Source organism: Telopea speciosissima, chromosome 6 (assembly GCF_018873765.1).
Source record: "Telopea speciosissima isolate NSW1024214 ecotype Mountain lineage chromosome 6, Tspe_v1, whole genome shotgun sequence".
NCBI lineage: Eukaryota > Viridiplantae > Streptophyta > Magnoliopsida > Proteales > Proteaceae > Telopea > Telopea speciosissima.
Genome location: NC_057921.1, coordinates 26,887,202 through 26,959,290, shown reverse-complemented (window position 1 = coordinate 26,959,290; position 72,089 = coordinate 26,887,202). Strand labels below are relative to the sequence as shown.

At 41.5% G+C, this 72,089-nt stretch overlaps 2 protein-coding genes across 6 annotated transcripts; one reads left to right on the top strand and one right to left on the bottom strand.

Moving 5' to 3' along the window:
• Positions 1–33,969: 33,969 nt before the first annotated feature.
• On the bottom strand, positions 33,970–35,902 carry LOC122665569. The gene is made up of 3 exons (XM_043861724.1): positions 35,792–35,902; positions 34,946–35,102; positions 33,970–34,505 (listed from the first exon to the last, which is right to left on the bottom strand). The coding sequence occupies exons 1-3, from the start codon at positions 35,900–35,902 to the stop codon at positions 33,970–33,972; spliced, it is 804 nt and encodes a 267-aa protein (XP_043717659.1).
• Positions 35,903–45,375: 9,473 nt separating this feature from the next.
• LOC122665081 (glycine-rich cell wall structural protein 1.8-like) lies at positions 45,376–70,529 on the top strand. 5 transcript variants are annotated; one of them, XM_043861148.1, is made up of 3 exons: positions 45,376–45,846; positions 45,931–45,987; positions 46,069–46,365. In XM_043861148.1, exons 1-3 carry the CDS (start codon positions 45,393–45,395, stop codon positions 46,224–46,226), a joined length of 669 nt encoding a protein of 222 aa, XP_043717083.1. In that variant the 5' UTR covers positions 45,376–45,392; the 3' UTR covers positions 46,227–46,365. The 5 variants fall into 5 exon arrangements, with proteins under 5 accessions (XP_043717083.1, XP_043717081.1, XP_043717080.1 ...); XM_043861146.1 differs by having other exon boundaries at positions 45,376–45,897; positions 45,973–45,987; XM_043861145.1 differs by having other exon boundaries at positions 45,376–45,903; positions 45,973–45,987.
• Positions 70,530–72,089: the final 1,560 nt, after the last annotated feature.

The window sequence follows — 72,089 nt, the reverse complement described above, 5'->3', positions numbered from 1 at the left end:
TAATTTTGCAGAACTCCTTCCCATTTGTTGCTCCAGCGTCTTTCGCCGTTTCACTTTCCCTACAACATTAAAATCAAATCTATCTAGAAAAAAAAACTAAATTAAACCTAGTTCTCCTGGAAACAAGGTTCTTTTATCTGCCCATTAGCTGAGTTTTCCTTTTTTTTTATTCTCTCCCCTTTCTCTTAGGCCCCGTTTGTTTAGAGGGGTTTATGGGGAGGGAGCGTTGTGGGGTTACTGATGGGTGGGTCCCATGTGTTTGGAAAAGTAAAGAGTTGTTGGATTACTGTAGCATTCCATGGGAAAGTTGCAAATCCCACATATTTGGTGGGACTTTGTAAAGCCAAGGGGTGGGGAAATTATGGGATTTGCAATGCCATGTCAGTAGTCAATGGCAATGATTATGTTCCCTCCATTATCTCAACATTCCCACCCCCTTGAAAATAAACAGTTGGGGTTGGGATTGTCGCAATGCCATGTCAGCATTTTACCACAACTTTCCCACCCCTTGCAAACTATTCCACTAAACAAACGGAGCCTTAATGTCAGAGTAACCCAGAATCAAACAATATAGGGAGATATCTTTTTAGTTTTCATAGGTGGGACGGGGATGGTAGAAGATGAGGGGAATATACTATAGAAGGCAAAGGTGGGAAAGACTAGAAGAAATGATAAGAATGTGAATAGGTCAGTAGAGAGAGGACTGCTAGTTCTAGAGAGGTGACTGATAGAAGACTGGAGGACTTAAACCTTGAATTTAGGAAGGTTGAGAAGAAAAAGAAGAACAACAAGGAAAAAGAGAAGGGCTCCAATGTGTAGACATCAGTAATCTCATCGAAGAAGTGTATGTAGGTGACAACAATCATGTTGGGGGCTGATGAGCACATTTATGTGTGAAATTTTAGGGCATAAATTATACATTTTACCACATTGGACAGAGTTACTCGGTGCTTTCTTGTGCTTTTCAGGGTTTAGGTGAATTCTTGTGAAAATGAAGGAGATGATGCTAAGGAGATGTTTTTAAGCTTTTTAGAAGTGTAAATGGATGCATAGCCCATCGAGTCAGCTTCGCAATGGTTCAAACGGCACTTAATTCCGAGTTGAAACGAAGAAGTTATGGCCGTTTCCGTAACGACGCGTGAAAATGGTCTGCAGGGGTTTATAATTATTGACAGTCGGATGGGGACAAAGTGAAACGGAAGTTCGGATTTTAGAGGCCTTAATGAAATTATCAGAAGTTACATTACTGTACCCGAAAGATTCTATTTGGAAGGCTCTGGACAGTCCAACTTCAACTTGAGATATCTTGGGCTCCCCAACTCCGAATTGGATGAAATTTGGGTCTATTTTGTGTGATTTTTCGCAAGGAACACAATGGTGAGACCTATATAAGCACCCCATGCTCCACATTTTCTGAAGGACAGAATGGGTATTTTATTTATTCTTGAAGGAATCCTAGTCATCACCCTTACTCTCTCTCTCCTCCAACTTCTCAAGGGCACTTCTGAAATTCTACTTGGGATAGATTTATATTTTCTCATCTATGGAAGGTTGAAAAATCAAAGATGCTTTGATTTTATTGCTTGGAGAAGATATCTACAAAGAAAAGGAAGCACTTGTTAAAATTGGAAGTTTATTTTTCTAGAAATAGAAGGTCTATGTAAACAATCTTCTCTTCTTCTTCTTTCTATTATTTTTCTTTTTTCTTAGGATTCAAGGCATTGTAAAAGAGGAAAGAGAAGAGAATATTCTCTTTTCTTAGGGAATATTTCTCCTACACTTCCATCTTCTCTCTTCTCCTCTCTTCCACCTATAAATACCCCCTACCTCTCTTGTAAAAATTTGCTCATTCACTTAGTGAAATTTCTTCTCTTCTTCTCCTTCTAATTTGTGATTTTTGGCTTTTCTAAGTTCTAGTTTGCTTTTATAATTTTTAGTTAATGCTTATAATAGGTTTAGTTTATGCTTTAATTTCAATTTAAGTCTTCAATTGGGTTGTAATTTCTTAATTCTAGTTTAGGTTTTAAGCCTTCTAGTCTAAGTTCTTAAGTTGATGACAAGACTTGAAGATTTAGAAGAGGAGGCCATGGTAAGTTTATGCAAGTATTCAAGCTTTTCATTTACATTCATGCAAGCACATCCAGGTTTTACTATCTAAACCCTTAATCTCATTCTCCCTTTCCTCTATCTCTCTCTATCTTCTTCTTCTTCTCCCTCTATTTCTTTTATTTTTTTTATATGGTTGTGGTTTATGGATGCATTTTTATTCCCTTATTTCTTTTTATGTGGTTAGTATGTGTGGCTGCATTTTTATTCCTTTCAATTCGCTTTAGTTCGATAGGTTAGATGCTCATGTGTTAGGACGCCGATTTAATCCCTTAATTTTGTTAGATGCTTATGAGTTAGGATGCATTGATTTTCGTTAGTTTAATTAGTTTAATTTAACACTTTAATTTGGTTCATTTTGCATTACTTTTAAGTTAGTTAAATAGAGTGGCGTATATCTCCTCGTGTTCGACCCGTAGCTACGATTGACCCGTACGCTTGCGGTTTTATTTTAACTCAAACAAGTTTTTGCCGCCGTTGCCGGGGAGATTATTGTCCATTTTATTTATCTGATTTTTAAGTAGTTCGAAGTGTTTTAGTTTATTATTTTCTCTTCTTTTTTTTTTTTTGAAAAAAAATAAATAAAAAAAAATCAGTTTTTGAAAACCTCTTCTTGTTTCTCTTCTGTTTCAAATAGTGTGCGCCCAATCTAAAGTTCTTCATATGCTTCAACCCTCCATCTTTTGGTGTCCCTCATAGGATTAAGTTACCTATGACGCTACATCTTGACTTGGTTGGGTGGATTGACATGTGACTTATCTTTGGAGGTGACTACTCTTGATAACAGGAAAGCGACATAGTGAGAGTGTTGGAAACATAAACGTATAGTAGACCTCCATTCTACATCAGAATCCATATTGGAGTCGCACGTAGGTGGCTATAGAAGACTATACGGGTTCCCTTGCTGTCAACCTATATGGCATCCTTACAGCTTTTGAACCATTGTTTCGCTTTTTGAGGGATAGAGATGCACTATCTACCTTGGGGTCCCTCTTGTTTCTAGTTTTTTTTTTTATTTTTTTTTTTTAAGTATTTTATTTTTCTTTAATTTTTCTAAAGGAGACCTCATATCTATTTAGGTGGCTAAGGTGTGGACTCGTGATTCAAGTAATCGTCTTATTAGAAGACCACCTTCTCTACCACCTTTGACCATGGGTGACCAACAACCCAAGACTCTAAGGGATAGGTTTTACCCCACCAGGGCTGCACAGCCCTCATGCATTAGTCTGCCTATTGTTACAGGGAATAACTATGAACTCAAGACCAACTTCATCAGCATGCTACCCCATTTCCATGGGATGGCTAATGATGATGCATATCTCTTCCTTAGGGAATTTGAGGAGGTCTGTGTTCTAATTAAGGTCCAGAATTTGACTGATGATGCAGTTAGGCTTAGGTTTATACCCTTTGCCCTGAAAGACCAGGCCAAGAAGTGGCTCTATGGACTGCCAACAAACTCCATTAATACATGGGATGAGTTTACCATTGTCTTTTTGAGAAAATTCTTCCCTCTTCACAAGACCAATAAGCTTAAAAGTGACATCCTCCAGTTCAGGCAGAAACCCCATGAGTCTTTTTCTAAATTCATGGAAAGATTCAAGGACCTCGTCTTAGAATGCCCTCACCATGGTTTTGACTTGTGGCAGCTATGCCAAATTATTTATGAGGGTATTGATTATCAGACCAAGCAACTTGTAGAGTCTATGTGTCCAGCAGGCTTTACTTCTTTTTTTGAGGAGAATGATGCATGGACATTCTTAACCAACTTGGCTGATAAGACTAGGGAATGGGAATCTTCCCAAGAGGCTGAAAGGACCACTAAGGGGTATCTCATTGAGGGTATACCAGCCAAGGAGGCCAAACTTGATAGCCTCATAAAACGGTTGGAGTCCATAGTTCTTAAAGAGTCTATACCAGTTAATCCGGTCAACCAGGTCAACCATGTGTCGGTATGCAGTTGGTGCCAAACCCCTGGACACCTTTAGGAATGCCCCAACACCTTGGTGGGCAATTCAGACTAGAATGTAAGTGCTCTCTACCAAAATAACCCATATAGCAATACTTACAATCCAGGATGGAAAAATCACCCCAATTTCTCATGGAATCAAGGGAACCAAGCAGGCCCATCCAACTTTAACCATCAAGGCCAGGTTGGTGCCCAAAGGACCAACTATGCACCACAAAGCCAAGGAATGTCTCCTAACCCCTTTCCCCCCTCGTCCTCATCCAGGACCTTCTATTAATTCTGCTAGGCCTCCTCTCCTTGCACCTTATCAGCAACCCCCAGGGTTTACCAATATAGGAGAGGCAACAAGATTGAATGAGATGGACAACAAGATAGCTCTTCTCATGACAAGCCACAATAACATGGAAAAACAACTCACCCACTTGTCACAATCCTGCATGAGAGGAAACAGGAAGTTACCTAGCGCTGAGCCAAATCCTAGGCATCGGTTCATATTGCAAAAGGTACCCAAGCTCCTCCAACCAATGTTGCACAAGGCCAACAACACCAAGGGCCCTCCGACAGGTAAATGTTGTTTATGCTTTAAGGAGTGGCCGTGAGTATCAACAGGCTAGTGCACCTCAGTCTTTATCATCTCATACTCCTGTTGACTCTCCCCCTTCTGAAGAGGCCATTGAAGTGCCTACTATTTCAGGTTCGTCTGATGAACCTAAAGATATACCAGATGATTTGGTTGAGAAAACCAAAGAGGATTCTGTTGAGAAAGTTAAAAAGACCAACCTTGAAAGAATTTATACCCCACCTGCCCCTTTCCCAAATAGGTTGGTTAGCAAGAAGTCTCCTTACGTGGAGAAGATATTGGATGTGTTCAAACAGGTTCAGTGAATATCCCCTTGTTGGATGCTATTGCCCGGATCCTGCTTATGCTAAAGTCCTCAAAGACTTATGCACCCAAAGCGGACCACCAATGTGCCCAAAAAGGCATTCTTGGCTGCTAACATTAGTTCTCTAATCTCACGACCGATGAGCGACCAAGCATAAGGATCCGGGAAGCCCCACCATCTCTTGCGCTATAGGCCATACTACTATTGATCATGCCTTATTGGACCTTGGTGCAAGTGTGAACCTCTTACCCTTTCATGTCTACCAACAACTGGGATTGGGAGAACTGAAACCGACCAAAATTACTCTTCAACTTGCAGATCGGTCGGTTAAAGTTCCTAAGGGAATGATTGAGGATGTCCTGTTGAAGGTTGGGGAATTTATTTTTCCTGTAGATTTTATTGTTTTAGATACCCAACCCACTGCCAACTTCAAGGACCAAATCCCAATCATATTGGGTAGACCATTCCTAGCTACCAGTAATGCTTTAATCAATTGCAGGAATGGTCTCATGAAATTATCTTTTGGCAATACTTCTGTTGACTTCAATGTGTTTAGGTTGGGCAAGCAGCCTGACATGGATGAAGAGGTGCATATGCTTCAAGGATTTCCCGATGATATTGATACGTTCTTTGAGATTGATTTTGATTTGGGATTTCAAGAATGTATGCAAGAATTGGAGGGTGTTGATGATACTCCCTTATCTGAGGTCTGGAGCATCCAACCACCTTTGGAGCCCCTTGGACCCCTATCCACTTCCATTCCCAAATCCTCTATTATTGAGCCCCCCACATTAGAGTTGAAGGCATTGCCCTCCAACCTCAAGTATGTCTTCTTAGGACATGATCATACTCTTCCTGTTATTATTGCTTCTGATTTGACTTCTATTCAGGAAGAAGAGTTGATTAAGCTTCTAAAGGATAATAAGGAAGCCATAGGTTGGACCATGTCTGACATCAAAGGTATTAGCCCCTCCATTGTTCAACATCATATACATCTGATGGAGAGTTCCACACCTTCTAGGGAACCCCAAAGGAGGGCTAATCCTGTGATGAAAGAGGCAATTAAGAAAGAGATCCTAAAATGCTTGGATCATGGCATCATTTATCCTATTTCTGATAGCCAATGGGTGAGTCCTGTGCAGGTTGTGCCTAAGAAAGGAGGAGTTACTGTAGTTGAGAATGCTAATAATGAGTTGATTCCAACCCGTATCCAAACGGGATGGAGAGTGTGCATTGACTATAGGAAATTGAATGCGGCAACTTGGAAGGACCACTTTCCCTTACCTTTTATTGATCAGATGTTAGAGAGACTAGCTGGCCATGAATATTATTGTTTTCTTGATGGTTATGCAGGCTATAACCAAATTCCTATTGCTCTAGAGGACCAACACAAGACCACTTTCACATGCCCTTATGGAACCTTTGCTTACCGGCGTATGCCTTTTGGGCTTTGCAATGCCCCTGCTACATTCCAAAGGTGCATGATGAGTATCTTTTCTGATATGGTAGAGCACTTCCTAGAGGTGTTTATGGATGATTTTTCTATTCATGGCTCTACTTTTTCTAATTGTTTGCATCATCTCTCTTTGGTTCTTAAAAGATGCATAGAAAAGAACTTGGTCCTGAATTGGGAGAAGTGCCACTTCATGGTAAAGCAAGGTATAGTTCTTGGTCACATTGTGTCCAAAGAAGGGATCCAGGTTGATAGATCTAAGGTAGACCTTATAGCCAATTTACCACCACCCAAGAGTGTGAAGGACATTCGATCTTTTCTTGGCCATGCAGGTTTTTATAGAAGATTCATCAAGGACTTTAGCCAGATAGCTAGACCTCTCACCTCTCTTTTGGCAAAGGACTGCCCATTTGATTTCTCTTCTGAGTGTCATGATAGTTTTGAGCAAGTGAAAAGAGCGTTGACTTCAGCCCCCATTATTCAAGCTCCAATTTGGACAGTTTCATTTGAACTTATGTGTGATGCCTCTGCTTTTGCTATAGGGGCTGTTCTTGGGCAAAGAATCAATAAATTGCCGCATGTGATTTATTATGCAAGTAGGACTCTTAATGATGCACAGCTTAATTATACCACCACTGAGAAAGAATTTTTAGCTGTTGTGTTTGCTTTAGAGAAGTTTAGGCCCTACTTGGTTGGATCACATGTGATTGTTTATACTGACCATGCGCTATCAAATATCTTGTGCGAAGAAAGATGCCAAGGCTCGCCTCATTAGGTGGGTCCTTTTGTTACAAGAATTTGATCTTGAAATTAGGGATAAGAAAGGGTGTGAAAATTTGGTTGCGAGACCATCTATCCTGCTAATTCCTTGATGTTGATTCTCCAATCAACGAGAATTTTCTGATGAGTATCGATGGCGTGTCTAGTGAACCTTGGTTTCGACATTGTTAATTATCCGTCTGGTGTGACACTGCACATTGGTCCACCCAAGATAAGAATCGTTTCTTTTCACAAGTTAAGTATTTCTTTTGGGATGATCCTTATCTTTTTAAGACCTGCCGGATCAAGTAATCCGGAGATGTGTCCCGATCATGAGCAACAATCTGTCTTATCTTTTTGCCATGATCGAGGCTTGTGGAGGTCATTTTGGGCCTAATAAGACTGCGGCCAAAGTTTTACAGGTGTGGATTTTATTGGCCTAGTCTGTTTAAAGACGCTTTTACTTATTGCGGGGCATGTTCTTCATGCCAATCCTTAGGGCATCTTACTAAGAGAAATATGATGCCCCTCAACCCAATCGTGGTTGAGGTGTTTGATGTATGGGGTATTGATTTCATGGGGCCTTTCCTAACTCTTTTGGTAATCTGTACATATTACTTGCTTTGTGGACTATGTGTCCAAATGGATTGAGGCGATTGCTTGTAAGACCAATGACCACAAGGTGGTTGTGAAATTTCTAAAGGAGAACATCTTCTCCCGTTTTGGTACTCCCGGGCTCTCATTAGTGATCGGGGCAAGCATTTTTGTAATCGGCCTTTTGAGGCCCTCATGAAAAAGTATGGTGTCGTCCATAAGTTGGCCACACCCTACCATCCCCGGACAGTGGCCAGGTTGAGGTTTCAAATAGGCGGATCAAGCAAATTCTTGAGAAAACCATCAACCCGAACCACAAGGATTGGTCTAACCGATTGGTAGATGCGTTGTGGGCCCATAGGACAGCCTTCAAGACCGATCTTGGTCAATCTCCGTACCGTCTGGTGTATGGAAAGGCATGTCACTTACCTGTAGAGATTGAGCACAAGGCCTTTTGGGCTATCAAGAAGCTTAACTTTGACCTACGCACTGCAGGTGCCCATAGGAAACTCCAACTATCTGAGTTGGAAGAGCTTAGGAATGAGGCATATGAGAATGCCCGAATTTACAAGGAAAAAACCAAGGCTTTCCATGATAGGCACATTTTGAGAAAATCTTTTGAGGTAGGCCAGAATGTTTTGTTGTACAATTCTCGTTTGCATATCTTTCCAGGTAAGCTGCGTTCTAGATGGGATGGGCCCTATATTGTTCAAAAAGTTTATCCTCATGGGGCTGTTGAAGTCCTCAATCCAAGTACAGGAGCTACTTTCAAGGTCAATGGCCAAAGATTGAAGCCGTACATAGAGATGCCTACTCCAGTTGACGAAGAGGTCATGAATCTCCATGAGCCTCTTTACCTTGACCCCTGATATCCTGGTATGTATCCCCTCCCTTGTCCTTATTCTTTCTTTTCTGCATGCATTGAGGACACTGCATGAATTAAGTGTGGGGGGGTGTGTTGGACTTTAATTGGGAATTTTGTGAATTTTGAATTTTGTGAATTTTGATTGTGGCGATAGTTTTTGGGTATGTGCATAAGTCTCTTCAAATTGCAAAGCAAGAGTGAGAGGGAATTAGGTGCCCTCCTAGCATGCGAAATAATAAAAAAATCCCTTTTCAAGGATGTTAGTTGGTTTGTATCCAGTGATGGGGATTGAGTTTGAAAATATGAGTGCTACTTCATGTGATGGTTAGATTCCTCTATGTGTTTATGGACCCCTTTGATCTTTTGGCTAGTAGTTGAGACCAATTTGTTTGTGGCAAGGCAAGGCATGAAAGTGGAAGTGAATGAAAAAAAAAGAAAAAGAAAAAAAACAAGGAACAGAAAAGAAAGTGGAATTCCTTAGGACTAGACAGGGCACTGTGCCTCATGAAGCAGGGTGACTTGATCTCATGAATAAGATGGAGAAGAAGAAGAAGAAGAAGCAAAAAATGAAGCCTGAGAAGAACACAGGGTGTTGGGGGGGGGGGGGGGGAGTGATATTGTGTTGAAGTCTACAAAGAGTATCAAGAAGTTGAGGGTAAACAAGACGGAAAATGATCAGTCCTACCACGATATGGTTTATGATGTTGTTAAATTAAGCTAAAGAGCCTCCAAATCAATATTGTTTCCTATAGGTGCAGAGAAAAGTGTGGGTAGTATGGTGGTTTGTAAAAATGAAGATGTGTCAGTTGGTGCGACATAGTTGGGACTAATAAAAAATGAGAGCAAGAAGAGGAAAAAGGATAACAAGAAGAAAGATAAAGAAAAAATAGTTTCTCGTTGGTCAACGATGGAGAAATGCTAAAAGATAATGCAACTATTTGTTGCAAAAATGCCGGCAAAGAAGAGAGTTCTGACTGCACAGAAGTTGAAAGGGGTTGACAGATAGAGAAGAAGAAGAAGAATGGTACATGCACCGATTTTCCTCATCTACTAACTATCGTGGAGAGAAGGAGATAATAAGCAGAATCAATGGCATGGGTCTCAAAAGTGTTTTGAGATAATTTTAGGTTAATAATTCTTATTATCTTCATTAGTTTTCATCCTATTAACAGAGATAGAAGTTACACTGTAACCACCCTTCTATGTTCCCTTATGCTTCCCAACTCCTAACAATGGCGCCCTCCTCTCAAAAGTGTTTGAGATAATTTTAGGTTAATAATTCTTATTATCTTCATTAGTTTTCATCCTATTAACAAAAATAGAACTTACACTATAACCACCCTTCTGCATTCCCTTATGCTTCCCAACTCCTAATAATCCTCCATAACTCCTAATAATGCTACTTAGGTAACTTCCCGTAACTTCCCAATAGGCATAACTACTTAGATAATTAAAATAAACATAATTAATTAAATAAATATAATTTAGATAAATACTAAAATACTGCTACACTTAGCCTCCCACGTCCACCTGGAACCTATGCAACACCCTTGTGCAAGCACGTAACAACTCCTTCCTGCTAGACTTTGGTCTTGTCCTCAAGACCATTTGTTGGAAATTAACTATTTTGAGTATCCAAATCCTCCCCTTCATCCTCCTCTTCATAACAACCCTCGATCAAGAATAATTTATTGCATCGATGTCCTGGCATGAATCGATCGTTACAGTTGTAACAAAGTCCCTTAGCCTGCCTTTCTTGTATCTCTGATGACGTGAGTCAACGAACAAGAAGAGGTTCTTCATCCGGTGGAATGCTCTTTCTTGCAAGTGATTGGTCACGGGCCTCGTACAGTTGAGCCAATCTAATAGCTGCAGATAAGGTCATGGGGGCGACCAGCTAGGACGTCGGCCTTGACATGGTCATTTAGTCCACTTACCAAAAAACTCATCTATCGGTGTGGTGGAAGAGGCCCCACCTTGGAGAGGAATTTTTCAAACCGGGATTGATAGTCTCGTACAACACCAAGTTACTGCAGCTTGGCGAGCTCCCCAAAGAAATCGTGAAAGGGGGCCGATCCGAATCTAGAATGCAATCCATTGCAAAAAGTGCACTAGTCCAACATTCTTTGATCTTGCTTAGATATCTGGAATCACATTTGCGCGTCTCCTTCCAAGTGGAAAGAAGCTAATGCCATCCTCTCATCCTTAGGTGTTTGGTGGAAGTTGAAAAACTACTCCGCTTTACAGGTCCAACTTGTTGTATCTTCCTCTCCGTTGTAACACGGAAAGTCCAATTTGACTAACCTTAGAGTGAAGGACAGTTACGGGGTAGTAGTACGTGTCGGTGGGGTGAGAAGGGAAAACGAAGTTCCTCCTAGATTGGGCATTGGAAGCGTGACATCTACCCTACCTCCAGTTCTGTTTGAGAAGCTGGTGGTGAAATCAATCTTTCGAACATCTCGTTGAGCTTGGCAAGCACCTGTTGTTTCCCATCGAGTTTGGTTAAGATTCGCTGCTGCCCATTATTGAGTGTATTGACGTCCTCTTCAAGTTTCTTCACTTGTTGCTCCATTCCCAGGCTCCGGTACCAAGCTGGTACATGCACCAATTTTCCTCGTCTACTACCTATCGCAGAGAGAAGGAAATAACAAGCAGAATCAATGGCGTGGTTAGGAGGTCGCCAACCCTTGTCTCAAAAGTGTTTGAGATAATTTTAGGTTAATAATTCTTATTATCTTCATTAATTTTCATCCTATTAAAGAGGATTAGGCAGAGATAGAAGTTACACTGTAACACCCTTCCACGTTCCCTTATGCTTCCCAACTCCTAATAATCCTCCACAACTCCTAATTCTCCTACTTAGATAACTTCCCATAACTTCCCAATAGGCATAACTACTTACTTAATTAAAATAAACTTAATTAATTAAATAAACATAATTTAGATAAATACTAAAATACTACTACACAGCCTCCCACATCCACCTAGAACCCACGTAACACCCTTGTGCAAGCACATAACACATAAGAAGAAGAAGAAGCAGAAGAAATATGACAAAACGGACAAGGATGATGGTGGCATTAAATCCTTGAAAATGAAAAGCTCTGATGAAGTGCTTACTGAGGGCAGGAGAGGTACTGACTACAACACGGTACTTAACAATTGAATCTCAATACAAGAGATTGGTAGATGAGGTGCACTAGCAGGCCATTAAATACCTAAGATATTTCTGATGAAACTTTACAATCTATTAATCCCTAACCACATTAGCTTGATGAACAATCCAGATGAAATTAGGGTACTGCAAACTAATATGTCTAGGGAAAAGCAATGATGCCAGGCTCTTAGCTTTCATAATGACCATTTGTCTTATTTGTACCACTGCCACATTAGATGGTGTTAGCTCAGGGCGTATATCCTAAATCACCATCTTTGAAAAATTTCCCCCTTTTTTTAACTGGAAATGAGAAAAAAGGGATTTCATGTACTAGTCTACAAAGATGGAGCATATGAAGAAGACCTCATGTATTAAAATAAGAGATAACCTTGTCAATCCATTATGTTGCACCTTTCAAATTCCTGGACCATGGATGTTTGCATCTAGATTACAATACCATTTTTGACATGCATGTCATGCTCACCAATCTAACAATTAACTTTCTGTTCCGTATTTCCAACCAACACTTAATTTTGCTCACATAGGTTGTTAAATAGTTTATATTATGCTTAAATAAAATTCTCATTTTTGTGGGGGTCAAATCTGGACCACTTGTCAATAAAAATTGCATCCCTTAGTACTCTGTGCAATTGAAACTTGAGTTGTTCTGTGTTATTGTTGGGCCTTTGCACTGATATGACAAGTAAAATGTAGTCAACCTTGCTTGCACATCAGGGGAAAAAATGTCATATGCATTATGCATTCATTTCTTTGCTGAGTCACTAAAATAATCATATATCAACCTTGAATGTTATTTGTGAAGGTAAATTGGTCTGAATGTTCGGCTGAGATAGCACATAGTTGGGATCATTACCCTTGTTTTATATCTTATCAGTGGATCAGATTGTTGGATACATTTTATAATCCTATTATATGTTCTAATATAAGTCTATTTGAATATTGAATCAGGCTGTGGTGTGCCCCACTGGATAAATCTCATCTAACCTAAAACCTTAGTCTTTCCTATAAATACCAGTTGGAGGCAATAACCTGTTTATTCCAAACTTGATATGCAAGGTGTATAGCTTTAAGCAACCTTGTGCTTAAACCCTAAACCCTAACAATCTTAAAGTAATATTTTTCTCTCCTCGATCGAACGATCACCTTTTTCAGATTTTCAAAATCACGATTCTGCTTTTTGTGGGATCTACTCTAATGTTCATCTTCAAAGCTTTTGGTTGATTGATTCACAAAAGGACAAAATGGAATCGACTTTGATGTTCGGATCACGATTTTGGTTTGTGTAATCAACTTTGGAGAAGAACAATCAATTTTGGTGATTTATGAATCACGGTTTTGGTGATCGATCTTTGGTGGCTTGGTGTTTTCTCTTCAAAGCAATTTAAGATTTTTTTTTCTTGTTAATGGTACGTTACTTTTCGGAATCACGTTTCTGATGATCTACTTTGGTGGCTTGGTGCTTTCTCCTCAAAGCATTTGATTAACAAAGAGGAAAAAGGTACAATTTTTTTATCTTTTATAATCAGAAAGCTTTTGTCCAAGCTTCTGATTTGACTAATTGTTAAATAAAAAAAGAAAAACGAAGATACAAAAGCAAATCTATTTGTCAGAAAGTTTTTGACAAAAGCTAAAGCAAGTTTGACATTTTGGTGCTTTATTTGATTGTGTCAAATAAATAAAAAAAAGGGTTCTCTGTTCCTTCTTGGAGTGATTTATCGAACAGAATTTAGCTTTGACGAGCCCGCTTGAATTTGAAAAAGTAGGAGAAGATCGAAGGAGACAACGAGCAAGTTCTAAAGAGGAAAAGATTTGATCCTCGTTTTGTTAAATCCATGCCCAAAATCCGATTTAAAGTCTAGTTTGATTGGTCCGATTTAAACTTGTGTAGAGTCATCGGCGGAGTACTATAGGGAGTTGTGGGTAATGATACTCAAGCCGTCTCACAAGATTATCAACCTTGATTCGGGGGAAGTCGTTGAAGATAAGTTCACCGACAAAGATAGGGGGAAGTTTATTAACAAAGGAATGTTCTTAGCATTTCCTTCACAGACGGACCCACAAGGCTCGGCCCGATTCGATGTACCACTTTTCGACGACTGGGGGTAAGTCATTACCCACATGTTCTATTATTATACAAACATCAAGTGGGCTTAGGACTGCAAGATCACCCTACCTAGTAATAAAGTCTGGCCCATGGGCCTAAGTGAACTCTAAAGCCAATAACCCAAAGGGGGCCTAAGGGTAAGACCTATCCAATTAAGCCCTAGGTAAATAGACCTAAGTACTTAGACCTACCCCAAACACACCCTAAGGCACAAATGGGTAAAGTAAATAGGAATCCAAGGATTCACTATTCACTTCACCAAGAGGAAACCTAAAACGAATTTGAGAGGAAGAGAAGGAGAGAAGAAGAAGAAAGAGGAGAAGAAGAGGAAGAAGGAGAAGAAGAAGGTGGGAGGAGCACCCTTTCACCTCACCTCACCATTGAAGGTACACTCTCCTCCATCTCAATTTCTACCTCTCTTTGTTGTCCTTGGAAGGGATCATGGAAGAATAATGCCCTTCCATTAATGGAGCTCTATCTACCAAGGGGAGTGCCATCAATGGAGGACATTAATGCTTCCATTTTTATGCTAAATGAACTATAGTGGCCTCTTTGCTTCCATCAATGTTAACCTAAGACCATTTAGGTAAACCCTAACCTAAGAACTTGTGATTTAAGGTTTTCCTTTGGGACCTTGAGCTATAGCTACATGGCTGTGTGTCAAACAACTCATGGAGGTTTGATTTAGCATATCTCCCCCTCTTGTACACCTCCATGTACCAAAACCCCCTATTATATATGATGATCCATCAAACCCTTGGGTTTGTAGATCCATGTGATTGGAACCTATGAAACCCTAACTTGTGGTGTCCCTCTTAACCAATAGATCATAAAGAGCCATTGGTATAAACCATTTTGGATTAAGAGGCAAAAATTACAAAACTAAAATGGCATTTGAGACTCAGATAGACACTAGAAGATGCCATCGGGCACATAGGAAGATGGAGCCCAGGTGACCATCTTTCGGTCTAGAGGCCTCCATCTACCATTTCCTCTCGGGAAAATACCGGAAGATGACACAGGAAGATGGGTGCAGGAAGTCCATCTTCCTGTCTGCGGAAGTCCATCTTCTTGTGTCCTGTTTTGGGTTTTTGGAACCTTATCGAACCCCCTCCTCTTTTGAACACCTATGTGCGGGCAATTCATGCATTTTAGTGTAACCTTAGGGTACCCAAGCACGGAGGCCGTACCACGTTCTAGGATGCCAGACCCCTCTTAACGCATATTCGGCCAGGATCTCAAGGTGAGGAAATCGGATACCCGCACCTACTTGCATTTCATTATATGATTGCCATACACGTACATGTATGTTTACTTGTCGGAAATCTATTGTTTAATAATGGAGACTCTTCCATGTTGAGTGTAGACACTAGGATGCACTTTACTTTCAATTATTATTATGGTGTGATATTTGATTGAGAGTATAGTGATGTATATTGTGAATGACAATGTTGTGCGTTCTGATAATGATGGAATCCATATGTTTTAATGTATGTACATCACTAGATAGTAGGTGTTGTTGGCTAGGTATTGCGTACCTAGTGCTACGACCCTTTCCAATAGGGGTTTACGTGTTGGATGACCTCCGACGGAAAAACCAACGATTTCGATTTAGGACTGGGATCGGTGATTTCGATCGAGGACCAAAACCGTGGCAGTGGGGTTAACCTTGGGGGTTTTCTGGGTAAACCAACGATTCCGATTGAGGTACTAGGACCGGCAAGTCCGATCGAGGACAGGGACCGACAGGCTCCCTGCGCAACTCCGGTTTGACATAGCCGGATAAGCCATCCGTGAGAGATGGAGGGCCGGGGATGCTACCTAGGGTGTTGCAGTAGCAGTATACCTGGCTTAGAATTAGATTTAGGTGCACATTGTTATTGTTTATTTCATCATTTATATTGTCATCCATGTATGTAGTAACCAATTGCATGATTCGATTTGCTCATTGGGCTCAAGGGAGCTCATTCCTCGTGGAAACCTTTTTTTTTAGATTACGATGCAGGTGTGGAGGAGCCGATTGGCTCAGAGTGCGTGGCCCCTCAGGGTGGTAGTGGTAAGGATTGGTGGGCCCCTGAGGTAGGGGAGCATGGACCTGGCTGCTACTGCGAGTCGTGCTACTTGGGAGAGTAGCGTTATTTGGTTATTTGGGCTGGTGGCCCTTTTTGATGCATTATATTTTGCTACATCGATCATGCTACTATTATTTTGATTTTCCGTCATGAGCGATGTATTATCTAACTATTATGTAATACATAAGTCCTGATGGGAATGGTCGGTATCAGCCGTTGTTTGGATGAGTTGAAATGTTAAACTTGGATAAACTGCCACAGTTATATATTAAGTTATAACATAGATTCCGCTACTCTGATTTTGGTTATATATATATATATATATATATTATCTTTATCTTTGAATTATCATGTGCAGTTTGGATGAGTTAGCTTAACTACTGCATCTGTGATCCTGACGGAGGTGTGGGAGCGTAATTGTACGCTCTAGTCATAGATTCTGGTGGTTTGGGAATTAGGGTGTGACACTTTTCACTGGTGTAGAAACTCCTAATAGAATTTTTTCTTTCTGTTTCGGTTATTCATAACCAAACGGCACCACCTACGCCATCAACTAGCCCTAGCACCGCCCGCCGCTGTTGACACCGTCGCCCGCCGCTATCGACACCGTCGGTTGAGTTTGATCCGTCGTATTCTCCGCTTCTCGTCTTACCAGGTGCGACTGTTCTTCTTTAAATTTTTTTAAATAAATAAAAAAATTATAGCAATCGTTGAGATGGAGAAACATGCCTTTCCGTTTGAGATGATCAAATTGGAAACTTTTAGTGGATCTGAGTTCAATGCATGGAAAAGGAAGACTCAGTTTAGTCTAAAATATTTGAATGTGTTTTATACAGTAACGAGTACTTTCAAAGATTGCACTGATATTGAGGAATCTCAATGGGTTAGTGATGAAGACTTTTGCAAAGATTATTTGCTGAATTGCTTGTCAGATAGACTTGCAGAAACTTACAGTAAATTTAAAACTACAAAGAAGATCTGGGATAATTTAGACGGTCAATTTAAGAAGGAGGAGGAAGTATCTAAAACTCACTTGGTTGATAAGTTCATGAACTTCAAATTTCAGGAAGACAAGGCAATCCTCCCGCAAGTAACTGATTTTGAGAATTTACAGTCTAAATTAAACCTAAAAAAATACCTATTTGTGATGCATTCCTAGTTGGTGCTATTATTTTTAAGTTACCTTTGAGTTGACATTTTTTTAAAATTGAGATGTATAGAAAGAAAGTGCAAGTGGAGTTGGATGGATTCAAGTGATTCATTAGAATTGAAGATGAGAACAGGGCTAGGAATAACTTGGATATGGTTAAACAACAACAGTTAGCTGCTAACATGGTTTTCCATCCCAAGAAATTTTTTAAGAAATCCAAGTCACCTAAAAGTGAACTAAAGTAGTTGGAGGTCAAAAAGACTACTTTTGAAAAGAAGGGTAAGTGCCACAACTGTGGTAAGTGGGGTCACTCTGCATTTGAGTGTAGACACCCTAAAAAGGGGGATTCTGACACTTCAAAGAAGGAAGTCCACATGATGGTGGATAAGACTAAGCCTTCAAATTTTGTTGCCATGGTTGGAAAGGGTGAGGCTTGATGTTCTTCAGATTGGTGGTTGGATTCTTGAGCAACCTATCATGTGTGCAACAACAGGAATTTGTTGACTGAGAAAGCCAAAGTAGCAGAGCCAGTTACAGTTGCCAATGGAGCATCAGTGGAGGTAACTCAGAAAGGAACTATAAATCTGGTCTTGTCTTCAGGTAAGACTTTAATTTTAAAAGATGTTAAAGTAGTTCCTGATTTTGGAAAGAATTTAATTTCACTTAGCCTATTATGTTATGCTGGCATGTATATTTCTTTTCACGGTGGGAGAGTAACTTTGTCTGTTAATTCTCATTATTTTGGTTGTGCTTATTTAGTCAATGGCATGTATAGATTAAGTTTAACAAATGAGACAATTAATCAAGTTAGTTCAAATTTGCTTGATCTTAAAATATTACATTGCAGATTAGGACATGCGAATTATAGAAAATTGCTCAAACTAGCTAAAACTCATAATTTGCCATTAGACACTTCGATTAAATTTGACAGATGTGAAGTGTGTGCTTAAACCAAAATTACTAGAAAACCTTTCTGTTCGGTTTCTAGGAGTACACAACTTCTTGAATTAATACATTCTGACCTTTGTGATTTTTAAAGTTTCATTACCAGAGGTGGTCGAAAGTATTTAATTACTTTTATAGATAATTTTTCTAGGTATTGTCATATTTATCTGTTAAAATCAAAAGATGAAGCCTTTGAAAAAAATTAAAAATTTTGAGAACCGAGTAGAAAATCAATTGAACTTAAAGATTAAAAGACTTAGAAGTGATAGAGGAGGATAATATAAATTATCAGAGTTCAAGAAATTTTGTGTCTCTCAAGGCATAATACTTGAAACTACTGCTCCTTACTCGCCTCAATCAAACGACAAAGCTGAATTTAAGAACATGACATTGACAGAAATGTTAAATTCCATTTTATTGACAACTAGCATGTTTGCTTGTTATTGGGGAGAAGCAGTGTTGACTGTCAATTACATTCTAAATAGGTTACCACACCCTAAGTTGACTTATACTCCTTATGAAATATGGTATAACCATCCTTGTAGATTTGACACTCTTAAAACTTGGGGTTGTATAACTTATGTGAGGATACAAGACCCTAGGAGACCTAAGGTGGGAACTAGAACCAACATTTGTGTATATCTAGGATGTGTAGAAGACAGTGCTGCAGACCGATTTTTGGATCTCTCAACCAATTTGGTGATAGAATCTAAGGTATGCTTTACACTATACTGGACATCATCTAATTTTGGAAGGATATTCCGATGCATCGAGGTGCTCAGATTTGGGAGACAGTAAATCTACCAGTGGATATGTCTTTACACTGGGTGGAGCAGCTGTTGCATGGAAATCCAAGAGACAAACTTGTATCGCTCTAGCATTTATAGAATCAGAACTTGTTGCTCTAACTTCTGCAGGAGATAAAGCAAAGTGGATCAAAAATTTGATTATGGATATTCCATTGACAAGTTTGAAGTTAAATTCTATATCTATATTCTGTGATAATCAAGCTACGGAAATGATAGTTAATAACTCACTCTTTAATGAAAAAAGGAGGCATATCAGGCTGAAACAGGCCATGCTGAATTATCTGATAGAACACGGAGTCATCACTTTGATCGATGTGCGATCGAAGGATAATATGGCAGATGCTCTTACAAAAGGACTGAACAAAGATCGAACATTCAAAACTATGGGAGAAATGAGATTAAATACCCTTTAGAGAGGTCCTATTCTAATCCTATGTTATTTTGAATTATTCGAATCTCATCTAGTCATAATAAGCATTTTCGACAATTTACATATTTCAGATAATTTGGTAAGATTACTAAGTATGGAGGTTTGTGAAACAATTCTAAATATGATGGTGTAGCAAATTTTTGTATGTAGTTTCCTTACTTTGTAATTCCACAAAGAAATATGAAAATTTGTTTTGATATGTTTCGTTGACATTATGCTTGTCTTTCAGTCCTTCATAGTATGATGTGTCATTTTAAATTTGATGATACAACATCTGTGATTAATATGACGGTCATAATAATTCAAAATGAAACATGGTATGATCCTTATGAAAGAGACTATATAAGGTCTTATTCTTGTATAGAAACTTGATGATAATGCTTGTTGTTGAATTTTGATTCATTTTCAGCTTTTATATGAATTGTACTAAGTTCTTCTTGTTGAACTAGATACTCTTATATCTTTATGCAAATGATTGAATTCATTTTTATTATAAAATTCATATTTGATAAATTATAGAGGATGACGAAGATGGAGGAGAACGTTTAAATTTGGATCTCGATGATGATGACTTACTTGATGAGTGAAGTCATTAAGGATTGCAAGGATCTTTTTCTTTTTAATTTTCACTTGCATGTGGAACTTCTTGTTGTTTGGGTTTAGATTCGATCTAAAATTCAAAGGTTTTATTTCTTGAAGTTTACTTTATGATCCGTTAAAGTTTTAAACATTTTGTTTATTTGATTCAATATTTTGTTTGAACAATATTTATCTATTCTTGGTGCTGACTATACATAGAACATAGGAGGAGATTGTTGAATATATTCTATAACCCTAATATATGTTCTAATATAAGTCTACTTGAATAAGGAATCAGGCTATGGTGGGCCCCATTGGATAAAGCCCATCTAACCTAAAACCCTAGTCTTTCCTATAAATACTAGCTGGAGGCTGCAGTCTGTTTATTCCAAACTTGATATGCAAGGTGTATTGCTTTAAGCAACCTTGTGCTTAAACCCTAAACCCTAACATAGATGTCATCAAATAAAAGTTTGATAGGTGTTGATTTTGCATTCCCTTGTTGTCTTGGAGAAGAAGAGTTTTTGTGATGTCTTTTCAATGATTAGGGAGCACACTTGAGCTTTCCTATGTCTTTAGTTGTTGACCTACTCTTTGGAGTATGGAAATGTTATTGTGGATGGAGACACTTGGACTTCAGTTAGGCAAGTTAGATTGAGCTAAAATTTCATTCGATAGGTTTATTATGCAGATAGAATAGGTCTATAGAATTTGAATTGATTCTGTTAGTCCACTAGAGTGTGTGGAATGTTGTTGTCATTGTTAGCAACGTATTTGGTCATAGTGGTGTTGTGGCAGTAGCTATTGGTGGTTTGGTAGAGTTGGAATGGTCAAACAGGCTTCTACATAGTATCAAGGGCAGTTTGGTCATTTGGCAGCATTACAGTGATATCCAAGCATGGATAATGACTTTTGGAAGTATATTAGGTCCTTATACAGTGTTTGACAAAGGCTCGAAGCAGTAGGTGAAGGCCTTGTACATAAAAAATTGGGATTTCATAGGATTGCACAGTGGGGTCCACTTTGAATCTATTTTTGGAAGTCTTAATGGCTGAACTGGACAAAACAATCTTCACAAGAAATGTAGCTCGTCGAAGCATGGTTAGAACGTAATTTGTTTCACCTCTTTTTGATTTCAGATGAGGCAGTTATGGAGGTTTTCGTGAAATTGCACGAAAGTAGAGCGAATTAAGAAAGGGTTGAATGGCTTTGAACGGATTTGGGGAGTATTCTGTTGTTTATTTATGCAACAGGTCTGTAATCATGTTTTTGTGGTTACAGAGGTCATTTTCAAATTTATTTGGGTTGATTGGGGTATAAAATAAGTGTTCTATGAGAAAGATTTCATTTCTTGAGTTTTGGTAGGCCAGAAGGATGGTGTTTAATGTGTTATGGTGTGCACCATATCAGTAGACAACGGCTGAGATTAAAAGATTCCAATTAAACAAATGAAGCCACACAGAGGCATCCGCGTTATATTCTTGCACGAGATTTTTAATAGGTGTGGTGCACCGTGCATCACATGGATGCGCTACATGGAAGTAAATTTCTGTTCTGGTGTATGGCACATAGACAGTACCATAGAGAAAGATTCTATTTTGTTGGCTGCTAGCAAACCCTCTTTGCTTGAGGTGGAATCAACAAGATCTAACGGCTTTTAACCAGCCCGAAAATAGAAGCCTAATCGGACGGTCTAGAACAGACCTGCTCTATGTCCTGATGCGTGGAACGCCATGCCGCCATCCTGTGAGTGACAAACAGTCACAAAACATTTATGAAATGACCAACATACCCCTAGATCGTAGGGTTTCAATAAAATAAGGATATCTCCCTCGTTTTTTATCAGAATTGAGATCCACAAAGTGTTGCGTGTTCATAGAGACAAGACCCATCTTTCTGAAGAATAAAATACGTGAAAACCTTCTATAGAACACGGTTTTTCATAGAATACTCTTTTTGGTGGTTTTCTCAATTTGTGCGCACATGGGGATGCGCGTAGCATACTGACCGCGCGACAGAGCTACTGTGGAGTGGGGAAGTGCACGTCAAGGTTGCAAGTGCACGCCAAGCAATTGGTCAACGGAGGGAATACATGGGCAGAGGTATTCCACAACTAAAAAACCCCTTTATTATAGGGTTTGTTGAATGTTGTGAAACCCTAGGTTTGTTATGTAATGGGAGGGATTTAATTTTTGAATTTATATTGTATTTCCTAGCAAGTTGGGGCTTGTCTAGGGTATGGGGTTGTTGCCCTTGTCTGAGTTGCACCTCAGATTGAAGCAGGGATTCGAGTTCCTGGGCTGTTGTTGCAATCAAAAATTTGAGTAGCGTATTAAGCAATATATGAAACCCTGTGTAAGGTATTGCTCTGTGGATGTAGGTAGTTTGGCCGAACCACGTAAATTTGGTGTATGGTCTGCTTTACTTTCCATTGCATATATTGGAGTATGTTTGATCTGCAGAGTGAGGTGCACTGTCTGGTAGACCTGGCCACACAGTGGTTGCAAGGTGGACGCGCATGTGTGTTGTGGGATTGGTAATTACGGGATTGCCCTGGCTAATCAGGTTTGCTTGAAGTATTCTCCATCTACGTCATCACAGGGTCAAAAATTAGGGATTATTTTTGAAGAACACTGACTCACCCCCTCTCAGTGTCAACCTGGGATCAACAGATTCTGATATCAAAATAGTGAATTTCTGAAAAATCTTACTATCACAAGGACTGCTCGTAATAGTAGGCTCAGAATTGCAAGAATGAACCAAGACATTCATAAGGCAATAACAGAATTCTAAAGAGAATAAACCAGAAATTATTGTAGCAAACTGATCAATACTTTAGCAGAATATCACAGGAACATGTAACTAGTAGTGAAATCAAAAAAATTGCCAGAAAATAGAGTAGCTATAGGATTTAGAGTTGAATAGTTATAACTTGTAATTCTGGCAGTAAGAAATAGGAAGAGAGAGGGATAGACAGGCTAAGAGTTGGTGGAGTGTTTCATGATGAGGAAGGTAAAGTGGTGTTTGCCTTTAATGTTTACCTAGAAGTTGAACTTTGTACTAATTATGCTGCTAAAATGGAAAGTCTAGTACAAGTTGTTGGATTTGCTAAACATTTAAGAATTCAATGACTGTGGATTTAGAGTGATTTAATTCGTCGGCTGTGGTTACTGCAACAAATAGTGATACTATTCCATGGTTTGCCAGTCAGTCGTAGTTATATTCCAAGGAGTATTTGGGATCCATTCAATGGACAATAACGCATTATTTTAGGGAAGCTAATCTAATGGCATACTTCTTCACTAAAGATGTAATAAAAAAGGGGGCTTCTTCCATCTCTATAGTCTTTCCTGCTCATATTCAATAGGAAATTGAGCGGGATAACCTGTTGATTCCAAGATATAGGTTTTATAATTGCTGATAATCTTTTATGTTCCTGCTGATGGCATTGCTGAAGGTGGGGCTGAAAAGATTATTCTTTGATGTATTGGTCCGAGGATGCCTGGGCATAAACTTTGTAATTTTCTTTATTTCTTAATTTAATACTCTCTGACTTTTAGAGAGAAAAAAAAAAACATGACTTTAAACTTAGTAGAGTATAGTTAAGTACATTGTACTTGTTTCCCTTCTTCAGTAATGAATGATCTTCTTGATGACACTTTGGGGCGGCCCAGTTACCGCTTTTCCCTTATAATCATAGTTCAAACTCGTCCAGATCTCAAAAAACTTGAGCTTCTCGAGATAAGTTATTATTAGGACGTACCACTGCACGATGCTCCTACTACTGTGGGGTTTGGGGAGGGTCATAATGTATGCAGCCTTACCCCTGCTTTCACAAAGAGGCTATTTCTAGATTTGAACCCGTGACCACTTGGTCACAATGGAGCAACCTTTACCATTGCACCAAGGCCCAACCTCTAAAAAAAATGTAAAAACTCAAAAAACTTGACTGAGATTTTGAATATTTTGAGAATCTTGGAGAAATCTCGGTGAAATCTCAAATATTTCTAGAATCTCGACCTCCTTAGTACTCACAGAGTCATAGTGTTGTATTGTTTGGACTTAGGAGTTAAAACATGGAAGACTAGGGTAGTAAGGTGTCACGCCTCCATCCCAAGCTTAGGACCAAGTACAGTCAAGAGGGTGACTAGGACAACACGCGTCATCCCATTTCCTACCAGGATCAATGACATAGTGTCCCAATCCATAGTCAACAGCCAAGGACAAACATAAATAATTACAATTTGTAGGAGGGAATGAATATTCCATTCAAAACAAAGTATATACAAGTGGAAAGCGACATAAATAGTAGGGATGTCAAATAAGCCCGCTCGGCCCGAACCCTCCCGAACCTGCCCTGAGCCCGGCCAGAACCCGACCCTGATTTTTCAGCCCGAAGGGCGGGTTAGGGTTTAGAAATAGCTTGACCCTGCCAGGGTCGGGTCGGGTCGAGTCGGGTTTAGGCCTCGGGTTGAGCCCGGCCCGACCCGACCCTACCCTGAATTGTTTTTAAGTATATATATATATATATATATATATATATATATATAGATATTTATATATATTATATTCTTCTTTATCCCAACAAAAAATAATAAAAAAAACTCAAAACCCTCCAAACCTAAAAGCGACTCACGTTTCAATCTTTCCCTTCTCTTTCCCTTAATGCGCCGTCTCCAAACCCTATCTCTTTCCCTTGCAATGTCTGGATTAGTCTCTGCGATGTCTGGATTAGTCTCATCTATCGTTCTCGTTTGGACTTTGGAGGAGAAGGCTAACGAGGAGTCTCCAAACCCCATCTCTTTGCCTCTGCGATGTCTGGATTAGCCTCATCTATCGTTCTCACTTGGACTTTGGAGGAGAAGGCTGACGAGGAGAACTGCAAGGCGAGTTTGGACCAATTAGGTATGTCCGATTGCTCTTCTTCTTCCGTATCTCTCTCTTGGTTCTGTCTCTCGCTCTCTTCTCTTTGCTGTTTCTCCTTTTTTTTTTTTTCACTGGGTCGAACCCTAGAAGGGGTTAATCGAAGTTTCAGAGGAAAAAAAAAGAGGTGGTGGGCATTTTCGTTGGGAATCGACAGTGGTTTTTTTTGTGGTAAAGTCAAATGGGTGGGTTTCAGTGAAAATTGAAGAGGTTATTTGGTTTGGGGTCAAGGAAATGGATGGGAATGAGATTCGAAAGGAGGAGTGTTTTGCTGTGGAAGTCGAGGTTCTTTGTTTGCTTGTTTGTTTGTTCGATGTTACAGGCTTATAGCAAGGGGTAATGAAAGAAGAATAGGTTGTTACTGTTGGAATCGGGAGGGGGGGTTGGGGAGATGGGGCTGCGGTAGATTTTTTTTACAGTTCTCGGTTGCAGAGTGCAAAGGCAAGGACGACAAAGACGGTCTCACTTCTTCTCTCTTCTTTGAGTTTACTTCTTTCGGGCTCTTACTGAGTTTAACATTCAGTCCTTTGGAGTTTGAAAGGGGTTTTCGGCTGCTAGGTTCTAGTTTTTGAAGTGAAAACGAGAGAGGAAGAGTGAAAACTGGTGTGCTGACATTTGGTTCTTCGGTGTTGTAATCGGAAGTTCCCCTTTCATTTCAGGTCTGGTGAATCTTGATCGGAATCAATTCATCCTCAATCTATGGATGTATTACGGTTCACACTGTAATCTGTCTTCTCCAAAGCAAGATATCTCATTTCACCCCCAAAAAAAAAAAAAAAAAAAAAAAAAAAAAACATGGATGACAAAACTGTAAAACAGAGATCTCTTGAACTTTTGAATTAATGGATGGAAACAGATACATACCCAAATCCATGTCTTTTCTTCGATAATTTTTTTTCTTAAATTTATTTTGGATTATTGAATACTTTTTTGTGTGGCTTTTAGTAATCCGACCTTTGGGTTAGTGTGATGGTTTGAACATGTTTGATTTTATTACTGAGGACTTGTAGTACTGCTGTTATTTTTCTTCTTGCAATCTATCTTCCAACTTTTGACTTTCACGTTTTTTCTTTCCCTGTTGCATTTGTACATAATTAAGCTTAGAAAGGAGAGCAGAATGGGGAGAAATTAGGAGAAATTTCAGATCTCAAGCTAATGACATTCATTGAGTGCATTGTTTATAAGCTGTTCATTTTTACTGCTTTAATTTAAGTTAAAATATTTTACTTGCAAGAGGTGGAATATGACAATCGCAATGCTGACAATTTTAAAAACTTACAATCTGATCAACTTTGGCATAGTAAAAATTACAGGCATAACAACCATTTTAAAAAAAAAAATAAATTAAAGTCAAGGTCAGTTCAGGGACAGGGTTAATCAGGGCCAACCCGACCCTGCCCGACCCTATCAGGGTCGGGTCTGGTCAGGCCGGGTTAGGAAAAACACTGGCATGGTCGGGTCAGGGTTGAGGGTTTCTTGGCCCTGCCAGGGTTGGGTCAGGGTCAGGGTTTAGGTTAAGGCCTCTAGGGTCAGGGTCAGGGTTTAGGCAGGCTCAGCCCAACCTGACCCATTGACACCCCTAATAAATAGCAGTTACTATATGTTCAGCTGGCTAGGTGATACCCTAATAGTCTAACACTATTTGCCGACTGACCATGATGTAACTACTCAAAAGAATAATAAGTTATTACAGACAATGTTCATAATGGGCACAAAGCCCCAAAAGAATCAAAAGAGGGGACAATCTTCAACAATATCATGGCTTGTAGGCATAATCATCACAGGGGCAGCCGTCGTTGTGTTCTTCTGACACAGCCTCAGGTTCCTCTGCGCCAATACTATCGTAATTTGCTGGCTGGGCCTCTAGACCAGCCAGGTATCCACCATCTACATCAAAATCTTTAAAAAAATGTGTACACAGGGGGTTAGCTCCACTGATCTAGTGAGGGGAAGGGGAATGCACAAACACACAATCACACATAGTCCATGATGAATGAAATGTTATATAGATTTTCCACCTAATAAACAATCTAAGTCAGGGTATATGCTACTATGATAACTAGGGAGACACTGTGGGTCACTTAACTTATCGCCACAATGAAATCTCAGTTATCACCAGGGAGCCTACGCTGGTAGAAGCCATCTAACCACCCAGTGGCAGACCCCGATGATCAGTGGTTATCCCTGACCTGGCCTCTCTCCCCCACAGGCAACAAGGAGCCTCGATCACCTAACACCTAAATCCCTGTTGGTAAGGGTCGTAGCATGGGAAAGGAAATCCTAGCCGCAGATATACTACATGCAAGTCCTATCGTCCCGAGAGGTATTTCGGGTGCATCAATGTCCCATTCCATCTAGTACCCGGGTACCAGCGTGACACGGCATATATAGACCAAGATGGCAAACAATAAATCTCATAAACATTTTCTGGGGCACAGGCTTCCCCTGTACCATAACCCGATACAATAATGTAAAGTATACAGATCCACATTTCATCAATTCATATCCAACATAGTTTATATGCAAGGATGCAACATGTTAAGATTGGATGCAAGCATAAGCCCAATTATATGATCTATATAATTATGTATATAACAAGCCCAAACATCACCCAAATCCACTCATAGTTTACTTGCTTGTTGTTCGGTGTGTTTGATAAGATTTGCCTTGGTGCACGCACTCCCATATAAGTTACGAAGTCTGAGGATGCGTGAGAACAGTGTTAGAAGTGTATAGGTGGGTCCCATGAGGGGTCCCAACAATTAGTTTGAAGTTTAAGTCAAGACAGCACGGACGGATGCAGGGACGGAGGCAACCAGGTGAGTCCATTCCTGGCTCCGTTCAAGCGTTCAATAAAAATAGATGGAACAGATTCATGGACGAAACTTCCAAGTAAATCCGTTCATGCATCTGTCCCAACTCTGAGACATTCCCGAGAGCAAACGGAGCTACGGACGGAGCTTCCAAGTGAATCCGTTCGTGGCTCCATCCTTAGCATTCAGCTAAGATATACCGAACGAATCAATGGACGGAATCACGATAGTGGATCCGTTGAATCTCTTTTTGAGATTTGGGAGGAAACCTATCTCTCCAGCCTTCCATCCATGAGACCATAGGGGTCCTAGGGTTAGGGAGGTGAGTCCATTCCTTCATTGGGGTCCAAAACACCTAGCCCTACATGGGACTTAGAGGACATTAAGGGATTGGAACCATCTCCAAGGTTTCCCAAACTTGGTTTTAGGTCTTAAAGCATTGAGCAGCATCTCATGCCATTAAAGCCATGAAAGGCATCAAGGGAGAGGATAGATAGGTCTCACATTAGGAATTGAAGGGGGGGTCTCCAAGAGGAAACCCTAAGCTGGGAATCGATTCCAAGGGGAACCTCAAGTTTAAAATGGAAGAGAGAGGGAGAAGGGGAGAGTATTCACCTTAAAGATGAGCCAATGAATGGCTTCCACCTCCACAGCTCACTCCAATCTCCTTCTTTAATGCCTCCCAAGCTCTCCAAGCTTCCATGGTTTTGGGTAGGTAGAGAGAGTGAATAAGCCATAAATGGCTGGGTTGTGCTCTTATAACCAAGCCCCCCACTTAGGGCCTGTTTGACTTGGGGCTTTAAGAGTTAAAACTCATTTAAATGCCAACTTAGGTAAGTGGATCCACCTGTATAGCACACACACAATTCAAGGAGACCAAGGGTGGGGTCCACCTTGTCTAGGTGCTTAGGTAGGATGCTCGGGGCATAGGGTGTGGGTACCACATAAGGAAAAAACCTAAAAGCCTAGAACAGTATGTACGGAAGCAGTCTTGTGAGTCCGTTCATGCATCCATTGCTGCTGTAAAGGGCAGAACCCTAAGGAAATTTATTAGGCTTTGGCCCACACTTCAAGGTCAATAAGGGGAGGGTATACTAACATTCATAAGGGCAGTATCTTACCCCTCGACCGTCATGACGTGTCCTTCGTTGTTTCGAAGAGTTTCTCGACCGTGATGCTAAGCTCATCGTTGAAAGAGGTGTCTAAGTGTGGGGACACAAGAAATGCCTTCTGGTACTCTTCACTCCGAGGACTTGTGCTAGGAGGATGGTCGACGAAATCACCATCAATAAATCTCCCCCACTTCTGGTTGAGGAACCTCTCTTCCATAGGCAGGCCTGTGAACTGGTGAATGATCTTATGGCTAAGTTTGACCATAAGTGAAAATAGCTCACCAGCGTATACAACAACAATTTCTATACGTCATACGAGAGAGAAACTATTATTAATTAGCCAATCTAGTGTGGATGTAACATCCTACCCACCTTACAAAAATTTCATCCTTAAAATTTGGCATACCTTGTAAGAATCCAAGGGAAGGGTACTTCGCTCGCATCTCCACCTCGGCTTGCCAGGACGCTTCTTCTTCTGGGTGGTTGCACCCCTTCACTTTCACATAGTGAATAGGTCTATTACGGAGATTTACCACTTTGTTGTCCAGGATCTTCTCGGGCTGTTCCTTATAAGACATATCTGCCCTAGCTCTGGTGGTTCTTGAGATAGAACATGACTTGGGTCATGCACGTACTTCCATAACATGGACACGTGGAAGACATCGTGCATGCCATCCAAAGATGGTGGGAGTGCTAATCGATAAGCCACTTGTCCAATCTTCGTAAGAATTTCGTAGGCCCCAATATATTTTAGGCTCAACTTGCCCTTCTTACTGAACCGCATCATGCCCTTTGTGTGTGACACCTTGAGGAATACCTTATCACCAAGAGAGAACTCTAGATCCTTCCGTCTTTGGTCTGCATAGCCCTTCTGCCTAGACTGAGTGGCCTTGATTCGTTCACGGATCAAGTCCACCTTCTCACAAGTTGCTTGGATCAACTCCGACCCAAGGATACGCCGCTCACCTACTTCGTCCCAGTACAATGGAGTTTGACACTTCTTCCCCTACTAAGCTTCAAATGGTGCCATCTCGATTAGGGGTGTCAATGGGTCAGGTTGGTCCAAGCCTGCCTAAACCCTGACCCTGACCCTAGAGGCCTTAACCTAAACCCTGACCTTGACCCAACCCTGGCAGGGCCAAGAAACCCTCAACCCTGACCCGACCCTGCCAGGGTTTTCCCTAACCGGCCCTGCCTGACCCGACCCTGATAGGGTCGGGTTGGCCCTGATTGACCCTGACCTTGACTTTATTTATTTATTTATTTTTTTTGGGAAATGGTTTTTCTTATGCCTGTAATTTTTACTATGTCAAATTTGATCAGATTGTAATTTTCTAGGATTTGTCAGCATTGCAAGTAAAATATTTTAAATTAATTTGAAGTAGTAAAAATGAACAGCTTATAAACAGTGCACTCAATGAATCTCGTTAGATTGTCCTATGGTCAATCTCGATAAGGCACCAATCATGTTACGTTCAAACACCATGACCGATCAAAAAGCCAAGTAAGAGAAAGAAACAGGGCAATAAGCTCACAATACTTAAATTAAGATCATTAAAGCCTTAACCAATATAACATCTTATACAAATATAAAAAATTCGGAGTATAGAGTCTGAGTAGTTCATGCCGAAGATACCAAAGGTTAAGACCCACTCCAATCCACCTCTCTTGAAATCTTATGAAAGCAGGATTCATACTACATCATATCATTATTTAGTGTCGCATTAAGCTGACAAAAAACAGGGGAAGCATCAATAATCCAAAATAAATTTAAGAAAAAAAATTATCTAAGAAAAGACATGGATTTGGGTATGTAACTGTTTCCATCCATTAATTCAAAAGTTCAAGAGATATCTGTTTTACATTCTACACCCAATTTTGTCGTCCATGCCTTTGCCCTCTGCCATAGAGAGCTGTAAAAAAAATTATCTACAACAGCCCCATCTCCCCAACCCCCCTTCCGATTCCAACAGTAACAACCTATTCTCCTTTTATTACCCCCTGATGTAAGCCTATAACAACGAACAAACAAACAAGCAAACAAAAACCTTGGACTTCCACAGCAAAACACTCCTCCCTTCGACTCTCATTCCCATCCAATTACTTGACCCCAAACCATATAACCTCTTCAATTTTCACTGAAAATCACCCCACCCATTTGACTTAAAAAAAAAAAAAAACCACTGTCGATTCCCAACAAAAACGCCCACCACCCCTTTTTTTTCCTCTAAAACTTCGATTAACTCCTTCTAGGGTTCAACCCAATGAAAAGAAAAAAAGAAGAAGGAGAAAGAGCAAAGAGAAGAGAGCGAGAGACAGAACCAAGAGAGAGATACGGAAGAAGAAGAACAATCAGACATGAGACATACCTAATTGGTCGAAACTCGCCTTGCAGTTCTCCTCATCAACCTTCTCCTCCAAAGTCCAAATGATAACGATAAATGAGGCTAATCCAAACATCGCAAAAGGAAAGAGATGGGGTTTGGAGACTCCTCGTCAGCCTTCTCCTCCAATGCCCAAACGAGAACGATAGATGAGGCTAATCCAGACATCGCAGAGGGAAAGAGATGGGGTTTGGAGATGGCGCATGAAGGGAAAGAGAAGGGAAAGAGAAGGGAAAACGATGGGGTGAGTGAAATGTGAATCGCTTTTAGGTTTTGAGGATTTTGAGTATTTTTTTATTATTTTTTGTTAGGATAAAGAAGAATATAATATATATAAATATCTATATATCTATATATTGTATATATAACAGTATATATATATATATATATATATATATATATATATATATATATATATATATATATATATACTTATAAACAATTAAGGGTCGGGCAGGGCCCGGCCAGGCTCAACCCGAGGCCTAAACCCGATCCCGACCTGACCCTGCTAGGGTCAAGCTATTTCTAAACCCTAACTCGCCCTTTGGGCTGAAAAAGCAGGGTCGGGTTTGGGCCAGGCTCAGGGCAGGTTCGGGCCGAGCGGGCTTTATTGACACCCCTAATCCCAATAGTAACTTGGTAACTATTATTGTAGGCAAATTTGATAAGCGAGATGTGCTCATCCTAGTTGCCCTGCATATCTATGACACATGCTCGGAGCATATTTTCCAATGTCTATATAGTCCTCTCCGACTGTCCGTCAGTTTGGGGGTGGAAGGCAGTGCTAAAACTCAATAAGATGCCCATAGCTCTCTGAAATCTACCTCAAAACTTGGATGTGAACCTGGGGTCCCGATCTGAGATAATGCTAAGTGGAACTCCGTGCAGGCGAACCACGTTATCAATGTACAAGCAGGCTAGCTTATCCATAGAATAGGTGACCATGATTGGGATGAAAAGTCTTCATCAATCTATCCACAATATCCCATAGAGCATCAACACCTCCGGGCGTGCGAGGCAGTCCAGTGATGAAGTCCATGGTGACATGTTCCCACTTCCATTCTGGCACAGGCAAAGATTGTAAAAGGCCATGGGGCCACTATCTATCTGCCTTCACTTGCTGATAAGTGAGACACCTGGCCACAAATTCAGCTACATCCCTCTTCATTCCACTCCACTAGTAATGTCCCTTTAGGTCCTTGTACATCTTAGTACTACCTGGGTGAATCGAATACGAAAAATCATGTGCTTCTGACAACACTTCCTTCCTCAATTGATCCTCCTTAGGAACACATAGACGATCCCTAAACATGAGAATGCTGCTCTTTGTCAATGTGAAATCCAGATCTCACTGTGTGTCACCCTGGATGGCTTCAATGATCTCTTAGAAACATTCATCTAGGCCTGAGCAGACTGAATCTTTTCCACCAAGGTTGACTGCACCACTAAGGCTGCTAAAGATAGAGTAACACCCTCTGCCAGTAACTCCAAATCTATCCTTCTAACTTCTTCAATAAGTTCTTTACTGACAGCAAAGGATGCGATGGATAAGGTCTGGGACTTCCGACTAAGGGCATTCGCCACAACGTATGCCTTACCAAGATGGTAATGGATGGTGCAATCATAGTCCTTCATGAGCTCCAACTATCGCATCTGTCTCATGTTAAGTTCTTTCGGGGTAAAGAAATATTTAAGGCTTTTATGGTCGCTGTAGATCTCACTCTTTTCTCCATACAGGTCTCCAGATCTTCAGAGTGAAGACCACAGCCGCCAACTCTAAGTCATGAGTTAGTTAATTCCTTTCATAATCCTTCAGCTGACGTGAAGCATAGGCTACCACTTTTTCATTCTGCATTAAGACACAGTCGAGAACCATCTTTGAGGCATCACAATAAACTACCATCCCTCCAGTACCATTTGGAATGGTAAGTACTGGAGCCAAAATTAGTTGCTGCTTCAATTCCTGAAAGTTCCTCTCGTAGTCGTCTGACCACTCAAACTTCACTCCCTTTCGGGTCAGTCGAGTCATAGGAGCGGAGATCTTTGAAAAATTCTCAATAAATCTCCTATAATGGCCGACTAGATCGAGGAAGCTGCGAATATCTGCTACATTCTTGGGTGTCTCCCAGTCAACTACAGACTTTACCTTTTCGGGGTCGACTTCAATACCCTTGGCAAAAACCAGATGACCTAAGAAAGCCACTTGTTGCAACCAGAACTCGCACTTGCTGAACTTAGCATACAATTGCTTTTCTCTCAAGCGATGTAGCATGAAACGAAGGTGGTCAGCATGCTCTTCTTCGTTCTTGAAGTAGACCAGAATGTCATCAATAAATAGGATAACGTACTTATCCAGCACATCGTGAAACTCCCTGTTCATTAATTCCATAAAAGCTATCGGGGGCATTGGTCAGTCCGAAGGACATAACCAGAAACTCGTAGTGTCCATATCGCGATCTGAACGCTGTCTTGCTGATGTCACTACCTCTGATCTTTAACTGATGATACCCTGAGCGGAGGTCGATCTTTGAGAACACCCTTGCACCTTGCAATTGATCGAATAAATCATCGATTCTAGGCAACGGGTAGCGATTCTTGATCATAAGTTTGTTGAGTTCATGGTAATCAATGCACATACGCATACTACCGTCCTTCTTTACAAACAATATAGGTGCGCCCCACGGGAAAACACTTGGCCTGATGAAGCCCTTCTTCAATAGATCATTGAGTTGCTCTTGAAGTTCCTTCAATTTTGATGGGGCCATTCTGTACGGGGCCTTAGATACTGGAGCAGCACCAGGCACTAGGTCAATCATAAACCCTGTCTCCCGGTCCAGTGGTAACTATGTGAGGTCTTCTGGAAAGACGTCGGGGAAATCTCTTGCCACAGTTATCTCTTCCATAGGTGTAATCTTAGCTTCAGTGTCTAGCACGGAGGCTAAGTAACATTGACAACCTTCCACTAACAACTTCTGAACTTGGAGAGCCAAAATGATTGTTTTCCTAGGCTTTTTACTTTTGTTGCCCTTGAACACAAATTCCTTGCCTTCCTCTGACTTGAAGAGTATTTTCCTCTCTACGTAGATCAGGTTGGCTCTGTGAGTGGACAATAAATCCATTCCCAGAATGATATCGAAGTCCTTCTTATCTAAAATTATCACACTAGCCTCCAGCCCATGGTCGCTTACTCTTACAGGGCAAGAGTTGAAGGCTTGGTCAAGCCCGACCTTACTTCTAGTCGGTGTACAAACTATCAGCTTCTCTTCCATACTTGCCAGTTTAATAGGTAGTTTCTCGACAAATGAAGGTGATACAAAGGAGTGCGACGCTCCTGAGTCAAACAACACATACGCAGGTAGGGAGCACACAGAAATCATGCCTGACAAACACCGAACAGACAAACATGATAAACTCAACATAAAGAATTTCATTTAAGTAGTTGAGTACAATACATGTGATGACACCAGGGTTAGACTGGGCTTCTTCATGAGTGACAGAATATACTCGCCCTTGAGTTCTGCTTGCTGGAGGAGGGAGAAGTGAGCGACCTGCTGCCTTTGTTTGGGGTGCCTTGGAAGTCACAGTTGGCCACAAGCCTGCCTATCGCGGATGTGGGCAATCCTTGAGCATATGACCAGACTCTTTGCAGTTGTAACATACAAGAGTCTAGGTCCCATAATAAGGAGCCGAGCCGATGTAGCTTTAGGTCCCTGGGCCACATCAGGTCTACGGGACTGAATTGGAGTTGCAGTCGTGTAGGCCCCTCTCTCTGGAACTTATTAGGTCCCCTAGAGTCATAAGATGACATTGGCCTCTTGCCAGCTTGTATGGCGTTGTAGTTCTCTTTCTGCTGATCTTCAATCATTTTAGCAGCCTGAACCACTTTCGCATAGGTAGGGTACTTGTGCGGCACCACAGATGTACTCAAGTTGGCTCTCAGCCCTCTTTCAAACCTTCTTGCCTTAACTTTCTCAACCTTCAAATGTGCCAGAGCAAAATAGAAATACTCCTCAAAGGCCTGTTGGTATTTAAGGACCGATTTGGATCCTTGGCTGAGGCTCATGGATTCAATTTTCTTTTTCTCCCGAAAGTTCTTGGAAAGTAATTCTCGAGAAAAGCTTCTGTCAACTGAGCCTAAGTTGCATTTGGGTATTTGGCCCAGAAATGCTCCTTTAAGGAACGCCACCGCACATCAACGTCACCTCAGAGTTGGAAAGTGGCACATTGAATCTTCTCAATGTCATTACACGTCAGTACTTCAAAGATCTTCTCCAGATCCCTTATCCAGGTAGCTGGAAACATAGAGTCGTGAATCAGCTTGTAGAAAGTAGGAGAATGATGCTTCTGGAACTTTTTTGAAAGCTTAGAGGCATCAGCCCACTCTGGCACCACATTTTAGATCGGTAGGATAGCCGGAGCTGGAGGATGTGGATTTTGCACTACTTATACTGCAGGGACTTCAACTGTAGTTGCAACCAGGGGAGGAATGATAGGTGTAGCAGCAACTGCGGGAATAGGGACTACGCGCACTGGGGGTGGTACTCGTTGTCCTTCCCATGCAACATTTTAGAGCTGAGTAGTCACAGTCTACATGAAAGTGCGCTGCTCATCTTGTGACTCTCGATGTTCCCGTTGCATATCTCGCAAAATGCTCCCTAAGAGTACGGCAACATCTGCATTAGTGTTAACTGGAGGCAGTACAGGCAAACCTTCTTCAGAGATGTCACCAGCATCATCCCTAGGAGGGGAATGATTTTGGTTGTGGGTGTTGACCATGATTCAGCACTTGACAGAGATAAGATGCTTCATAGGTTAACATAAGGACATGGGGTAGCAAATGCTAGGTGCCTCAAGGGGACAAGTAAAAATTTTCACATAAGAAGGTGTGTAGCAACACACAAGAGAAACTAAGGCCCTAAAAGTAAGGCTGAGCCAAAAATGTAGGCCAATAGCCCTTTAGAATGTGGACGGATTCACGGACGGAATTAGTCCTCTGACTCCGTTCATGACTCCATCGCCGAAATAGGCTGGACGGACTTACGGACGGATGTGGAACATGAATCCGTTCGTGCATCCGTTCTCAGGGTGCCCATTTTGGCCAAAAGACCAAGCTGTACGAAACTATGGATGGATCCATGGTCATGGTTCTGTTCATTGTTCCGTGCAGTTCAAAGGACGAAAACTAAAGTTTTTACGCTCAACGGATTCACGGACGGAATCACGATAGTGGATCTGTTTGTGCATCTATTCAAAAATTTTTGATAAGAATACAATCCGCGCGTTTCAAACTCATTTTGACTTATTAGAAGAGAACGGAGGCGAGCCCTAACCTTCATCCGTTCGAGATTTCTACTCTCTCAAATAGTGGATTTGAACCCTTCTACCCCAAGATTCAAGCTTCCTACTTCAAGGTATGTGGTCTTCTCTCCATTTTCGGTTTCCTAGGGTTTGTTCTTAGACTTTTTCTAGGGTTTTTGTTGGTTTCTCTTCTCTTTTCCTTTGTGTTGTATCAAATTGCATGAGGAGTAATGGAATAATGTTTTTCCTTGATTCTATTGCTTCCAATCCACTTATGGACACTCCTATCCATCCCTACATCAATCGATTAGGGCAAGGGTTGGTTAGGCTCTTCCCAAAACCGAAAAACTCTAACTATTTTTGGGCAAATCCACTTTGTACTAGGGATAGATTCTAATTGGTCCATACATTTCATGAATCTATTGGAATTTAGATGTATTCTCACTTGTTTGGTATTGTTGTCAATGTCTCAATGGGAGTTAGGAGAAAACTCCCAAATTCTTACTATTTTGAGAAGGGATTTGTGTTATGCTTTGGATGTATTATTCCCCTTTTTAATTACCCCTACAAGCATATTATTTGTATGATTTGTATTTGATCTTTATTGTTGTGTTTGATTTTATGGAGGGTTTATTGGGGTTTCTTTTCTTAAACCCAAGTTCAAGGGAATTACATTCCCTAACAATTCTTTTCTAATTTTCCAAATGAATATGGATTACTTAATTGCTGTATCTTACATATATTCTTTATATTCTTGTTGGAGTTGGAGTGACCAAGCTCACATATTATCTTTTTATTGTATGTGTGTAGGTAAATAGAGTGGAATGGCTCCCAAAACAAAAGGAAGCAGGGCTCCTGCAGCAGCAGTAGCACCAGCATGTTATGATGCTAGTTTGTTTGTGTCTGCTGAGGTAGAGAGGCTATATACAGAGAAGTTTCATGATAGGAAGATTCTAGTGGGAAGGGAAGCCATCCCAGATGAGTTGGTTGCCTTAAAGGTAGGGGAGAGGTTCGACTGATTGGGGTGGTTCAGCATGTTATCTCCACCCAAGTTCTACTATCACAGGTTGATCACTCTAATCTGTTAGTTACTCAGGAGGATGGGGCGAGGCTGAGGCTTCACTCCTTTGTGAAGGGAGTGGAAATTTCTTTGAATGAAGTGGACCTAGGGGACATATTAGGAATAAGCTCTGTTGGAGATCATGTCTACCACCCATCAGGGAGGGATCCACTCTCCTATGTGTCCAAGACAGAGTACCGACATCTTTATTCCACCGTGACCAATCAGAAGTACAAGCACTGGATGAATCTGACAAAGTTTGGTAGGTCGCAGAGGGTCTTGACTATGCTGTCCAAGACCAACCTTGTTCCCATCAAGGGTCACAACACCGAGCCCTCACTCATGGCTGTAGCCCTAGGTTATTACCTGCATCAGGGCATGTAGGTGTGTCTGTCCTATATCATTATCAGATACATGGAGCAAGTTCTGTTCAAGTCCAGGAAGAAGAAAACCCTGACCTATGGGAGATTTCTCACCCGCATCTTTGAGGACTTCCAGGTCAACCTGGAGGATGAGCCGCCATCAGAGAGCTTTGAGGAGCCACTTGGGCGCAATTCCATGGCTCGGATGCGCATCAAGATTGATAAATTCAGTGATGGAGAGCCAGTTGACCAAGAGGGAGATGGGGGTGAGGAAGAGAGCGATGATGATGAGGAGGAAGGAGCACCAGTGCAGTTTTCTACTAGAGCCTCCAGTTCTGGGACCTTTGACATGGGTGCAGTCCTAGATGCCCTTGGTCAATTGAACACCAACATGACCAAGCTCAACTCAGACATGGTGTAGGGATTTGTAGGCCTAAAGGGACAGTTTACTTCATATGACCGCCGCTTCGAGAGGGTAGAGAAGGACATCCATAACATCAATGCCTATCTATACTACGAAGGCAACGATAAAGAGGATGGGGATTGCGATGAGGAGATGGGGGACTAGGCCCCAGGATTGCTAGAGTTATGATAGATTTTCTTTCTTTGGAGATGTTTTGGGTAGTTGTTGCAGAACAATTTTTTTATTTTAGTTTTTTCCATTGTCGTATCTCTCTTTTTTTTTTTGTTCAAGTATGAAATTATGGTACCCAGTTGCGTTTTTTGGAGTTCACTTTTGAGATTGTAAGTAGTTTGCTCACCTCCAGGGGGGTTGAGTAAACAAGAACAGCTGGATGTATGGTTGGACGTATATATATATATATAAGCCCTTTAACTTTAATATTGTCACTGTTATCTTGTTATGGTTCTCAGATTCCACCCTAGCTTTTAATTTAGACCCTATTGTGTAGAGTAAATCAAAAGCCCTTGGTGGACTATGTTTGGTGCAGAGCATCGCGCTTTGATACCTCGCTGTCATGCCTCCATCCCAAGCTTAGGACCAAGCACAGTCAAGAGGGTGACTAGGATGACACGCGTCATCCCATTTTCTACCAAAATCAATGACATAGTGTCCCAATCCATAGTCAACAACCAAGGACAAACATAAATAATTACAATTTATAGGAGGGAAGGAATATTCCATTCAAAACAGAGTATATACAAGCGAAAAGTGACATAAATAGCAGTTACTATATGTTCAGTTGGCTAGGTGATACAATAATAGTTTAACACTGTTTGCTGACTAACCATGACGTAACTACTCAAAAGAATAATAAGTTATTACAGACAATGTTTATAATGGGCACAAAGCCCCAAAAGAATCAAAAGAGGGGACAATCCCCAACAATATCATGGCCCATAGGCACAATCATCATAGGGGCAGCTATCACCATGTTCTTCTGACCCAGCCTCTGGTTTCTCCGTGCCAATACTATCATAATCTGCTGGCTGGGCCTCTAGACCAGCTAGGTATCCACCATCTGCATCAAAATCTAAAAAAAAAGTGTGTATATAGGGGGTTAGTTCCACTGAGCCAATGAGGGGAAGGTGAATGCACAAACACACAATCACACATAGTCCATGATGAATGAAATGTTAAATTGATTTTCCACCTAACAAATAGTCTATGTCAGGGTATATGCTACTATGATAACTTGGGAGACACTGTGGTTCACTTAACTTATCGCCATAATGAAACCTCAGTTATCACCAGAGAGCCTACTCCGGTAGAAGCCATTTGACTACCCAGTGGCACACCGTGATGATCAGTGGTCATCCTTAACCTGGCCTCTCTCCCCATAGGAAACAAGGAGCCCCGATCACCCAACACCTAAACCCTTGTTGATAAGGGTCGTAGCATGGGAAAGGAAATCCTAGCCGTAGATATACTACATGCAAGTCCTATCGTCCCTAGAGGTATTCCGGGTGCATCAACGTCCCATTCCAACTAGTACCCGGGTACCAGCACGGCACGGCGCATACAGACCAGGATGGAAAACAATAAATCTCATAAATATTTTTAGGGTTCTGGCACCGACTTACCCAGCACCGTAACCCGATACAATAATGTAAAGTAAACAGATCCACATTTCTTCAATTCGTATCCAACATAGTTTATATGCAAGGATGAAACATGTTAAGAATGGATGCAAGCATAAGCACAATTATATGATCTATATAATTATATATATAACAAGCCCAAACATCACCCAAAACCCACTCATAGTTTGCTTGCTTGTTGTTCGGTGTGTTTGGTAAGATTTGCCTCAGTGCACGTACTCCTGTACAAGTTACGAAGTCTGAAGATGCTTAAGAACCATGTTAGAAGTGTATAGGTGGGTCCCATGAGGGGTCCCAACAATAAGTTTGAAGTGTAAGTCAAGACAGCACGAACGGACGCAGCTACGGAGGCAACTAGGTGAGTCCGTTCCTGGCTCCGTCCTAGCATTCAATGAAAATAGATGGAACGGATTCACGGGCGAAACTTCCAAGTGAATCTGTTCGTGCATCCGTCCTAACTCTGAGACATTCCCAAGAGCGAACGGAGCTACGGATAGAGTTTCCAAGTGAATCCTTTCGTGGCTCCGTCCCAAGCATTCAGCTAAGATATACCGGACGGATCAATGGACGGAATCACAATAGTGAATCCATTCGTGGATCCGTCGAATCTCTTTTTGAGATTTGGGAGGAAACCTATCTCCAGCCCTTCTATCCATGAGACCATAGGGGTCCTAGGGTTAGGGAAGTGAGTCCATTCCTTCGTTGGGGTCCAAAACACCTAGCCCTACATGGGACTTAGAGGACTTCAAGGGATTGGAACCATCTCCAAGGTATCCCAAACCTGGTTTTAGGTCTTAAGGCATTGAGCAGCAGCTCATGCCATTAAAGCCATGAAAGGCAACAAGGGAGAGGATAGATAGGTATCACATTAGGAATTGAAGGGGGGTATTGGGTCTCCAAGAGGAAACCCTAAGCTAGGAATCGATCCCAAGGGGATCCCCAAGTTTAAAATGGAAGAGAGAGGGAGAAGGGGAGAGTATTCACCTTAAAGATGAACCAATGAATGGCTTCCACCTCCACAACTCCCTCTAATCTCCTTCTTCAATGCCTCCCAAGCCCTCCAAGCTTCCACGGTTTTGGGTAGGTAGAGAGAGTGAATAAGCCATAAATGGCTGGGCTGTGCTCTTATAACCAAGCCCCCCACTTAAGGCCTATTTGACTTGGGGCTTTAAGAGTTAAAACTCATTTAAATGCCAACTTAGGCAAGTGGGTCCACCTATAAAGCACACACACAATTTAAGGAGACCAAGGATGGGGTCACCTTGTCTAGGTGCTTAGGTAGGATACCCAGGGCACGGGGTATGGGTACCACACAAGGAAAACACCCAAAAGCCTAAAATAGTCTGGACAGACTCACGGACGGAAGTAGTCTTGTGAGTCCATTCGTGTGTCCATTGCTACTGTAAAGGATAGAACCCTAAGGAAATTTATTGGGCTTTGGCCCACACTTCAAGGCCAACAAGGGGAGGGTATACTAACATTATAAGGGCAATATCTTACCCCTCAACCGTCATGACATGTCCTTCATGATTTCGAAGAGTTTCCTGACCGCGATGCTAAGCTCATCACCGAAAGAGGTGTCTAAGTGAGGGAACACAGGAAACGCCTTCCTGTACTCTTCACTCTAGGGACTTGTTGTAGGAGGATGGTCGACGAAATCACCATCAATAAATCTCCCCCACTTCCGATTGAGGAACCTCTCTTCCACAGGCAGGCCTGTGAACTGGTGAATGATCTTGTGGCTAGGTTTGACCACAATTGAAAACAGCTCACCAGCATACACGACATCAGTATCTACACATCATAAGAGAGAGAAACTATTATTAATTACCCAATCCGGGTGGGGATGTAACAGAAGGTGTCTATGATTGACTTATGTATTATTCATTGTACTTAGGTTGGGTGTCTATGTAATATGCATTGTGAACACTTAATTGTATCTTGTGATTTGTAGTAGAAACTTTAAGTCTTTAACTATTTCTTAAATAATTATTGAATATTATGTGCATAATTTACTTGTTTTACTTGCCAATTATGTCTCATATCATTCAAACAATATGTAGAATAGCCAATATTACATTAAGGGTTCAACCTTTATTGCCAACCAAGGGTGCAAATCCAGTGATGCAGGCCCGAAATTGGTAGTAGACCAAGTGGAGACCCAACTCAGTCAATGGTTTAAGTTAAATTCAGTCCGGAACTTAAATTCCGCCTGGAACCAACCCGGTTGGTTTAGTTACAGCTCGACTAGACTTAAAGGGTTCCACATTAAGTAGTAGAGTGTGGGCTGGACACTCTTCATCAATTACTTCATTCATTAGGAAAGATACTATGCGTGGGAGTGTGAAGAGGCTAAACCGTGTGGATGTGGATCTTCTCAATTGCAATTCCTGCATTAGTGGTGCTTCCTATTTTATTGGAGTTAAATTAACAAATTAATTCCTACTTATTAGGATTTATTCCTCTCTTTAGTTTGCGTAGGATTTATTTCTATGAATGTAAGTTTTCTTTTGTTATTAGATTTAATCTCAACCATAGGATCTTGGAGTTGAGATTGGGTTAAGGGACTTTAATCAAGTAATGGCTATGATAAATAGCCCACGTTGAGGATGAATAAAAACAGTTTTTGGAGTTGAATAAAAAAAAGAGAGATTATCTCCCACTTAGAACCTTGAAGAGTTCTATACTTTTTAAACCTAGAAGAGTTTTTTTGGATCTAGCCTTGAAGAGTTGGATTTTTTTGGGGCATTGAAGATCGCCTTGAAGAGTGCTTAGTCAATCCCTACCCTATTCGATCCTGCCCCGATATAGGCTGCATTATCCAGAACACCAAATTGAGTGTTTGTTTTTTCAATTTGAACCTTTAAATACGTTTATTAAGCCTGAAACATGCTTACCTTAAAGTTTCGGAGCCAACTATGGCCATATACCCACCGAAACATAATTCTGGAAAAAAAAAAACGCTGTCTTGCCGCGATCTCGAGATCTCGGAAAACTCAACTTGGTCGAGACCGAGTTTTAGAACATTGCTTATAATGTTAAGATGAGATAGTAGTCTCTCATCTTAGTCATTATTTATATTGGTGTTTCCTCCACCAAGTTTAATGTTTTCTTGTATTCATCTGGATATGTCTAGACATTAAACACTTGTTTTATTTCATTTCTCTTTAATTTATTCTTGCTGATAACAGGTGTACTTGTTTTATGAAGTACATTAGAAATGACCCTACTTAAGGTAATTGTATATATAGAAGTTCGCATTTAACAGGTGACTGTAGGGATTTGGATCCAAGGTTCTGTAAGATACCATTTCTATTGACAACTGACATTTCATTATGGATTCATGGCTGTAAAGTTGTTTTGAATGAATTGAGAAGATGTGTTGCTTAATTTGTCTAATACACTAATCTATAGTTTACAAGAACATTTAATATATAATTTCCCAAAGTGGAAAGGATCCCCATCCCTTCACATTCAAACTATCGGACTATTTTTTATTTTATGTTTTTATAGGATTGGGCATAAACCAGAAATCAATAAAATAAAATAAATTGCCACAAAACAACCCATACAAAGTAAAGCTAATGAAATAGGAACAACCATTGTTTTGAAATTCAGCCAGCTAGCAAATGCTGAAACAATCTTGGATTAGCAAACCATAATCAAACTAATTAAAAGCTGGAAAGGGGCAGCAGGTTAAACTCCACCAAACCAGAGAAAATTGACTGGTTTGCATGAAACCCAATCAAAATAAGTGAGCCTTCCCTGGCTTGCTAGTTTTCTAGTAAAGTAAAAACCAGTCTGAACAGGATCAATTTGGTTGGGGAACCTTGATAGTTTTCCACTTCTAAAAAATTTCATGGCCATATTTAATGGTAGGCTATGTTTCTGTTACGGGTAAAATATCTCCACCACTTAGAGCGAGACATGTGGATACGTGAAATGGAAAACACGATCCAATGAATCTCCAGCCCGACTTTCCCGATATGAAAACCTTCCAAGAACTAAATACCAAAGCAGGGAACGTACTCCAAATAGGAAATTAAGGAATTTGATGCTTCCAACTCCCAACTAAGGAAGGGATCATAGTGGATCCCCAGAATATAGAAGCTTTCCTCAAACAACTCTCCAAGAATAATCACAACTCCAAAAAGGAAGCCCTTAATTCAGGAAGGAATACGTATCAGTGAAGGACTCTCTCGCCTGACTCAAGTTACAAGGCAACCATTATAAATAGAACCACCCGGGCAAGGTATGAGAATTAACATTCTACACTCTTGTGATATTGCTCTGCTATTCCCTTCAGTTGCGAGGAAGCTGATTTAAGTATCAAAGAGTCTTTGTCGGACACAGCTTTGAACCTCTCACGGTGTCTTCTTCTTTGTGTTCCACAGTACCTCACATAGCGCAGTTCATATTTACGGAAAGTCAATTTTCTGCCGCAACAGTTTCATTTATATATAAGAAAAGAGAGTAAATTTTAGCATATAAAGAAAATCTAAATCAATTCAAAAAGAGATTAGCATTTTTAGAGGGTAATGTAAGATGAAAACATCCATCTAAAGATTGTCAACACATTTCAACTTTCATCTTAAGTAACCATTGTAAAGAAGAAAGAGAATAACTGTTATGTATGTCTCGAATTCTTGGACCCGTTTCGAAGAATGACCCGCTCCGACATTTTTGGCGGCGACCTGAATGAAACTTTTTCTACGGTACGGTTCGACATGACCCTATGGATCGACCCGGATCCGATGGAGGAGTATTTATGTTCTTTACCCGCTTTATTGTAAAGATGAGTAAGATTTGGGGTTTTTCATTTTAGGGTTTCTGGGAGAGAGCAGCAGCGCCGTTTTAGGTGTTCTTGAGAGATCTCCATTGTAATTTTTCTCCGATTTGCATAGTGAATCATCTTCACCTTTGCCCGTGGATATAGCACACCATACTGGTGTGTGAACCACGTTATATCTCTGTGTCCTCTTGCTCTGTTCTTGTTTCTTTTCATGTTTTTGGTTGGTGTTTGCTATAACAATAACTAATACCAATATGGCTTGCCCTACAATGATTCAAACCAAAGTTTTAGATACAATCATGAGAGGAAATTATTCGGATTGATAGATCATTCAAGTAGTGCATGAACATCAATAGGCAATGCAAGTGTGAAAGAGGATCAAATGAGTCCAAACCCATCAAGAGCATCAAGAAAATAAGGATAACGGAAAGTTAGGTCCAAACTATACAATATTAATGGTTCTAAAATAAAGAATAAAAATCTGATACGTTGTTAAATGGAAGACAGCAAAATCACACTGAGTCTACTAGTGCTAGTGTATCTCTATTTGTTGGTTTATTGGGCCACACTGAAGGGACGCAATACCTCTCTTTCCATGTGCTTCTCAAATCTCAACCACTCCAAAATGAAATAACGCGGAATTGGACCACCACAACATTCCTATAAATACCCATCTTCTCCTTCCCTTCTTCCATGGTTGTGGGATTTAAACATCTTTCTTTCAAAATGGCTACTCAGAGACTTGCTAGTATTCTCTTCTTTGTGTTGTTAGGTATTGGCATATGTTCTGCTAATAGAGCCCTCCTCATTCACAACGAAGGAGCTGCCATTGGCTATGGTTCTGGCCATGGCATTGGTGGTGGCTCTGGGTATGGAGGAGGAATTACAGGAGGATATGGTGGTGGCGGTGGAGGGGGTTCTGGTGGTGGTGGTGGGTATGCAGTAGTAGGGCAGAAGGGTGTTGAGACCTATGGTAGTGGTAGTGGAAGTGGCAGTGGTGAAGGTGGTGGGTATGGAGCTGGTGGAGCAAATGGAGGTGGCTATGGTGGTGGTGGTGGTAGTGGGGGTGGTGGTGGAGGTGGTGCTGGCAGTGCTGGTGGTAGCGGCTTTGGAGGTGGTAGTGGTAGTGGTGGTGGTGCTGGATATGGTGCTGGAGGAGAACATGGTGGGGGATACGGTGGTGGTGGTGGTAGCGGTGGTGGTGGTGGTGGTGCCGGCTATGGCGCTGGAGGTGCTGGAGGAGCAGGCCATGGTAGTGGCAGTGGTGAAGGAGGTGGTGCTGGCTATGGTGCTGGAGGTGGACACAGTGGAGGTTATGGTGGTGGCGGTGGTAGCGGAGGAGGAGGTGGCGCCGGCTATGCTCCAGGAGGAGCTGGAGGAGCAGGCTATGGTAGTGGCGGTGGTGAAGGTGGCGGTGCTGGCTATGGAGCTGGTGGAGAACATGGCGGCGGATACGGAGGTGGCAGTGGTGGCGGTGGCGGTGGCGGCGCGGGTACAGGAGGAGGTCATGGTGGCTACAAGCCATGAAAATGCCATAAGATTGTCTAAGAAAGTGCTCCCTCTCTGCTTCGCAAGATAACTGAAATATAATAATTGTTATAAGAGAGTAGCTAGATTAGTAAGTGTGGAAGCTTAAAAAACTTGAATAAGATGCTCAAGTTTATATTTAATCGAAGGAAGGATGCCCTTGCATGGACTGTATAATCGAAGAATATAATTAATGGCTTTGTGTTGCGTCACTAATTAAGGAATAGTTTATTTCGTTTGTACTTTTATGAGTTAATGCACGTAAGTAATACTGTTCTCATTGTTGGGTTTTCTTTTAATTAATATTAATTTTAGGCAAAAGGGTTCATGCACGGACGTGTATGGTGCACAATTATGCCTGCAACCATTGGATGGAGATGACGACCTGTGTATTGTATATGATCATGCTTATCCAATGGTTGAAAGCACAACTCTGCACCACACACAGTCATATACAAAACCTCTCCTCTTAATTTCATTAGAAAGAAAAAAGAAAGAGGAGTAAATGTACAACAAACACAGGCATCAAGGCCAACAAAACCGCCACAAGGAAGAAGCAATACACAAAAAGCCCCAATAAAAATTAAAACTAGCAAAATCAAACAAGAAAGACTTCAAGCACTGAACTTGAATACCCCATATTCTGAATAAATAGAGGTTCGAGCCAGAATTGTTTCCATTAAATGAGATTTCCCTACAACAATCTCAAACATCTGACCGAATGTCTCTAATAAGTGACAAGGTTCTAATCTTGTTCCTGTACTCTCTAAAGTTTCTCTCCTTCCAAATATGATAAGAGTGGAACAAAACACCATCTTACCAATTGATCCAATAAGTTTATCATCAATTTTCTTTGTTGCCCACATAGCTTTCGATACAAAATTGAGGTCAAACAGGTGAGAGGGGGAGCAAAGCCTCCTAATATCTCTCCAAATTTGATTGGTGAAACTACACTAGAAATAGTGGTGATCATGTGACTCAATTCCCCCAACAGAAGCTTCAAGATGTGTAAACTTGGATTCTTCGGCTAATGTGTTGATCTGCCGTTGGGAGAGCATCTACAATACATCTCCAAGAAGTAAATGACAGCACCGACGTTCACCTAACTCTGGGAGAACTCTTTCAAACCAAGTCCCAATCAGACTTGGTTCAGTGGGATATTCTCACTTGTAAACAAATCACCTCCCATTAGGATGTTACCTAAATGAAGATGGGAACACAACAGAAAGATTTCGTACAGATTTAGTTACAAGCTTTACGAACTAGAACGATCTTTTACAATCTCTAGATATCTTGACAGTCTTCTCCACGGAGAACTCCACACCACGATCCTTGAGAACAGATGAAATCCCACAGAAAACACACTAGTAACTTGGTGGACAAGATTGAGAGTGAGAGAGAACTCAATGTTATAAGAATGCAATTAGGGTTAGGGGTGACTTAATTATGTTTATATAATGTCCCCACCTCCTCATAGTATCCCACTCTAAATAAAAAATACAGAGGGAAAAAACCCAGAGGGAGAAGACCATGCCACCTCCTTAAGTGGCCCACCCTCCCTGGTCTAATCAACAGCCCCATGGATGGGCGCCAAACCCGAACCGGGTCTGCTCAGGTTTGGTTGACACCACTGAACCCCCACTTGGCAGGGGTTGGTGAGGAATTGAACAAGAGTGAACATGGAAATCTCTCTCTCTCTTGTGGTCATCCATATTTGCAATCTTCACTTTTCTCTTCTTGCAAATATGGTAACAGCAAATATCCCATGAAAAATTTTGGATCGTAATAAATGGCTGGTAATTAGACCCTCAGTTCCATTGTTTCCCATTCAACGAAGACAGTCTTTGAATGAATGAAAAAAAAAATCCGTCTCAACCTTCTAAGTGACAGAAAGTACAAAACATTCCTTCTATGTAGGGATCACAGAGCATAAGGCTTCAAATAGAGCCTTGAGAACTAATCTTATATTCTTGGAGAACTCAAATAAGGAGGTGGGGTTCTAGTTCCAAGAAGCCAAACCCAATTCCCCACTCCTATTATTGAACCAATCTAGTCTGCCCCTCTCACCAGAAGCAAGGCAACCATAGAAATACACAAGGGTTTGTTGTCCTTCAGTGTTGTGACGTACGGAACATTTATTTTGCGTTGGGCTCAAGTGTAGCCCAATTTAGATCCTCTATGGCCGGGCAGTAGCAGCTATTGTGCTGCCTACACCCAAACAGGGGCGTGGACCTCACGTGGGCAGGTCATTTCGCCCCTGTCTGGGTGTTGGCAGCACAATGGCCGCTACCTGCCCGGCCGTAGAGGATTATAATTCGGTGTAGGCTTTATTGGTATGGACAAGCCAATGTTGGAAGTTGGATTGAATGAGTCCAGGACAGACATAGAATGTTACGTATTCCATGTGTATCTTATTTAATATTTAATTAATATAAAATAGTTAATTAGTAGTAGTAAGTTTATTTAATATTAAATAGTTAATTAGTAGGAGTGTGTAATTAGTTATTAGCAACCGGATGAGTTGAAGAGAAAATGTCGGAGAAGTTGTAGGAGTGGGAAGTGGGTAATTGTGATAACCTATTATTCGACATGTATTTATTTGTGAATGGTGAAATAGAAATTAGACTTGGAGAATTAAAACTAATCTTAAATTTATCTTGAGAGAGGTCAGCTACCTCCCAACAAGCTAGACATCATGGCTTCGTCTGTAAAGCAAAAACTCTATCCCAAATTTATCTCTCTCTTCCACTCTTCCTCTCTTTTTCTATCCCTATTATTTCTTTTTTATTTTATTTTATTTTCAGATTACCTTGCTCGTAACAAACATACAGGGAGGAGACCAACAATGAACCACTTCTTATATGTAGATGGACGGTTCAAGGCTAACAATTGTAGAAAATGGAACTATAGATGAAGATTAATCAGGGAGGAGACCAACAATGAACAACTTCCTATATGTAGATGGTGCTTCCATGAACTAAGGGCACCATATATATCTATCCTATTGGTGCCAGTATGGTTCCAAGGCTAATATGAGGCATGGATTTTGTTAGTGTATATTATCTGTAATATTGCCTGGATAATTTGTTCCTTGTTTAGAGCTTCTTTGTTTAGATATTGTTTGTTTAGGGCCCAATCCATTTTATATTTTCCACATTCTAAATAAATACAAACATACATAATCTTATGCAGGCTAACATGGTATCAGAGCCAATTTAAGTTCATCGCTAAGATCTTCCCTACTTCCTCATTTTATCCCTTTGCTGTTGTTTTGTCCGGATTCACCCCATTCACCACTATTACTAGGCCCGACTGCCACCGTGCTCCCCTGCTGCCCAACCACTCTCGATCCCTAAACCTGCAACTCCCGAGCTCTAAAACCTTCCTTCCCCGTGAAAACTCTTTGTTCACAACCCACAATCACCAATCACCACCCCTTATCCCGCTTTGCCCACACCATCCCCAAATCATGCCACCCACCTTTCCTGTTCTATCTAAAACCACCACCATCTTCTCTACAACCCACCACCATCAAGAACCTTTGGAAGCACCTCCCAACACAACCCCGTTGTCTGAACCTCCCTTGGAGCTGCAATCTGCAACCCTCACCCCCACCTCTCAAACCATTGATCTTCTCTGCTCACAACCCTCCAGCCCTACAACACCCCAATTCCATTGCCCTACATCAACACCTCACGCTCCTGTAACCACCACCCCACCCCTTGCAACCCCACTCTACTCTAGTCCTTCTGCCCCACTCCACCCAAACCCTACACCTCCCAAGCACCTTTCCCTTCTCCACCTGCTGAATAATCCTCCCCCTTCACAATCGTTTCAGCCAACCCATTCGTAACCATCTCTGAACCCCCCCCCCCATGAATACATCCCTCCCAGCAAACCTCACCCTCGACGCACCACCCCTGCACCCTTGCTCACATCTACCCGCCCTTTTCTCTTCCTTCAACTACCTCTTGACAAACCTCCCTCGCCACACTACCCCTGTGCACCACTTTTAATGCATCCCCACACGCATCTACCCCTCCCCTTTCTCTTCCTACAACATCCCCCTCTCTCTAATTCCTTCATGCACCCCCTCTTTCACTACAATTAAGGGTGTCAATTTTGGACCAAAACCAGGAACCGGAACCGACCCACTCAGTTCTGGATCTACCGATTAAATTACTGGTCTCCCAACAGTTCAAGAACCAATAAACCAACTAGGACCTGTTGGAACCGGAATAGGAACTGGTATAAATCCACATCCTAACCCCATATATTATGTAATTTTTTAGATTTAAAGTTATGATAGATAGGGTGAAGCCCTTTATTTTTTTAATCTTTCAATTTTAGCTGGTACCTCTTGTCCCGTATACTATTTTAGATTAGACTATTAATTTAAAGGTCCATTTGGAAATGCTAACTTAAGGATATGCCTAACAATAATCTTACTTTATGAAGGTGGTGGTGTTCCTACTTATTAATTGAATATAAAACAAAAGGTAATATAGCCTAGTTTTGTGATTTGAGAAAAAAATTGATGGTGGGCTGCATATCTCATTTGATTAAAATTCTTATTATATTGTTATTGAATATATGTAGTATGTTTAGGTAATTTTTTTTTTTTTTGACTACTTGGAACTGATTAGGAACTAGAACTGGCCCACCCATTAGTTAATGGTCTTGGATCTCAGGTTTGGAACCGGTTAGCTTATTGGTCCGATCATGGTCCTGACTTATTAGGACCAGAATCGTTAAAAAATCAGACTGATAGCCCAAAACAAGACAAATTGACACCCTTACTTGTAATATACTTGTAGACCTTTTTCCTTTATCCTTTTTAACCCTAACCATCTTTGTTCACACTCATCTTTTGGTCACTGTTAAGACAATGGACATGGGGGGGATCACCATGTGTCCTCCACCTCATCCCTCTTTGGGGAGAAGAGAGAGGTGAATTGAATGTTGGAGTCACCTGTAGATCCTGAATTTTGTCAACCCCCCCCCCCAATGATGACAACCAGACATGGATTGACGAAGTATCTCTCTCAAGAAAGACTCAACCACCTAACCTACCCCACCATGATCCTGATAGGGTTCGAACAAATGTTTTTAAGTGTAAAATACTTGATGCTAGCCAAGAGTACAGAAGTTGTGTTAAAAAAGACTGTCGGGAATCCCCCCGACACTAAGTTAGGGTTAGTCTTGGTTCTGGAAATCAAAATATCTTTTGACCAAAACTTGGACCAACACTTGCACCACAGGATAGTACTCGAAAAGGCAATTCCAACGGTATCTTATACATAGAAATCTGGCTTCCAGACGTGAATCAATGCCCAAAACGGGATCGAGGCTCATCTGAGGACCACACAGGGATCCATGGACGACCACTCAAAGTTATTTACGGCTCACTTGAAGGTTCCTCAAATCCGTGGATCCCAAAATGATCTGTATAGATCGTTTTAATACCTTTCATATTCTCATTTATTTTCCTATAAATAGGACGCCCCTTACTTCTAATATTATTTTCTAAGCTTCGTCACCCTATTGCCGTGTTATCTCGACACCCCGACTTCCCCACTTTATACGGATAGTCCCTTGATTAGTCCCTCGATATCCCAAATTCGCAAAAGTTAGAATTTTGTGAATTTGGTTCAGATGTGAGTGTGTGATCCAATTCTAAACCCTACCCTTTTTAGGAGTTATTGTTACACTCGCACCCGAAATATATTCTAATACCCCGGGTCAAATTAGACTTTTACCAACGGGTAATGCCACAATAGCAATGGTCAACACCAGTGACCTTGAACTTTAAATTTCCATTATAAGTGTCCCCTCAAAGTCCTGAAAGTACGGGTCAGAGCCCCGCAACTTTCCTTGAGGTTTGGGTCCTGACAGCTGCAACGGAGTCACGAACGGACTCACTCGACTGGTTCCTTTCGTGGATCCGTCCGTACTGTTTCTTGCTCTTTTGAAGTAATTTCGTGTGGGACCCACGTCCCCGTGTCCCGGACACCATAACAAGGCCTTCGAACAGGATGGACTCCCACCCTTACCATCAATTGGTTAGTTGGGCCATAAAAGTGGGCCCATAAGACTTAACTTGAATAAATAATGAGTACTTCTATTTTATCTTGAACTAAAAAAACCTTAAAGACTAATATGCCTTTATAGAACTTAGGGCAGACCCAAACATGTCCTAAACATATAGACTAATTAGGTGGTGACCTTGGCCAAACAGACCCTAAGGCCCATTTAAACCCAAAGGACTATCTTATGTCTTAGAGACACTTAGGCAAACAAGCCCTAAGGCCTCTTTTAGTCCTTAAAAGATAAGGCTTAGCCTCATATTCTCCCATCTCTCCCCCTCCAAGCCAAACCGTGGAGGAGAAGAGACAAGGAAGAAGAAGAAGAAGAAGTAGGAAGAGAAATGGGAGGGGAAGGGAAGAAGACAGAAGGCCTGCCAAAGGGGTTTGGCTGCCCTACCTTCCTTCCTCCTATTGTTCAATCAAGGCTTGAAGGAAAGAAGAAAAAGGGAAGAAGGAGAAAAAAGATGGTGGATCTTCAAGGCTGGCTAGGGCTGGGATTGGAACTCCACTCACTAAGGTAGGCCCTATTTCTTAGTACCTCCCTCTTCTCCTTGTACACTCTTGATTTGAAGTAGATTCCTTGAGCTTGAGCTAACCTAGGGTTCCATTTGGGACTCAAGGTAAGGCTTAACCCTTAAATGGATCTCAAATAGTGAAGACTAACCCCTAATGTAGACTCTTATCAACCATTGCAGCCATTGTTGCTGATTCCTTGATTTTAAACCACCTAACCCTACCCTTGGACCAAATGGAGCCAAACCCTTATGTGATCTTGGATCCATGAGGTAAGCCTAGGTTCCAATGACCCTAGGGAGACCTAGGACACCCCTCCATGACCCTGAGTGCCATGTGAACTCCAGATTCCAAGCTGGAGGGGAAAACCCCAAGAAATCTCGAAAAGAACTCTGATAGACACACGAACAGATTCACCATTGTGGTTCTGTCCGTAAGTCCGTCCAGTGTATCCTTGTAGAATGGTTCGAACAGATGCAGGAACGGATTTACTATGTTGCCTCTATCCGTGGTTCCGTTCCCTCTTAGGAATTCTCAGGAATCGAACGGATGTAGGGACAGACTCATAAGGCGCTTTCGTCCGTGGTTTCGTTCGCTCTCGGGTAGGTCTCAGGGTTCGAACGGATGCAGGAACGGATCCAGGTGGAAATTCCGTCCGTGGATCCATCCCTCGTGTTTTGACCTTATGGCCTGAACGGAGTCAGGGATGGACTCACCCTGTTGCTTCCGTTCATGAGTCCGTCCGTGTTGTCTTGGTTGAAACTTAATTTTAACTTTGGGGGCATAGCATGGGACCCCTCTATGCATCTTTCGACGTTTGCTTGCATTCTTAGGCTACCCAACTCGATGGATAGAAGGTGCACCGGTGAGATTCATGTCAACCACTCCAGGTGACACCCGAGTTCGGTGACTGGGTTTTGGGTGACTTGTTTGGGCTTGGATATATATATATATATATATAGATAGCAATCATTATCATGCTATTATATGAATTATAAGCATCTCGTGCATTACATTATCTATCTTGAATGTGAACTGCTATGAATTTGATGTGATAATGTTCTCATTATTGTATCGGGTTACGGTGTCGGGTGTACCGGTACCGAAACCCAAGATTTAATTATGAAACTTGTTAATTATCATCCTGATCTATAAGTGCCGTGCCGTGCTAGCACCTGGGTACTAAATGGAATGAGACATTGATGCATCCGAAAATACCTCTCGGGATGATAGGACTTGCAGGTAGTATATCTGTGGTTAGGATTCTTGCTCCCTTATGCTACGACCCTTACCAACAGGGGTTTATGTGTTGGATAGTTTGAGCACCTGTTGCCTGTGGGGGAGAGAGGCTAGGTCAGGGGTAGTGATGGCTATCGGGGTCTGCCACTGGGTGGTCTGATGGCTTCTACCGGCGTAGGCTGCCTCGTGATAACTGAGGTTTCATTGTGGTGATAAGTTCAGTGACCCACAGTGTCTCCCGAGTTATCACAGTAGCATACACTTGACTTAGAATTTGTGTGCTAAGTGAAAAATGAATCTAACATTTACATACATCATGAATTGTTTGAAATTACAAGTTTGTGTGTATGTGCATTTCCCTTTGCTCTCTCACTAGCTTATGGAGCTAACCCCGTTGCGCAACCCCTTTTAGTTGATATGCAGGTAATCTCTTGATGAGCACCTATAGATGCGAATCAAGCAGAGCCGGTGGATGGGACTTGGATGTCGATGTACACTCAAGAATGGTGCCTTAATAGCGTGATTTAAGTATTTATTTTTGTATTCATCTTCATTCATGTGTAAATATACGGAGATAAATGGATGGTTACGGGATATTACAATTGTATTATGTGTTATCATTAGAGAATCGATGCTCTATATTTACATGATTTAAATGAATTTTGCTTCCGCTAACTCTTGGAAGATTTATTCCATTAGATACGTCCTCTGATGTTATCATAAATTGATAACCGGGTGGACTGTGGCTCGGGACACTGTATCTATGATCTTGGTGGTATTGGGATGACACCTGTCATCCCAGTCACCCCTTTTATTGTAAAATATCTTCATCGAGATGGGGACGTGACAGAGTGGTATCAGAGCAATAATGCTCTGCACCGACCACAGTCTGACTTAATCTCTTGATTTACTCTTCGCAATTAGGTTTTAAATTAAAAACCACAAGAGCATAAATAAATGTATGCAGACATAGGAGAAGGCTGATTGTGGTGAAATCGAAAACCTAGAAGATAATAGTCAAGCATGGAATTTAGGACTTGAAACATAAACTGTTAAGTGATAACCGTGTTATTATTTTGTTAGGTCCTAAGTAAGTGATAAATAGTCAATCGAATATAATAACCCACAATAATCAAAAAATGATCCAAATGAGGGAAATAAGTAAATATATAAACATATATAGATATAGAACCAAATCCAACTATTAAATTGTTCTGATTCCTCCCTTGGAGGAAATTGTGTCCCTCCCAACTCAAAATACATATTTCCACCATTACCAAACTTCCCAAACCAAATTGATAAAAAAAAAAAAAGAGACAAGAAAACAAAGAAAACTAAAAGAAAATAGTTTCAACAACATCCAAATCCAAAGCAAGTAAAGAAAAATTTGAATAAAACAACTTCAAATTTCAGGGAGAGAAGTGGGCTAGTCCTCCATGCTGTCACAGTCATCAGTCCTCTCACTACCACCATAGAAGAGGAAGGTGTTGATGTTGTTCAATTTCTTCTCTAACCTCTCGAGACATTGACCCTGAGAAGAAAACTGCTTCTTGACATCTTCAAAACCCTCTATCATTCTCAGGTTCATCCGCCTGATGGCCAACAGAACATCACTCTCACCTCCCTCTCGAGCACTAGAAGTCCCTGCAGCATGTGGTCCGGATCCCATGAATTCTATGTCATCGTCCTCCTCATCGATCTCTCGGGGCCCTCCACCCTCACCATATCTGACCGGCTCCTCGGAACTATCGTAGTTACAATACAACCCCATCCTCTGTATGGTATTAAACCCAAAAGGCCCCTCGGAGCTTGTTTCTTTGGGTTCATGATCGAGGTCTATCCCAAAGTGCAGGAAAATCCGGGTGAGCAGTCTACCGTATGGCAAGGTGTTCTTGCGACGAGGATTTGCCACCGCATGGACCATGTGTTGAATGATCACATATGGAAGGCATGTCTGCCGACCAGTGTAAAGAGAATACGCCAATGCTACTGCCATTAAAGGAGGCTGAGTGTTGTGTCCTTTGGAGGGAGCCAAGTTGGTCTTGGCAATGAAAGTAAGAACCCGCTGAGAAAGGGGAAACCTTGTAAGATCTTCATTTTCATCGGACTTGTTATTGGTGCATGCCCTGAACAACTTTTGATTGTCTGTAGGGGACAAACATCTATTAGGTTCGCAGTTTGGTGCATAAAAGACCCTATTCCCTTCTGCAAAGATGTCTAAAAGTGTCACTAACTCCACCTTATTGAAAGCAATAGTGACCCCCTTCGCAAAAGAGGTCAACCTAACAGCTTCTGTCACGACCCTATCCCAATGTAAGATATTTTACCTCATGGGGGTATGACTGGGACAATCACACATCATCCCAACACCTATCAGGATTATGGATACAGTGTCTCGAACCACAGTCTACTCTATCATTACATATTGATAACAGAAAGGAACGTACAAAAGGAAATAAACCGTTCCAGATACAAAGTTAGCGGAAGCGAAATTAAATTAAATCTGTGAAATTATAGAGCATCGGTTCTCTAATGATAACACATATTACAATTCTAACATAAGTAACCATTCATTACTCTCCCTATAAATAAACACACAGTTTATACATGATTGAGGAATGAAGACAGAAAATGATAAAATGACAAATAATTGCCCCAAGGGCACCATCCCTGGGTGTACATCTACATTCAAGTCACAGCCACTGGCTCCACTTGATTCACATCCAACAGTGCTCATCTAGGTAGTACCTCCTGTATAACAACTAAAAAGGGGTTGCGCAATGGGGTTAGCTACACTACCTAGTGAGAGAGCAAAGGGGAATGCACATACACCATACAATCAATATCAATCAGAATGATGCATGCTAATGTTAGATTCATTTTCCTCCTACCACACAATTCTATTGGTCAAGTATATACTACTGTGATAACTAGGAAAACACTGAAGGTCACTTATCCTATCGCCCCAGTGAGACCTCAATTATCATGATGGGTCCTACGCCGGTAGAAGCCATCATGACCACCCAGTAGCAAACCCCGATAGCCATCACTACCCCTGTCCTAGGCTCTCCCACCTCCACATACCACAGGTGCTCAGACTATCCAACACATAAACCCTTGTTGGCAAGGGTTGTAGCATAAGAGAACAAGCATCCTAGCCGTAGATATACTATATGCAGGTCCTATTGTCCCGAGAGGTATTTCGGGTGCATCAACGTCCCATTCCATCTAGTACCCGGTACCAGTACGGCATGATATATAGATCAGGATGACATATAACAGTTTTCATAATTAAATAAATTGGGGTTTCGGTTCCGACACGCCCGACACCGTAGCCCGATACAATGGTGAGCATGCTATCACATTCATAACAAATCACATCTGGATAGTAATGCAATGCGCACAATACTTATAAATATATACTAACATGCTTAAGATTTCATATTAAATATATATTCAAGCCCAACAAATCACCCATAACCCATTCACATAACATGGGCGTCGCCGTGTGTGGTTGACATGAATCTCACTTGGGCTCCCCGCTATCCATCGAGTTGGGTAGCCTAGGAATACAAAAATAATCATTAAATCATGCATAGAAGGGTCCCATGCTAGGCCCATAATGTTAAAATAAGGTTTTAACCAAGACAGCACGAGCGAACTCACAGGCGGTCTCAGCCGAGGTGAGTCCGTCCCTGACTCCGTTCAAGCCAAAAAGTGAAAATAGAGCGAGCGGACCCACGAGGGGAACTTCTTACTTGAGTCCGGTGGTGCATCCGTTTGACACCTGAGATACACTTAAAAGGGAACGGATCCACGGGCAGATGTGCTTCTTGGGTCCGCCCCTGCATCCATTCAACTCCTGAGACAGACCCGAGAGCAACAAGCTTCGGGCGGAGGCAAATAGAGTGAATCCGTACCTTCGCCCACTCAGGCCAAAACACAAGGTTTATACTGGGTGGACTGACGGGCGGTACCACGATAGATGGATCTGGTCATTCATCCACCGGCAGTCTCTTCCAAGATTTCAGGGGGCTTCAGCTCCAGCTTGAAGCTTGGAGCTCCCTTAGCTCTCAGGGACAAGGGAGAGGTGTCTAAGCCTTCCTAAGGTCACTAGGTCCTAGGCTCACCTTAAGGATCCAAGATCCTACAAGGGTTGGGTCTCACATTGGTCTAAGGGTTGGGTTTCAAGGTTCAAATCAGGGATTCATTGGCCATGGTTGCAATTGCAGCACTTAGAGGCCTATGTCAACATCATTAGAGCTCCCAACTAGGGCCGAGCTTCACCTTGAGTCCCAAATGGAACCCTAGGTTAGCCCTAGCTCAAGAAACCAATAAAATCAAAGAGGAATGAGGGAGAGCTAGGTTTAGGGAGCTTACCTTAGTGAGCTTCCTTCTTCCAACCACTCTCTCCATCTCTTCTCCTCCTCTTTCTCTTTTCCCTTGGGTCCGGCCAGCTTGGGAGGAGATGTGGAGCTGCCAGCCATCTTTGAATGGCCTCCATCTTCTTCCCTTCCAATCCCCTCCTATTCCTCTCCTACTTCTACTTCGCCTTTTTCTTTTCTTCTTCTCCTTCTTCTTTCCTTCTCCTTCTTCTCTTGTCTCTTCTCCTCCACGGTTTATGGGGGAGGGGGAGAGATAAGTGAAAGAGAGGGGTTCTCCTTCCTTTAAGGGGTTAGATGGGCCTTAGGGTGTGTTTGGTTTAGGTACCCCCAATCACTTAGTGGCCCTTAGGTTTTTAAATGAGTTTTGGTTAGGTCTTAGGGCTTGTTTGGCTTTAGCCATAACCATTAGGTCCATTAGGTCATGTTTGGGGTGCAGCCTAAGTCCATAGGACTCAATTGTCCACTATGGTCTCTTTAGTTTAGGCTAGGGTGTATAAAATCTATTATTCACCTAAGTTAAGCCTTATGGACCCACTTTCATGGCCCACTCAACCAAGAAATGGTGAGGTCAGGGGTCCATATGGTCCAAAGGTTCAATTAGGGTGTCTAGGACACGGTCATGTGGGTCCCACAGGAAAATAATCCAAAAAGGCTTATGACAGCACGGGCGGATCCTCGAGTAGATTCAGCAAGAGTGAGTCCGTTCGTGACTCCGGTGCTACTGTCATGGCCCAAACTTCAAGAAAAATTACGGGACTTTGGCCCACACTTCCAAGTCTTCGAGGGGATTCTTTTTATGGTAATTTTAGTTCAAGGTCATCTATGTTGACCATGGCCATAAGGCATTACCCTTTGGATAAAGTCTGGATTGCCCCGGGGTATAAGGGGATATTTTGGGTGCGGGTGCAACATCCCCCCAACCTTATTAAGAATTTCGTCCTTGAAATTTGTGGCAACCCGGGTCTCAAGGTATAAGGGTTCGTTGAGTTTTACCTTGTCTAACTGCCCACTACTGGGACCAAGTCAAAGGTCAGGTCAAAGTAAGGTAGGGCCTACATGATTCAGCAGGTCAGGTTCTTCAATTCTCTTTCTTCCTAGGGTCTCATTACCACAAGGGTGCGGTTCATAGTAACCCTTAGCTCTATTGGGTTAAGAGTCAGTAGTTATCACATTCCAGAGGTAACCACACCGTTTTCTACACTAAACTAAGTCACAGGGAACAAAAAGGTCTCTAGGTCCCCCAGATCAAGTGATACCACTCAGGCCTTCACTATCCTGGTCATTCTTAGGTTGCAGGGTTTAACCTGCCTAGTCTCCAACACAGGGTTTACATTCTGAATGCCTTCATTTCAGGTTATCCCATTACCTATCCCAACTTTAGAATGATTTGGAATATTGATGGGACCTCCATATGTGTCACTCCCAGCACGGAGGGAACGCATTGGTGACCCATTACTCTCTTCATATCTGTCGTTGGAAAAGGTCTTGTTACATCCTTCAATTTTTGGCTTTCACAATCTTTAACCCTATCACCAATTATCCCACAGGGAAAAAGTCCATACTAGTCCTCTCTTGAGAACCACACATTCCATTCATGGTCTGAGTCCGAGTCACTTCCTTTAAACAGGTTCCATTACTAACCTACCTGGTCATTAGTAAATTTATCTTTTACTAACCTATGGTCTGGTGAACCAGGGTTGGGGCTCAACTAGCTATCAGGATAAGGTCAAACCGAAGTCACGCTTGTGGTTTAGGAGAACTAATCCGACCATATACAAGGATGAAAGAGACGCATTTATTTTATTTATTATCACACCAATCATAGGTATAAGTCTAATAATTACATTCATATCCCTATGGACATATCTATAACCTGAGTCGATCCATAGGAACAGGCTAGCTCTAGGTATGGTATACTAGATCTCTTTGGAAACCAAGTCACGGTGTAAGACTCTCTCTATGAGTCTATACAAGGTTTAGATGAACCAGGTAAAGTACAAATAGAGTTGTCACTAGCTTGAGATGTCATGACTGATTCCCAAGTACACGTGGTCTTTATGGCTTGTTCAACTAAACCTGCTCAAACCAGTCTAGTGTTTCCTTCTTTCAAGCCTAGCTAAGAGTTGGATCCTATGTACCCCTATAAGGGTTTCTACACCATGCAGGTTGGGTTCTATCAATCACTACCGGGTTACTCACTAACGGGGTCTAAGGATTTGCATCCTCAAAGGTAACTCTCCTTCTCTCATATAGGAGGGGAGTCACAACGTACACTGATGTCTGCCATCCCATATTGGCTGGCCCAGTCGGGTATAAGTCCTAATCCCTTTAACTTTAGGGCCTTAACTAGACTTAGGTGGTCCTCGCAAATGGGTCACACAACTAGGGTGTCCAACCTAGGGTAGAGGCATGAATTCATCATACATGGGTGGGACAAAGGGTCTCCAAAAATCTGGGCTCAAAAGCCTAAAATAACTCGGGCGAACTCACGAGCGGTGTCAGTACTCTCCTATCAACCCAAAATGTTGGGAGCTGAGGAGCATTGAAGGCCTTGGAGAAGAAGAGCTTGGAGGGACTGTGGAGGTGGAAATCACCCATTAATCCATCCTTGAGGTAAATGTCCTCATCTTCCTCCCTCTCTTTTCCATTTTCGGGTTTGGGGATCCCCTTGGGATCGATTCTAAGCTTGGGGTTTCACTTGGAAACCCAATAATCCCAATTGCATGCTCCCTTTGAGACTCACATACCCTTTCCTTTAGTGCCTTCATGGCTTGATGACCTAAATGTTGTTCATGCATTGAAGACCTAGTTTAGGTTGGGAAGAACCTTGGAGATGAATCCAATCCCTTGAACCCCCTAAATTCTTTAAGAGACTATACGTTTTGGACCTCCAACGAAGGTTTGGACTCACCTCCCCAACCCTAGGACCTCTATGATTCCATGGATGAAGGGCTGGAGGTGGGGATCTTCATAAATTTTAAAAGAATGGTGACGGATCCATGAGCGGATCCACTGTCGTGTTTTCGATTGTTAGTCCATCCAGTATAACCTAGCTAATAGCCTGGGGTAGAGCCATGAGCGGACTCACTGGGTGAATCTGCCCGTAGCTCAGTTCGCTCTCTGGAATGTCACAGGGTTTAGACGGATGCATGAGCTGATTCATGTTCCACATCCGCCTGTGAGTCCGTTCCATATATTTTCAGGGTTTATCCTGGACGGATCCACGATCGGACTCACCTGGCTGCATCCGTTCCTGCATCCGCCCCTGCTGTCTTGACCCAAACTTCAAATAAGTTGTCGGGGCCCTTCATGGGACCCACCTATACACTTCTAACATTGTTCTCACGCATCCTCAGATTTTGAAATTTATACAGGAGTGCGTACACCAAGGCAAACCTTACCAAACACACCGAATGACAATCAAGAAAACTGTGAGTAGGCTTTGGTTGATGTTTGGGCTTGATATATAAAATATAACTATATAAATCACATGATGGCTTATGCTTGCATTCATCCTTACCATGTTGCATCATTGCATATAAAACCTTGTTGGATACGAATTGATGAAATGTGGATATGTTTACTTTACTTCATTATATTGGGCTACGGTGTCGGGTATGTCGGTGTCGAAACCCTAGAAATTCTTATTATATTCATTGCTTGCCATCTTGGTCTGTATGCGTCGTGCCGTGTTGGTATCCGGGTACTAAATGGAATGGGACGTTGATGCACCCGAAATACCTCTTGGGACGATAGGACTTGCATGTAGTATATCTGTGGCTAGGATTTATGCTCCCTTATGCTACGACCCTTGCCAACAGGGGTTTATGTGTTGGATAGTCTGAGCACCTATTGCCTGTGGAGGTAGGAGAGGCCAGGTCAGGGATAGTGACGGCTATCGAGGTTTGCCACTGGGTTGTCTATGGCTTCTACTAGCATAGGCTCCCTCGTGATAATTGAGGTTTCACTTGGGCAATAGGATAAGTTACCCTCAGTGTCTCCCGAGTTATCACAGTAGCATATACCATCACTTAGATTGTTTGTTAGGTGAAAAATATATTTAACATTACATGCATCATGGACTATGTGTGATTGTGTGTTTGTGCACTCCCCTTTCCCCACACTGGCTCAGTAGAGTTAACTCCCTGCGTACATAACTTTTTAGATTTTGATGCAGATGGTGGCTACTTGGCTGGCTTAGAGGCTCAGCCGATAGAGTATGACAGTATTGGTGCAGAGGAGCCTGAGTTTGTGTCAGATGAACACGGCGACGGTTGCCCCTGTGATGATTGTGCTTACGGGCACTGATGTTGTTGGGGATTGTCCCCACTTTTGATTCTTTTGGGGCTTTGTGCACATTATGAACACATTTGTCATAACTTACTAATATTTTGAGTAGTTATGTCATGGTCAGTTGGTGGTCAACTCTAAACTATAACTGTATCACTTAGCCAGCTGAACATATTGTAACTGCTTATGTAAATATTGCTTCCGCTCATATTATCTCTACTATTAAATGGAATATTCCTTTTTTGATAAGCAAATGTATTCATTTGGGTGGGTCCTTGGTTGTTGACTATGGCTTGGGACACTGTGTCGTTGATCCTAGTATGAATTGGGGTGACGTGTGTCATCCTAATCACCCTCTTGACTGTGCTTATGGCCTAAACTTGGGATAAGGGCGTGACAGATAATGTTCTCACTATTGTGTCGGGTTACGGTGCCGGGTGTATCAGTACCGGAACCCCATATTTAATTATGAAACTTGTTAATTGTCATCCTGATCTGTATGTGTCGTGCCGTGCTGGAATCCGGGTACTAGATGGAATGAGACGTTGATGCACCCGGAATACCTCTCGAGATGATAGGAGTTGCATGTAGTATATCTGTGGTTAGGATTCTTGCTCCCTTATGCTACGACCCTTACCAACAGGGATTTATGTGTTAGATAGTTTGACCACCTGTTCCCTATGGGGGAGAGAGGCTAGGTCAGAGGTAGTGATGGCTATCAGGGTCTGCCACTGGGTGGTCTGATGGCTTCTATCGGCGTAGGCTCCTTTGTGATAACTGAGGTTTCATTGTGGCGATAAGTTCAGGGACTCACAATGTCTCCCGAGTTATCACAGTAGCATACACTTGACTTAGAATTTGTGTGCTAGGTGGAAAATGAATCTAACATTTACATGCATCATGAATTATTTGAAATTACGTGTTTGTGTGTATGTGCATTCCCCTTTGCTTTCTCACTAGCTTGTGGAGCTAACCCCGTTGTGCAACCCCTTTTAGTTGATATGCAAGTAATCTCTTGCTGAGTATCTATAGATGCGAATCAAGCGGAGCTGGTGGATGGGACTTGGATGTCGATGTACACCCAAGAATGGTGCCCTAGTGGCGTGATTTAAATATTTATTTATGTATTCATCTTCATTCATGTATAAATTTCATGTGTAAATATAAAGAGATAAATGGATGGTTACGGGATATTGCAACTGTATTATGTGGTATCATTAGAGAACCGATGCTCTATAGTTACATGATTTAAATGAATTTTGCTTCCGCTAACTCTGTAATTGGACGATTTATTCTATTGGATACTTCCTCTGATGTTATCATAAATTGATAACCGGGTGGACTGTGGCTCGGGACACTGTATCTATGATCCTGGTGGTATTGGGATGACACCTGTCATCCCAGTCACCTCCTTTATTGTAAAATATCTTCATCGGGATGGGGGCATGACAATTATGGTCCTTTAAGAGAGAGAGAAATAGTGCGGATTCTATTCGATTTTTGACGAAAAAGTGCCGCCAACAAGCCGAGGTTCTACCTGATTTTTGTCAACAAAAGTTCGTATGATAAATACAGAAAGGATGAAGAAGATTTCTTCGTGATATCCTAATACAAGATTAAGATGTGTACAACATTAAAAGAAGGGGAAATATTGTCTCCCTCCCCTCTAGTTTCCTTAATATCAACCCAATACCCAAGTTTTGAAAAATGATAATGCCCCTCCCCTACTTTTTAAAGATTTTATCAACCGTACCTAAGTGACTAACTCTGTTAAAACAACCTATGAAAAGATGAAATTACCCTTCTTTCTTCTTTCTTCTTCTTTCCTCTTCTTTATTCCTCCAGTAGCCACTGTCACCACCACGGCTGTATCCACCACCACCGCCACCCTCATGATGTTACCCTTTAATTGACCCCAAAACCTTTATATGTCTTCTTCTCTTCTGCTTACAGGTCGTCAACGACGCCCGTCGGTAACCAGCGCTTGGTAGCCAAAATCCATGGCTGCCGTCTACAAATAAGCTATAAAAAATGAAAATGGATTTTGAAATACTGTAACCCCACCCAATGCTGAAAACAGGGACGACCTTCTTTCCTCTTCCTCTTCCTCTTCTCATTCATTCCTGAAGAATAGTAAGTCCAACCCTTACTCCTGTGCATGTGAGGCAGTGATGGCGAAGCTTCTAGCAGTCTTACAGGACCCACAAAGCCTACAATCCCTTCTTTCTTTAATGGCTTAACCATCCTTGTTCATTCATTCTTCTTCTTCTTTAACTCCCTGTAGACCCCCCTTCTCTCTGTTCTTATATGTCATAATTCGATCTTAATTCTGATTCTCTCTTCCTCTCTCTCTCACAAGGAATCTTCTAACCCCCCGCCCCTCCCCCCAAGAAAAAGAGGAGGATTTCATGGCGATGAAAGGCTGTAAGCTCCCTCAAAGGCCAAGGAAAAGGGCCAAGTTCATCCAGAAGAGTTTACTTGTAAGTCCCCCATCTGTTCCCACAACACCCCCAGCTTCCACTCAAGAAATGAAATTTCTGCAAGTCCCATTTTTTTTTTTTGGATTTGTTCCGATTCCAAAATCTATTGGGTCTCTGTTTTTTCTCTGTTTCCCCTCTTCATTAGTTGGATTGTTTATTTTTGTGATTTTCCTCTTGATGATGCAGAGACCGAGAGGATTGAAGGCCATGGGAAGCATGGAATGCGATTCCAAATGAGAGACATTTCGTTTGGAGTTTGTTTTTGGGGGTTTTTTTTCCCTTCTTTATTTGGATTTTCAGAGGAGAGTTTTAAGTTGTTAGAGGCTATTAGCAAGGAAAATTGAAAAAATAGAGAGAAAATAGAGAAATAGAGAGCAATCTTTGTTGCTTCTTTTCAAAATTGCTTTTCCTTTCCCCTTAGAAATAAAATGTTTCAATATTTTTCGTACACCCAGAAGAAAAAAGAGTGGTTGAGGAAAGATTGAAATCTTTCGGAGAGAGACGAGAAGAAGAACGATTTTTGTAGAGACCGTAGAATTGAGTTGCAGGGTGTGGAACGAGCTTTGTGAGAGGAAGAGAACGATTTTTGTAGAGACCAAAGCCGGCGGAAACGATTGAAGTTCGATCGAAGCTTGCACGAGTTAAGTGGGAGAGGAGGAATAGTGTTGGCAATTGAAGAATCTCAAGTTGGACCAGGGACTTAACCACTTCTTCACATATTACAGGGAAGGGAACGTAAGATATGGGTCAGATAAGGTAAGACTGTAGTTTCAGGTTACTGAAGTATTTGTGATTCAGATTCTCAAATCCTTAATGGCTCTACGAGACTGAAATCTTTGGACCCTTTTCGAATCTGAAGCAGTTGTAGGTTTATGGAATGGTGGGTCTGTGGGAAGACATTCGGACAAAAGCTTAGGATGATAAAAACTAGAAAAGGGGTGGCTGGTGGTGCTGACGGAAGAAGAAGTGGAGGAAGAAACACAGAGATAAAGAGGAAAAAATAGAGTTTTGGGGGAAAAAGATGAAAGAGGGGCTATTGGAATGGAAAGAGTAAAATTGGAATTAAATTACATTAAGGGTAATTTGGGGTTGTAGAAAAAATGGACATGCCCACATCATCACTTAATGGTGTTTTTTAACGGTTAGGGTATGGTTGATAGAATCTTTAAAGGAGGACATTATCATTTTTCAAAACTTGGGGATTGGATTGATATTAAGGAAACTTAGAGGGAGGGGCTGATATTTCCCCTTAAAAGAATCTAAACAAAAAAGAAAGATTACATTGGAAAAGATCTATACACAAGTGAAAAATATGTCCAATAACCTCCATTTTCAACTAGAAGCTTACAACGACTCCAGAAGAGGGAGTCGGGTAAGGTACAATGGCTCTTGAAGAAGCAAGCCGGTGTAAGAAAAGGTTGGATGATCGTGCCCCTCCCCCATTGGGATATCTAAAATATGTCCAATAACCTCCATTTTCAACTAGAAGCTTACAACGACTCCGAAGAGGAGTCGGGTAAGGTACAATGGCTCTTGAAGAAGCAAGCCGGTGTAAGAAAAGGTTGGATGATCGTGCCCCTCCCCCATTGGGATATAAGTTACGTTGTTGAGTCCCAAATCGCTAGGATATTCGATGAGGGAAGGAAGGAAACATCCCTATACCCCGCAAAGTGATTATTTTAGATATCTGACTCAATCATAAATAAATAAGGTGATTTAGAGGATGATGTTTAGGATGGATGAAGTGGAGAGGTGCATTTGGAGTGTTGTACGATCGACGTAATCTTTAAAACCTAAAAAAAAAAATTTATAGGACAATCATCTGACCGGCTAGGATGTATGGTACAAAATTATGGGCAGTTAAGAAGTATCATGCATATAAATTTATTGTAGGGGAGATGAGGATGTTGATATTGATGAGTGAAAAAATTAAGAAGGATAAAATAATGAATGATCATATTAGAGTTGATTTACGAGAAAATCATTTGAGGTGGCATGACCATGCTCAATGGAGGCCTTTGGGTGATCCAGCAAGGAGGATTGATTTGATTTAAAGTAAAAAAACTAAAAGAGTCAAGGGCAGACTTAAAATGACCTTAGGAAAAGTGGTGGGGAAAGACATGCATAGCCTAGGCCTTGCATAAACTATGACTTCAAATAGAGCTAATTGGAGGGTCAGGATCCATGTAGCTGACGCCATTTAGTTGGGATAAGGTTGAGTTGTTGTTGTTTTCACTACTCGAATTTGAGGCGACATTCTCAAGCTTTGCTCTCTTAAATAAGTCTAGGATCTAATGCCATTCTTGAGACTATTTTTGGGTTGTGAAGGCCTTCAAAGGGGACGCTATTGGTGGCATAGGTAAGCTTGCTTTTTGTAGCACCATTTCTCAAATTTGGATGGAGCGGAATTTTTGTATCTTTCGCAACAATACTAGAAACCATCCATCCATCATTAGGGCCATTCATGCTGACATGGAAGATCGTTGCAAGGCGGATCCCCCATGGGCCTAGAAGTTCTACATATTAGTTTCCCTTTGGTACAGTATGTGGGTTTTCTATTTTATAGCTTTTGTGCGTCATGCTTCTTTCTTGAGATGCTTGTTCTTTTTGTTCTAGTGGTTCTAGGTCCCTACTCGCTCCTTTGGGGTCAGTCCCTTTGTTGCAGGTGCCTTAGGTTTGTAGTTTTTTTTCCCTCCCTCTCTTATAAATTTGATTTATAGATTAAAAAAAAAATTTAAATTTAGTCCTTGGTAAATATGGATTAGGGATGTAAACGGATCGAATTCGGTCGGATAGTGGCATTACCATATTCGTATCCGATTATATTCGGACGGATTCGGATAATATCCTATCGGTTTTCGGACGGATTCAGATAATTTTCGGATAGTAATTTTTTGAATACAGGTTCTCCTAAATGGATATGAATACGGATCGAATACAATTTTTTGACTATCCGTTGACATATTTACCGTTTTTATGATGAGGGTTAGGGTTGAGACTTGAGAGTTCAGTAACTACCCTTTCTCTACTCTTCTTAGTCTTTTATTCTCTTACGTTTTTAACTTTTGATTTTTTAATAGATATGTAATTCCATGTATCACATTGCATAAAACAATATATATAAACCAATAGCAAATCTAGATTAAGAATCACATTATCTTAACTTATAAATTTATAAAAATAAGATAACAAAATCCAATAAGGTAACTTAAAAGGATAGACAAACACTGAGTTATATTTTAGATATTTTATTACCATCGGACTGCTAAACGAATCGGATAATAATCGGTCGAATAGGGGGATTATCATATTCGTATCCGATTAGTTTCAGACGGATTCGGATTCTCCTAAACGGATACGAATGCGGATCGAATATGGATTTACGAATATCTGTTTACATCCCTAATATGGATTCTCTAGGTATAGAAGGTTTTGCCAAGGGAACCTAATATAGCTTGCCAAGTAAAGATGGCAGTGCTATATTCGTATGATAAGCATAAGAGAGCACTTGAAGGGACAAAGGGTAGGAAGAATTCATGTCCTAAAAGATAATTGGAGAGGGTAAGGATCCTCTACTGCCGAGCTGCCCGGCAGGACCGTGCTGCCCAGACATGGTGTTGCGCGCAAAGACCACCTTACCCCTGCCCAAATGCCATGCTCGAGTGGGGGTAGGGCGGTCTTTGCATGCAGCGCCGTGTCTGGACAGCACGGTCCTGCCGGGCAGCTAGGTATTAGAGGATCCAGATCCTTATCCTCGCCAATTATCTTTTAGGACATGAATTCTTCCTACCCTTCGTCCCTTCAAGTGCTCTCTTATGCTTATCAGCCGAATATAGCACTGCCATCTTTACTTGGCAAGCTATATTAGGTTCCCTTGACAAAACCTTCTATACCTAGAGTTTCCTCGTTTGCAAGTCACAAGATCCGCAACTCATAATTACCTTATATTTCATGTGGATAGAATAGGAAATTTCTTTATATTTAATGTGATTTATATAGTAAGTGCTTTGCTAAGCATCCTTACCAAGGATCTCACCACCCATGTATATAACCATATAATGCTCACCTGTTGGTTGGGCTTTACATCTCTCTCTCTCTCTGTCTAGCAATGCTCTTGTCTCTCTTAACTTCATAGGAAAGCAGATCCACGTCTTCCCAGTCAGTTTTTGTCTACAGCAGTAAGAGATAAAAGTGAACCCATAGACATTAGATTTCATCCAAGTAGCCCACCCCACCACCCCACCCAAAATTTTTTTTATATCAAGTGTGACTGCTTGAGTGGAAAACCTAAGTGCCTGTGCATGTGCCGATGTACCTCTCAATTAACAACTCCATAAACACATCACGCGGTTATGGGCCACCCCCACCACTCCATTTCTTCTATAAATACTCCCCTTCTCTTCCCTTCCCATCTCATGAATGTGCGACTCAAGCCCATTCATGGCTACTCACAGGGTTTCTAGTGTTCTCTTCTTTGCTTTAGTAGGCTTAAGCATATGCTCTGCTGCTAGGGTCCTCCTCACTTTTGAGGAAGGAGCTGGTTCTGGCTATGGCGTTGGCCATGGAATTGGTGGTGGCTCTGGGTATGGAGGAGGAGTTTCAGGAGGCTACGGTGGTGGTGGCGGTGGCGGCTCTGGTGGTGGAACTGGCTATGGAGCAGTAGGGGACCATGGTGCTATGGGATATGGTGGTGGAGGTGGAAGCGGCATTGGTGGTGGTGCTGGCTGTGGAGCTGGTGGAGAACATGGAGGTGGCTATGGAGGCGGTGGTGGTAGTGGTGGTGGCAGCGGTGGTGCTGCCTATGGGGCTGGAGGAGAGTATAGTGGTGGCTCTGGAAGTGGAAGTGGTGGTGGTGGTGCTGCTGGCTATGGTGCTGGAGGAGAACATGGTGGTGGTTATGGTGGCGGTGGTGGTCATGGTAGTGGAGCTGGTTATGGTGCTGGTGGGGAACATGGTGGTGGTTATGGTGCCGGTGAAGGAGCTGGTGGCGGTGCTGGCTATGGTGCTGGAGGTGAACACGGTGGAGGCTATGGTGGTGGCGGTGGTAGCGGAGGAGGAGGTGGCGCCGGCTATGCTGCAGGAGGAGCTGGAGGAGCAGGGTATGGTAGTGGCAGTGGTGAAGGAGGCGGTGCTGGCTATGGAGCTGGTGGAGAACATGGCGGTGGATACGGAGGTGGCAGTGGTGGTGGTGGCGGTGGCGGTGCCGGAACCGGAGGAGGTCAGGGTGGCTACAAGCCATGAAAATGCCATAAGATTGTCTAAGAAAGTGCTCTAAATCTCTGCTTCGCAATATAACTGAAGTATAATAATTGTTTTTTGGTTTCTTGGCGGATGGAAGAGTATAATAATTAAAGAAGTTGATTAAGATGCTCAAGTTTAGGGATGTAAATGGATATTCGTAAATTCATATTCGATCCGTGTTCGTATTCGTTTAAGAGAATTCGAATCCGTCTGAAACTAATCGGATACGAATATGATAATCCCTCTATCCGAATGATTATTATCCGATTTGTTTAGCAGTCAGACTGTAATAAAATATCTAAAATATAACTCTGTGTTTGTCTATCCTTTTAAGTTACCTTATTGGATTTTGTTATCATATTTTTATAAATTTATAAGTTAAGATAATGTGATTTTTTTTTTCTAGATTTGCTATTGGTTTATATATATTGTTTTATGCAATGTGATATATGAAATTACATGTCTATTAAAAAATTAAAAGTAAAAATCGTAAGAAAATAAAAGACTAAAAAGAGTAGAAGAAAGGGTAGTTACAGAATTCTCAAGTCTCAACCCTAACCCTCATCATAAAGACGGTAAATATGTCAACGGATAGTCGAAAAATCATATTCGATCCATAATCATATCCATTTAGGAGAACCTGTATTCAAAAAATCACTATCCGGAAATTATCCGAATCCGTTCGAATATAATCGGATACGAATATGATAATGCCACTATTCAACCGAATTCGATCCGTTTACATACCTACTCAAGTTTATATTGTATTTTTTTTTTTAGTTTGCGTAAGTACTTGGTGCGCAAGAGAGCCTCGATGCTCTTGCATGGACAGTATAATCGAAAAAGATAATGGCTTTGTGTTCCGTCTCTAATTAAGGAATCGTTTAATAGTTCGTTTGTACTTTTAAGCATATTTGGAAAATCACGTTTTGAGACTCAATTCACCCTTCTCAAAACCCGGTGATTTGAGCAAGTCAAACCTGGTGACACCGAGTCATGTCTTTTACTTAAAAGAAATGGGAGATACCATGTTAGTGACTCGGATAATGGGAAATGGGGAGAGGGGAGAGAAAGAGTCAAAGGAAAAGCAAGAGGAAACGGCTTGTTAGTTGAGGGTTTCAATTAAGCTCTAATGGAGGAGGTCTTCTCCTAACTATGGATTCGAAAATTAAAACAGCAAAGTGATCTTTTGTTTTCTAAATTTATGAGATGGAGATGCTTTACAAGACATGTGGTGCTTCAAATCAGCCTTAGGTATTTATCCATGCACTTCAATTGGCAAATGTTCCCACACCTCTACGAACTTCAAAAAGGAAATTTAAGAGTTCAGGTAGTTTATTCACTATAACCGATAGCTTTTCCCATACTTGGTAATACGCCTCAAAAGCTTCTCATCTTCCTTTAGAGACTAGAAACATATCCTCGACTTTTGTTTTTAACAAAAAGGGTGTTTGTCCATTTGAAATTTGGGTAAATCCCATCTACAATGTTAAAAATGTTGGCGACAAGAATGGTTTTGAGGAGAGTAGAGACACGGGCATGAAAGAGAGAGAGAGAGAGGGGCAGTCGGCACACTGCGTCCGACACAATCTACAAACAACCAGTTGAAGAGCGATTAAAAAACTTACC

Bases quoted from the DNA above. Each gene is read 5' to 3' on its own strand.
- LOC122665569 (XM_043861724.1), bottom strand. From the start codon at position 35,902: ATGGTCAACACCCACAACCAAAATCATTCCCCTCCTAGGGATGATGCT. The intron at 35,103-35,791 runs GTACTCTTAGGG...GCACATTTGAAG, and splicing joins ACACTAATGCAGATGTTGCC to GTTGAGAAAGTTAAGGCAAG. The intron at 34,506-34,945 runs GCAAGAGGCCAA...GGTGTTTGTCAG, and splicing joins CTACAACGCCATACAAGCTG to GCATGATTTCTGTGTGCTCC.
- LOC122665081 (XM_043861144.1), top strand. From the start codon at position 45,393: ATGGTTGTGGGATTTAAACATCTTTCTTTCAAAATGGCTACTCAGAGA. The intron at 45,904-70,146 runs GTGGTGGTGCCG...ATGGTAGTGGAG, and splicing joins TGGTGGTAGCGGTGGTGGTG to CTGGTTATGGTGCTGGTGGG.